The following is a 72,089-nucleotide window of genomic DNA, read 5'->3' on the forward strand; positions in this document are numbered from 1 at the left end:
CTCCCTGAATACAACACTCCCTAAATACAGCACACCCTAAATACAGCACTCCCTAAATACAGAGCTCCCTAAATAAAGCACTCTCTAAATACAGATCTCCCTAAATACAGAGCTCCCAAAATACAGAGCTCTCTAAATACAGCGCTCCCTAAATACAGCGCTCCCTAAATACTGTACTCCCTAAATACAGAACTCGCTAAATACAGCACTCCCTAAATACAGCAATTCCTATGTACAGCGCTCCCTAAATACAGCACTCCCTAAATACAGAGCTCTCCAAATACAGCGCTCCCTAAATACAGCGCTCCCTAAATACAGCGCTCCCTAAATACAGAGCTCTCTAAATACAGCTCTCCCGAAATACAGAGCTCTCTAAATACAGCTCTCCCGAAATACAGAGCTCTCTAAATACAGCACTCCCTAAATACAGCGCTCCCTAAATACATCGCTCCCTAAATACAGCGCTCGCTAAATACAGAGCTCTCTAAGTACAGCAATCCCTAAATACAGCAATCCCTATGTACAGCGCTCCCTGAATACAGCACTCCCGAAATACAGCGCTCCCTAAGTACAGAGCTCTCTAAGTACAGCACTCCCTAAATACAGCAATCTCTATCTACAGCGCTCCCTGAATACAACACTCCCTAAATACAGCACACCCTAAATACAGCAATCCCTAAATACAGAGCTCCCTAAATAAAGCACTCTCTAAATACAGATCTCCCTAAATACAGAGCTCCCTAAATACAGAGCTCTCTAAATACAGCGTTCCCTAAATACGGCGCTCCATAAATACAGCGCTCCCTAAATACAGCGATCCCTAAATACGGTACTCCCTAAATAGAGAGCTCGCTAAATACAGCACTCCCTAAATACAACAATCCCTATGTACAGCGCTCCCTGAATACAGCACTCCCTAAATACAACACTCCCTAAATACAGCGCTGTCTAAATACAGTGCTCCCTAAATACAGCACTCCCTAAATACAGAGCTCCCTAAATACAGAGGTCCCGAAATACAGTGCTCTCTAAATACAGCGCGCCCTAAATACAGTGCTCCCTAAATACAGCACTCCCTGAATACAGAGCTCCCTAAATACAGAGCTCTCTCAGTACAGCGCTCCCAAAATACAGCGCTCCCTAAATACGGTACTCCCTAAATACAGAACTCGCTAAATACAGCACTCCCTAAATGCAGCAATTCCTATGTACAGCGCTCCCTAAATACAGCACTCCCTAAATACAGAGCTCTCTAAATACAGCGCTCCCTAAATACAGCGCTCCCTAAATACAGCGCTCCCTAAATACAGAGCTCTCTAAATACAGCTCTCCAAAAAATACAGAGCTCTCTAAATACAGCTCTCCGAAATACAGAGCTCTCTAAATACAGCGCTCCCTAAATACAGCGCTCCCTAAATACATCGCTCCCTAAATACAGCTCTCCCTAAATACAGAGCTCTCTAAGTACAGCACTCCCTAAATACAGCAATCCCTATCTACAGCGCTCCCTGAATACAACACTCCCGAAATACAGTGCTTCCTAAATACAGCGCTCCCTAAATACAGCACTCCCTAAATACAGCACTCCCTAAATACAGTGCTCTCTAAATACAGAGCTCCCCAAATACAGTGCTCCCGAAGTACAGTGGTCCCAATTATAGCATTCCCAAAATACAGCGCTCCCTAAATACATCACTTCCTAAATATAGCGCATCCTAAATACAGTGCACCCTAAATACAGCAATCACTAAATACAGAGCTCCCTAAATACAGCACTAACTAAATACAGCACTCCCTAACTAGAGCGCTCCCGAAATACAGAGCTCTCTAAATACAGAGCTCCCCAAATACAGCGCTCCGTAAATACAGAGCTCCCTAAATACAGCACTCCTGAAATACAGAGCTGACGAAATACAGCACTCCCGAAATACAGTGCTCCCTAAATACAGTGCTCCATAAATACAACACTCCCGAAATACAGTGCTCTCTAAATACAGTCCTCCCTAAATAAAGCACTCCCTAAATATAGAGCTCTCTAAATGCAGCGCGCCCTAAATACAGCGGCCACTAAATACAGTGCTACCTCAATACAGAGCTCTCGAAAAAAAACGCTCCCTAAATACAGAGTTCCCGAAATACAGCACTCCCTAAATACAGCGCTCCCTAAATACGGTACTCCCTAAATACAGAGCTCGGTAAACACAGCACTCCCTAAATACAGCAATCCCTATGTACAGCGCTCTCTAAATATAGTGCTCCCAAAATACAACACTCCCTAAATACAGTGCTCTGTAAATATAGTGCTCTCTAAATACAGTGCTCCCTAAATACAGCACTCCCGAAATACAGAGCTCCCTAAAAAAGAGCTCCCTAAATACAGAGCTCTCTAAATACAGCGCTCCATAAATACAGCGCTCCCTAAATACATCGCTCCCTAAATACAGCGCTCGCTAAATACAGAGCTCTCTCAGTACAGCACTCCCTAAATACAGCAATCCCGATGTACAGCGCTCCCTGAATACAGCTCTCCCTAAATGCAGCGCTCCCTAAGTACAGAGCTCTCTAAGTACAGCACTCCCTAAATACAGCAATTCCTATCTACAGCGCTCCCTGAATACAACACTCCCTAAATACAGCACTCCCTAAATACAGCACTCCCTAAATACAGAGCTCCCTAAATAAAGCGCTCTCTAAATACAGATCTCCCTAAATACAGAGCTCCCTAAATACAGAGCTCTCTAAATACAGCGTTCCCTAACTACAGTGCTCCCTAAATACAGCAATCCCTATCTACAGCGCTCCCTGAATACAACACTCCCGAAATACAGTGCTTCCTAAATACAGCGCTCCCTAAATACAGCACTCCCTAAATACAGCACTCCCTAAATACAGTGCTCTCTAAATACAGAGCTCCCCAAATACAGTGCTCCCGAAGTACAGTGGTCCCAATTATAGCATTCCCAAAATACAGCGCTCCCTAAATACATCACTTCCTAAATATAGCGCATCCTAAATACAGTGCACCCTAAATACAGCAATCACTAAATACAGAGCTCCCTAAATACAGCACTAACTAAATACAGCACTCCCTAACTAGAGCGCTCCCGAAATACAGAGCTCTCTAAATACAGAGCTCCCCAAATACAGCGCTCCGTAAATACAGAGCTCCCTAAATACAGCACTCCTGAAATACAGAGCTGACGAAATACAGCACTCCCGAAATACAGTGCTCCCTAAATACAGTGCTCCATAAATACAACACTCCCGAAATACAGTGCTCTCTAAATACAGTCCTCCCTAAATAAAGCACTCCCTAAATATAGAGCTCTCTAAATGCAGCGCGCCCTAAATACAGCGGCCACTAAATACAGTGCTACCTCAATACAGAGCTCTCGAAAAAAAACGCTCCCTAAATACAGAGTTCCCGAAATACAGCACTCCCTAAATACAGCGCTCCCTAAATACGGTACTCCCTAAATACAGAGCTCGGTAAACACAGCACTCCCTAAATACAGCAATCCCTATGTACAGCGCTCTCTAAATATAGTGCTCCCAAAATACAACACTCCCTAAATACAGTGCTCTGTAAATATAGTGCTCTCTAAATACAGTGCTCCCTAAATACAGCACTCCCGAAATACAGAGCTCCCTAAAAAAGAGCTCCCTAAATACAGAGCTCTCTAAATACAGCGCTCCATAAATACAGCGCTCCCTAAATACATCGCTCCCTAAATACAGCGCTCGCTAAATACAGAGCTCTCTCAGTACAGCACTCCCTAAATACAGCAATCCCGATGTACAGCGCTCCCTGAATACAGCTCTCCCTAAATGCAGCGCTCCCTAAGTACAGAGCTCTCTAAGTACAGCACTCCCTAAATACAGCAATTCCTATCTACAGCGCTCCCTGAATACAACACTCCCTAAATACAGCACTCCCTAAATACAGCACTCCCTAAATACAGAGCTCCCTAAATAAAGCGCTCTCTAAATACAGATCTCCCTAAATACAGAGCTCCCTAAATACAGAGCTCTCTAAATACAGCGTTCCCTAACTACAGTGCTCCCTAAATACAGCGCTCCCTAAATACAGTGCTCCCTAAATACAGCGTTCCCGAAATACAGCGCTCCCGAAGTACAGTGCTCCCTAAATACAGCATTCCCAAAATATAGCGATCCCTAAATACAGAGCTCCCCAAATACAGCGCTCCCTAAATACAGTGCTTCCTAAATACAGCACTCCCTAAATATAGCACTCCCTAAATACAGCACTCCCTCAATACAGTGCTCTCTAAATACAGAGCTCCCCAAATACAGTGCTCCCTAAGTACAGTGCTCCCAATTATAGCATTCCCAAAATACAGCGCTCCCTAAATACATCACTTCCTAAATATAGCACATTCTAAATACAGTGCTCCCTAAATACAGCAATCACTAAATACAGAGCTCCCAAAATACAGCACGAACTAAATAAAGCACTCCCTAAATAGAGCGCTCCCTAAATACAGAGCTCTCTAAATACAGAGCTCTCTCAGTACAGAGCTCTCTAAATGCAGCGCTCCCAAAATACAGTGCTCCCTAAATACAGCATTCCCGAAATACAGCGCTCCCTAAATACAGTGCTCCCTAAATACAGCGCTCCATAAATACAGAGCTCTCTAAATACAGAGCTCCTCAAATACAGCGCTCCCGAAATACAGTGCTCCCTAAATACAGCACTCCCTAAATACAGCACTGCCTAAATACAGTGCTCTCGAAATACAGAGCTCCCCAAATACAGTGCTCCGTAAGTACAGTGCTCCCAATTACAGCATTCCCAAAATACAGCGCTCCCTAAATATAGCACTTCCTAAATATAGCGCATCCTAAATACAGTGCTCCCTAAATATAGCAATCACTAAATACAGCGCTCCCTAAGTACAGCACTCACTAAATTCAGCACTCCCTAAATAGAGCGCTCCCTAAATACAGAGCTCTCTAAATACAGAGCTGCCCAAATGCAGCGGCCCGTAAATACAGCACTCCCGAAATACAGAGCTCGCGAAATACAGCACTCGCGAAATACAGTGCTCCCTAAATACAGTGCTCCCTAAATACAACAATCCCTAAATACAGCGCTTTCTAAATACAGTGCTCCCTAAATACAGCACTTCCTAAATACAGCGCTCTCTAAATACAGTGCTCCCTGAATGCAGTGCTCCCTAAATACAGCACTCCCTAAATACAGTGCTCCCTAAATACAGCACTCCCTAAATACAGAGCTCCCTAAATACAGCGCTCTCTAAATACAGTGCTCCCTGAATACAGCGCTCCCTAAATATAGTGCTCCCTAAATGTAACACTCACGAAATACAGTGCTCTCTAAATACAGTGCTCCCTAAATTCAGCACTGCCTAAATATAGAGCTCCCTAAATACAGAGCTCCCTGAATACAGAGGTCTCTAAATAAAGCGCGCCCTAAATACAGTGCTCCCTGAATACAGTGCTACCGAAATACAGTTGTCACTAAATACACTGCTACCTAAATACAGAGCTCTCGAAATACAGCGCTCCCTAAATACAGACTCGCTAAATACAGCACTCCCTAAATACAGTGCTCCCTATATACGGTACTCCCTAAATACAGAGCTCCCTAAATACAGCACTCCCTAAATACAGCGCTCACTAAATATATCGCTCCCTAAATACAGCACTCCCAAATAGAGAGCTCTCTAAATACAGCGCTTCCTCAATACAGAGCTCTTTAGATATAGCGCTCCCTAAATACAGAGCTCTCTAAATACATACTCCCTAAATACAGCGCTCCCTAAATACATACTCCCTAAATACAGCGCTCGCTAAATACAGAGCTCTCTAAGTACATCACTCCCTAAATACAGCAATCCCTACGTACAGCGCTTCCTGAATATAGCACTCCCTAAATACAGCGCTCCCTAAGTACTGAGCTCTCTAAGTACGACACTCCCTAAATACAGCAATCCCTATGTACAGTGCTCCGTGAATTCCACACTCCCTAAATACAGTGCTGCCTAAATACAGCGCTCCCTAAATACAGTGCTCCCTAAATACAGCATTCCCAAAATACAGCGCTCCCTAAATACAGTGCTCCCTAAATATAGCATTCCCGAAATACAGCGCTCCCTAAATACAAAGCTCACTAAATACAGAGCTCACCAAATACAGCGCTCCCTAAATACAGTGCGCCGTAAATACAGCACTCCCTAAATACAGCACTCCCTAAATACAGTACTCTCTAAATACAGAGCTCCCCAAATACAGTGCTCCCGAGGTACAGTGCTCCCAATTACAGCTTTCCCAAAATACAGCGCTCCCTAAATACAGCAATCACAAAATACAGCGCTCCCTAAATACAGCACTCCCGAAATATAGCACTCCCTAAATAGAGCACTCCCTAAATACAGAGTTCTCTCAATACAGAGCTCCCCAAATACAGAGCTCCGTAAATACAGAGCTCCCTAAATACAGCACTCCCGAAATACAGTGCTCCCTAAATATAGAGCTCCCTAAATACAACACTCCCTAAATACAGAGCTCCCTAAATATAGTGCTTCCTAAATACAGAGCTCTCTAAATACAGAGCGCCCTAAATACAGTGCTTCCTAAATACAGTGCTCCCTAAATACAGCACTCTCTAAATACAGAGCTCTCTAAATACAGCGCGCCCTAAATACAGTGCTCCCGAAATACAGCGCTCCCGAAATACAGTGCTTCCTAAGTACAGCATTCCCGAAATACAGCGCTCCCTAAATACAGTGCTACCGAAATACAGCGGTCACTAAATACAGTGCTACCTAAATACAGAGCTCGCTAAATACAGCGCTCCCTAAATACAGAGCTCTCTAAATACAGCGCTCCCTAAGTACAGAGCTCTCGAAGTACAGCACTCCCTAAATACAGCAATCCCTATCTACAGCGCTCCCTGAATACAACACTCCCTAAATACAGCACTCCCAAAATACAGCACTCCCTAAATACAGAGCTCCCTAAATAAAGCGCTCTCTAAATACAGATCTCCCGAAATACAGTGCTCCCTAAATACAGAGCTCTCTAAATACAGCGTTCCCTAAATACAGTGCTCCCTAAATACAGCGCTCCCTAAATACAGTGCTCCCTAAATACAGCATTCCCGAAATACAGCGCTCCCGAAGTACAGTGCTCCCTAAATACAGTGCTCTCTAAATACAGAGCACCCTAAATACAGTGCTCCCTAAGTACAGTGCTCCCAATTATAGCATTCCCAAAATACAGCGCTCCCTAAATACAGCACTTCCTAAATATAGCGCATCCTAAATGCAGGGCTCCCTAAATACAGGGCGCCCTAAATACAGTGGCCACTAAATACAGTGCTACCTAAATACAGAGCTCTCGAAATAAAGCTCTCCCTAAATACAGAGTTCCCTAAATACTGCGCTCCTGAAATACAGCGCTCCCTAAATACGGTACTCCCTAAATACAGAGCTCGCTAAATACAGTACTCCCTGAATACAGCAATCCCTATGTACAGCGCTCACTAAATATAGTGCTCCCTAAATACAACACTCCCTAAATACAGTGCTCTCTAAATACAGTGCTCTCTAAATAAAGTGCTCCCAAAATACAGCACTCCCTGAATACAGAGCTCCCTAAATACAGAGCTTCCTAAATACAGAGCTCTCTAAATACAGCGCGCCCTAAATACAGTGCTGCCGAAATACAGTGCTCCCTAAATACAGTGCTACCTAAATACAGCTGTCACGAAATACAGTGCTACCTAAATACAGAATTCTCGAAATACAGCGCTCCCTAAATACAGTACTCCATAAATACAGCGCTTCCTAAATACAGTGCTCCCTAAATATGGTACTCCCTAAATACATAGCTCCCTAAATACAGCACTCTCTAAATACAGCGCTCGCTAAATATATCTCACCCTAAATACAGCACTCCCAAATACAGCGATCTCTAAGTACAGCACTCCCTAAATACAGCAATCCCTGTGTACAGCGCTTTCTCAATATAGCACTCCCTAAATACAGCGCTCCCTAAGTACAGAGCTCTCTAAGTACAACACTCCCTAAATACAGCAATTCCGATGTACAGCACTCCCTAAATACAGCGCTCCCTAAATACATCACTCCCTAAATACAGAGCTCCCTAAATACAGAGCTCTCTAAATACAGAGCTCCCTAAATACAGAGCTCTCTAAATACAGCGCGCCCTAAATACAGTGCTGCCTAAATACAGTGCTCCCTAAATACAGTGCTACCTAAATACAGCTGTCACTAAATACAGTGCTACCTATATACAGAGCTCTCGAAATACAGCTCTCCCTAAATACAGAACTCCATAAATACAGCGCTTCCTAAATACAGTGCTCCCTAAATATGGTACTCCCTAAATACAGAGCTCCCTAAATACAGCACTCCCTAAATACAGCGCTCGCTAAATATATCTCTCCCTAAATACAGCACTCCCAAATACAGCGATCTCTAAGTACAGCACTCCCTAAATACAGCAATCCCTTAGTACAGCGCTTCCTCAATATAGCACCCCCTAAATACAGCGCTCCCTAAGTACAGAGCTCTCTAAGTACAACACTCCCTAAATACAGCAATTCCGATGTACAGCACTCCCTAAATACAGCGCTCCCTAAATCCATCACTCCCTAAATACAGAGCTCCCTAAATACAGAGCTCTCTAAATACAGAGCTCCCTAAATACAGAGCTCCCTAAATACAGAGCACTCTAAATATAGCGCCACCTAAATACAGTGCTCACTAAATACAGCATTCCCTAAATACAGCGCTCCCTAAATACAGTGCTCCCTAAATACAGCACTCTCTAAATACAGCACTCCCTAAATACAGAGCTCTCTAAATACAGAGCTCCACAAATACAGCACTCCCTAAACACAGCACTCCATAAATACAGCACTCCCTAAATACAGCACTCCCTAAATACACTGCTCTCGAAATACAGAGCTCCCCAAATACAGTGCTCCCTAAATACAGAGCTCTCTAAATACAGAGCTCCCTAAATACAGAGCTCCCTAAATACAGAGCACTCTAAATATAGCGCCACCTAAATACAGTGCTCACTAAATACAGCATTCCCTAAATACAGCGCTCCCTAAATACAGTGCTCCCTAAATACAGCACTCTCTAAATACAGCACTCCCCAAATACAGAGCTCTCTAAATACAGAGCTCCACAAATACAGCACTCCCTAAACACAGCACTCCATAAATACAGCTCTCGCGAAATACCGAGCTCTCCAAATACAGAGCTCCCCAAATACAGCGCTCCCCAAATACAGTGCTCCCTAAATACAGCACTCCCTAAATAAAGCACTCCCTAAATACAGCATTTCCTAAATACAGCGCTCCCTAAATACAGTGCTCCCTAATTACAGTGCTCCCGAAATACAGCAGTCCGTAAATACAGCGCCCCCTAAATACAGAGCTCTCTAAATACAGAGCTCCCCAAATACAGCACTCCCTAAACACAGCACTCCCTAAATACAGCACTCCCTAAACACAGCACTCCCTAAATATAGAGCTCTCTAAGTACAGCGCTCCCTAAATGCAGAGCTCTCAAAATACAGCGCTCCCTAAATACAGCGCTCCATAAATACAGCGCTCCCTAAATACAGCGCTCCCTAAATACAGTACTCCCTAAATAGAGAGCTCGATAAATACAGCACTCCCTAAATACAACAATCCCTATGTACAGCGCTCCCTGAATACAGCACTCCCTAAATACAACACTCCCTAAATACAGCGCTCTCTAAATACAGTGCTCCCTAAATACAGCACTCCCTAAATACAGAGCTCCCTAAATACAGAGCTCCCGAAATACAGTGCTCTCTAAATACAGCGCGCCCTAAATACAGTGCTCCCTAAAAACTGCGCGCCCGAAATACAGTGCTCCCAAAATACAGTGCTCCCTAAATACAGTGCTACCTAAATACAGCGGTCACTGAATACAGTGCTACCATAATGCAGCGCTCTCGAAATACAGCGCTTCCTAAATACGGTACTCCCTAAATACAGAGCTCCCTAAATACAGCACTCCCTAAATACAGTGCTCCCGAAATACAGCGCTCCCTAAATATGGTACTCCTTAAATACAGAGCTCCCTAAATACAGCGCTCCCTAAATACAGTGCTCCCTAAAAACAGCGCTACCTAAATACAGAGCTCCCTAAATACAGCGCTCCCTAAATACAGCGTTCCCTAAATACAGTGCTCCCTAAATATAGAGCTCCCTAAATGCAGCACTCCCTAAATACAGTGCTACCTAAATACAGCGGTCACTAAATACAGCGCTCCCTAAATACAGAGCTCTCTAAATACAGCTCTCCCGAAATACAGAGCTCTCTAAATACAGCCCTCCCGAAATACAGAGCTCTCGAAATACAGCGCTCCCTAAATATAGCGCTCCCTAAATACATCGCTCCCTAAATACAGCGCTCGCTAAATACAGAGCTCTCTAAGTACAGCACTCCATAAATACAGCAATCCCTATGTACAGCGCTCCCTGAATACAGCACTCCCTAAATACAGCGCTCCCTAAGTACAGAGCTCTCTAAGTACAGCATTCCCTAAATACAGCAATCCCGATGTACAGCGCTCCCTGATTACAACACTCCCTAAATACAGCACACCCTAAATACAGCACTCCCTAAATACAGAGCTCCCTAAATAAAGCACTCTCTAAATACAGATCTCCCTAAATACAGAGCTCCCTAAATACAGAGCTCTCTAAATACAGCGCTCCCTAAATACAGCGCTCCATAAATACAGCGCTCCCTAAATACAGCGCTCCCTAAATACGGTACTCCCTAAATAGAGAGCTCGCTAAATACAGCACTCCCTAAATACAACAATCCCTATGTACAGCGCTCCCTGAATACAGCACTCCCTAAATACAACACTCCCTAAACACAGCGCTGTCTAAATACAGTGCTCCCTAAATACAGCACTCCCTAAATACAGAGCTCCCTAAATACAGAGCTCCCGAAATACAGTGCTCTCTACATAAAGCGCGCCCTAAATACAGTGCTCCCTAAATACAGTGATACCTAAATACAGCGGTCACTAAATACAGTGCTACCTAAATGCAACGCTCTCAAAATACAGCGCTTCTTAAATATGGTACTCCCTAAATACAGAGCTCCCTAAATACAGCATTCCCTAAATACAGTGCTCCCGAAATACAGCGCTCCCTAAATATGGTACTCCCTAAATACAGAGCTCCCTAAATACAGCGCTCCCTAAATACAGTGCTCCCTAAATACAGCGCTCCCAAAATACAGAGCTCCCAAAATACAGAGCTCTCTAAGTACAGCGCTCCCGAAATACAGAGCTCCCTAAATACGGTACTCCCTAAATACAGAACTAGCTAAATACAGCACTCCCTAAATACAGCAATTCCTATGTACAGCGCTCCCTAAATACAGCACTCCCTAAATACAGAGCACTCTAAATACAGCGCTCCCTAAATACAGCGCTCCCTAAATACAGTGCTCCCTAAATACAGAGCTCTCTAAATACAGCTCTCCTGAAATACACAGCTCTCTAAATACAGCTCGCCCGAAATACAGAGCTCTCTAAATACAGCGCTCCCTAAATACAGCGCTCCCGAAATACAGAGCTCACTAAATAAAGCGCTCTCTAAATAAAGATCTCCCTAAATACAGAGCTCCCTAAATACAGAACTCTCTAAATACAGCGTTCCCTAAATACAGTGCTCCCTAAATACAGCGCTCCCTAAATACAGTGCTGCCTAAATACAGCATTCCCGAAATACAGCGCTCCCTAAGTACAGTGCTCCCTAAATACAGCAATCCCTATGTACAGCGCTCCCTGAATACAGCACTCCCTAAATACAACACTCCCTAAACACAGCGCTGTCAAAATACAGTGCTCCCTAAATACAGCACTCCCTAAATACAGAGCTCCCTAAATACAGAGCTCCCGAAATACAGTGCTCTCTACATAAAGCGCGCCCTAAATACAGTGCTCCCTAAATACAGTGATACCTAAATACAGCGGTCACTAAATACAGTGCTACCTAAATGCAACGCTCTCAAAATACAGCGCTTCTTAAATATGGTACTCCCTAAATACAGAGCTCCCTAAATACAGCATTCCCTAAATACAGTGCTCCCGAAATACAGCGCTCCCTAAATATGGTACTCCCTAAATACAGAGCTCCCTAAATACAGCGCTCCCTAAATACAGTGCTCCCTAAATACAGCGCTCCCAAAATACAGAGCTCCCAAAATACAGAGCTCTCTAAGTACAGCGCTCCCGAAATACAGAGCGCCCTAAATACGGTACTCCCATTATACAGAACTAGCTAAATACAGCACTCCCTAAATACAGCAATTCCTATGTACAGCGCTCCCTAAATACAGCACTCCCTAAATACAGAGCACTCTAAATACAGCGCTCCCTAAATACAGCGCTCCCTAAATACAGTGCTCCCTAAATACAGAGCTCTCTAAATACAGCTCTCCTGAAATACACAGCTCTCTAAATACAGCTCGCCCGAAATACAGAGCTCTCTAAATACAGCGCTCCCTAAATACAGCGCTCCCGAAATACATCGCTCCCTAAATACAGCGCTCGCTAAATACAGAGCTCTCTAAGTACAGCACTCCCTAAATACAGAAATCCCTATGTACAGCGCTCCCTGAATACAGCACTCCCTAAATACAGCGCTCCCTAAGTACAGAGCTCTCTAAGTACAGCACTCCCTAAATTGAGCAATCCCTATCTACAGCGCTCCCTGAATACAACACTCCCTAAATACAGCACTCCCAAAATACAGCACTCCCTAAATACAGAGCTCCCTAAATACAGCAATCCCTATGTACAGCGCTCCCTGAATACAGCACTCCCTAAATACAGCGCTCCTAAGTACAGAGCTCTCTAAGTACAGCACTCCCTAAATACAGCAATCCCTATCTACAGCGCTCCCTGAATACAACACTCCCTAAGTACAGCTCACCCTAAATACAGCACTCCCTAAATACAGAGCTCACTAAATAAAGCGCTCTCTAAATAAAGATCTCCGTAAATACAGAGCTCCCTAAATACAGAACTCTCTAAATACAGCGTTCCCTAAATACAGTGCTCCCTAAATACAGCGCTCCCTAAATACAGTGCTCCCTAAATACAGCAATCCCTATGTACAGCGCTCCCTGAATACAGCACTCCCTAAATACAGCGCTCCCTAAGTACAGAGCTCTCGAAGTACAGCACTCCCTAAATACAGCAATCCCTATCTACAGCGCTCCCTGAATACAACACTCCCTAAATACAGCACACCCTAAATACAGCAATCCCTAAATACAGAGCTCCCTAAATAAAGCACTCTCTAAATACTGATCTCCCTAAATACAGAGCTCCCTAAATACAGAGCTCTCTAAATACAGCGCACCCTAAATACAGCGCTCCATAAATACAGCGCTCCCTAAATACAGCGCTCCCTAAATACGGTACTCCCTAAAGAGAGAGCTCGCTAAATACAGCACTCCCTAAATACAACAATCCCTATGTACAGTGCTCCCTAAATACAGTGCTACCTAAATACAGCGGTCACTAAATACAGTGCTACCTAAATGCAACACTCTCGAAATACAGCGCTTCCTAAATACGGTACTCCCTAAATACAGAGCTCCCTAAATACAGCATTCCCTAAATACAGTGCTCCCGAAATACAGCGCTCCCTAAATACAGCACTCCCTAAATACAGAGCTCTCTAAATACAGCGCTCCCTAAATACAGCGCTCCCTAAATACAGCGCTCCCTAAATACAGAGCTCTCTAAATACAGCTCTCCTGAAATACAGAGCTCTCTAAATACAGCTCTCCCGAAATACAGAGCTCTCTAAATACAGCGCTCCCTAAATACAGCGCTCCCGAAATACATCGCTCCCTAAATACAGCGCTCCCTAAATACAGAGCTCTCTAAGTACAGCACTCCCTAAATACAGCAATCCCGATGTACAGCGCTCCCTGAATACAGCACTCCCTAAATACAGCGCTCCCTAAGTACAGAGCTCTCTAAGTACAGCACTCCCTAAATACAGCAATCCCTATCTACAGCGCTCCCTGAATACAACACTCCCTAAGTACAGCACACCCTAAATACAGCACTCCCTAAATACAGAGCTCCCTAAATAAAGCGCTCTCTAAATACAGATCTCCCGAAATACAGAGCTCCCTAAATACAGAGCTCTCTAAATACAGTGCTCCCTAAATACAGCGCTCCCTAAATACAGTGCTCCCTAAATACAGCATTCCTGAAATACAGCGCTCCCTAAGTACAGTGCTCCCTAAATACAGCATTCCCACAATACAGCGATCCCTAAATACAGAGCTCCCCAAATACAGCGCTCCCTAAATACAGTGCTTCCTAAATACAGCGCTCCCTAAATACAGCACTCCCTAAATACAGCACTCCCTAAATACAGTGCTCTCTAAATACAGAGCTCCCCAAATAAAGTGCTCCCTAAGTACAGTGCTCCCAATTATAGCATTCCCAAAATACAGCGCTCACTAAATACATCACTTCCTAAATATAGCGCATCCTAAATACAGTGCTCCCTAAATACAGCAATCAATAAATACAGAGCTCCCTAAATACAGCACTAACTAAATACAGCAATCCCTAAATAGAGCGCTCCCGAAATACAGAGCTCTCTAAATACAGAGCTCCCCAACTACAGCGCTCCGTAAATACAGAGCTCCCGAAATACAGCACTCCTGAAATACAGAGCACCCGAAATACAGCACTCCCGAAATACAGTGCTCCCTAAATACAGTGCTCCCTAAATACAACACTCGAGAAATACAGTGCTCTCTAAATACAGTCCTCCCTAAATATAGCACTCCCTAAATATAGAGCTCTCTAAATACAGCGCGCCCTAAATACAGCGGCCACTAAATACAGTGCTACCTAAATACAGAGCTCTCGAAATAAAGCGCTCCCTAAATACAGAGTTCCCGAAATACAGCACTCCCTAAATACAGCGCTCCCTAAATACGGTGCTCCCTAAATACAGTGCTCCCCAAATACAACGCTCCCTAAATACAGTGCTCTGTAAATATAGTGCTCTCTAAATACAGTGCTCCCTAAATACAGCACTCCCTAAATACAGAGCTCCCTAAATACAGAGCTCCCTAAATACAGCACTCCCGAAATACAGTGCTCCCTAAATACAGAGCTCCCTAAATACAACACTCCCTAAATACAGTGCTCCCTAAGTACAGTGCTACCTAAATACAGAGCTCTCTAAATACAGAGCGCCCTAAATACAGTGCTCCCTAAATACAGTGCTCCCGAAATACAGTGATCCCTAAGTACAGCATTCCCGAAATACAGCGCTCCCTAAATACAGTGCTACCTAAATACAGTGGTCACTAAATACAGTGCTACCTAAATACAGAGCTCTCTAAATACAGCGCTCCCTAAATACAGAGCTCTCTAAATACAGCGCTCCCTAAATACAGAGCTCTCTAAGTACAGAGCTCTCTAAGTACAGCACTCCCTAAATACAGCAATCCCTATCTACAGCGCTCCCTGAATACAACACTCCCTAAGTACAGCACACCCTAAATACAGCACTCCCTAAATACAGAGCTCCCTAAATAAAGCGCTCTCTAAATACAGATCTCCCGAAATACAGAGCTCCCTAAATACAGAGCTCTCTAAGTACAGCGTTCCCTAAATACAGTGCTCCCTAAATACAGCGCTCCCTAAATACAGTGCTCCCTAAATACAGCATTCCTGAAATACAGCGCTCCCTAAGTACAGTGCTCCCTAAATACAGCATTCCCAAAATACAGCGATCCCTAAATACAGAGCTCCCCAAATACAGCGCTCCCTAAATACAGTGCTTCCTAAATACAGCGCTCCCTAAATACAGCACTCCCTAAATACAGCACTCCCTAAATACAGTGCTCTCTAAATACAGAGCTCCCCAAATACAGTGCTCCCTAAGTACAGTGCTCCCAATTATAGCATTCCCAAAATACAGCGCTCCCTAAATACATCACTTCCTAAATATAGCGCATCCTAAATACAGTGCTCCCTAAATACAGCAATCAATAAATACAGAGCTCCCTAAATACAGCACTAACTAAATACAGCAATCCCTAAATAGAGCGCTCCCGAAATACAGAGCTCTCTAAATACAGAGCTCCCCAACTACAGCGCTCCGTAAATACAGAGCTCCGGAAATACAGCACTCCTGAAATACAGAGCACCCGAAATACAGCACTCCCGAAATACAGTGCTCCCTAAATACAGTGCTCCCTAAATACAACACTCGAGAAATACAGTGCTCTCTAAATACAGTCCTCCCTAAATATAGCACTCCCTAAATATAGAGCTCTCTAAATACAGCGCGCCCTAAATACAGCGGCCACTAAATACAGTGCTACCTAAATACAGCATTCCCAAAATACAGCGATCCCTAAATACAGAGCTCCCCAAATACAGCGCTCCCTAAATACAGTGCTTCCTAAATACAGCACTCCCTAAATATAGCACTCCCTAAATACAGCACTCCCTCAATACAGTGCTCTCTAAATACAGAGCTCCCCAAATACAGTGCTCCCTAAGTACAGTGCTCCCAATTATAGCATTCCCAAAATACAGCGCTCCCTAAATACATCACTTCCTAAATATAGCACATTCTAAATACAGTGCTCCCTAAATACAGCAATCACTAAATACAGAGCTCCCAAAATACAGCACGAACTAAATTAAGCACTCCCTAAATAGAGCGCTCCCTAAATACAGAGCTCTCTAAATACAGAGCTCTCTCAGTACAGAGCTCTCTAAATGCAGCGCTCCCAAAATACAGTGCTCCCTAAATACAGCATTCCCGAAATACAGCGCTCCCTAAGTACAGTGCTACCTAAATACAGCATTCCCAAAATACAGCGCTCCCTAAATACAGTGCTCCCTAAATACAGCGCTCCATAAATACAGAGCTCTCTAAATACAGAGCTCCTCAAATACAGCGCTCCCGAAATACAGTGCTCCCTAAATACAGCACTCCCTAAATACAGCACTGCCTAAATACAGTGCTCTCGAAATACAGAGCTCCCCAAATACAGTGCTCCGTAAGTACAGTGCTCCCAATTACAGCATTCCCAAAATACAGCGCTCCCTAAATATAGCACTTCCTAAATATAGCGCATCCTAAATACAGTGCTCCCTAAATATAGCAATCACTAAATACAGCGCTCCCTAAGTACAGCACTCACTAAATTCAGCACTCCCTAAATAGAGCGCTCCCTAAATACAGAGCTCTCTAAATACAGAGCTGCCCAAATGCAGCGCCCCGTAAATACAGCACTCCCGAAATACAGAGCTCGCGAAATACAGCACTCGCGAAATACAGTGCTCCCTAAATACAGTGCTCCCTAAATACAACAATCCCTAAATACAGCGCTCTCTAAATACAGTGCTCCCTAAATACAGCACTTCCTAAATACAGCGCTCTCTAAATACAGTGCTCCCTAAATGCAGTGCTCCCTAAATACAGCACTCCCTAAATACAGTGCTCCCTAAATACAGCACTCCCTAAATACAGAGCTCCCTAAATACAGCGCTCTCTAAATACAGTGCTCCCTGAATACAGCGCTCCCTAAATATAGTGCTCCCTAAATGTAACACTCACGAAATACAGTGCTCTCTAAATACAGTGCTCCCTAAATTCAGCACTGCCTAAATATAGAGCTCCCTAAATACAGAGCTCCCTGAATACAGAGGTCTCTAAATAAAGCGCGCCCTAAATACAGTGCTCCCTGAATACAGTGCTACCGAAATACAGTTGTCACTAAATACACTGCTACCTAAATACAGAGCTCTCGAAATACAGCGCTCCCTAAATACAGACTCGCTAAATACAGCACTCCCTAAATACAGTGCTCCCTATATACGGTACTCCCTAAATACAGAGCTCCCTAAATACAGCACTCCCTAAATACAGCGCTCACTAAATATATCGCTCCCTAAATACAGCACTCCCAAATAGAGAGCTCTCTAAATACAGCGCTTCCTCAATACAGAGCTCTTTAGATATAGCGCTCCCTAAATACAGAGCTCTCTAAATACATACTCCCTAAATACAGCGCTCCCTAAATACATACTCCCTAAATACAGCGCTCGCTAAATACAGAGCTCTCTAAGTACATCACTCCCTAAATACAGCAATCCCTACGTACAGCGCTTCCTGAATATAGCACTCCCTAAATACAGCGCTCCCTAAGTACTGAGCTCTCTAAGTACAGCACTCCCTAAATACAGCAATCCCTATGTACAGTGCTCCGTGAATTCCACACTCCCTAAATACAGTACTGCCTAAATACAGCGCTCCCTAAATACAGTGCTCCCTAAATACAGCATTCCCAAAATACAGCGCTCCCTAAATACAGTGCTCCCTAAATATAGCATTCCCGAAATACAGCGCTCCCTAAATACAAAGGTCACTAAATACAGAGCTCACCAAATACAGCGCTCCCTAAATACAGTGCGCCGTAAATACAGCACTCCCTAAATACAGCACTCCCTAAATACAGTACTCTCTAAATACAGAGCTCCCCAAATACAGTGCTCCCGAGGTACAGTGCTCCCAATTACAGCTTTCCCAAAATACAGCGCTCCCTAAATACAGCAATCACAAAATACAGCGCTCCCTAAATACAGCACTCCCGAAATATAGCACTCCCTAAATAGAGCACTCCCTAAATACAGAGTTCTCTCAATACAGAGCTCCCCAAATACAGAGCTCCGTAAATACAGAGCTCCCTAAATACAGCACTCCTGAAATACAGTGCTCCCTAAATATAGAGCTCCCTAAATACAACACTCCCTAAATACAGAGCTCCCTAAATATAGTGCTTCCTAAATACAGAGCTCTCTAAATACAGAGCGCCCTAAATACAGTGCTTCCTAAATACAGTGCTCCCTAAATACAGCACTCTCTAAATACAGAGCTCTCTAAATACAGCGCGCCCTAAATACAGTGCTCCCTAAATACAGCGCTCCCGAAATACAGTGCTTCCTAAGTACAGCATTCCCGAAATACAGCGCTCCCTAAATACAGTGCTACCGAAATACAGCGGTCACTAAATACAGTGCTACCTAAATACAGAGCTCGCTAAATACAGCGCTCCCTAAATACAGAGCTCTCTAAATACAGCGCTCCCTAAGTACAGAGCTCTCGAAGTACAGCACTCCCTAAATACAGCAATCCCTATCTACAGCGCTCCCTGAATACAACACTCCCTAAATACAGCACTCCCAAAATACAGCACTCCCTAAATACAGAGCTCCCTAAATAAAGCGCTCTCTAAATACAGATCTCCCGAAATACAGTGCTCCCTAAATACAGAGCTCTCTAAATACAGCGTTCCCTAAATACAGTGCTCCCTAAATACAGCGCTCCCTAAATACAGTGCTCCCTAAATACAGCATTCCCGAAATACAGCGCTCCCGAAGTACAGTGCTCCCTAAATACAGTGCTCTCTAAATACAGAGCACCCCAAATACAGTGCTCCCTAAGTACAGTGCTCCCAATTATAGCATTCCCAAAATACAGCGCTCCCTAAATACAGCACTTCCTAAATATAGCGCATCCTAAATGCAGGGCTCCCTAAATACAGGGCGCCCTAAATACAGTGGCCACTAAATACAGTGCTACCTAAATACAGAGCTCTCGAAATAAAGCTCTCCCTAAATACAGAGTTCCCTAAATACTGCGCTCCTGAAATACAGCGCTCCCTAAATACGGTACTCCCTAAATACAGAGCTCGCTAAATACAGTACTCCCTGAATACAGCAATCCCTATGTACAGCGCTCACTAAATATAGTGCTCCCTAAATACAACACTCCCTAAATACAGTGCTCTCTAAATACAGTGCTCTCTAAATAAAGTGCTCCCTAAATACAGCACTCCCTGAATACAGAGCTCCCTAAATACAGAGCTTCCTAAATACAGAGCTCTCTAAATACAGCGCGCCCTAAATACAGTGCTGACGAAATACAGTGCTCCCTAAATACAGTGCTACCTAAATACAGCTGTCACGAAATACAGTGCTACCTAAATACAGAATTCTCGAAATACAGCGCTCCCTAAATACAGTACTCCATGAATACAGCGCTTCCTAAATACAGTGCTCCCTAAATATGGTACTCCCTAAATACATAGCTCCCTAAATACAGCACTCTCTAAATACAGCGCTCGCTAAATATATCTCACCCTAAATACAGCACTCCCAAATACAGCGATCTCTAAGTACAGCACTCCCTAAATACAGCAATCCCTGTGTACAGCGCTTTCTCAATATAGCACTCCCTAAATACAGCGCTCCCTAAGTACAGAGCTCTCTAAGTACAACACTCCCTAAATACAGCAATTCCGATGTACAGCACTCCCTAAATACAGCGCTCCCTAAATACATCACTCCCTAAATACAGAGCTCCCTAAATACAGAGCTCTCTAAATACAGAGCTCCCTAAATACAGAGCTCTCTAAATACAGCGCGCCCTAAATACAGTGCTGCCTAAATACAGTGCTCCCTAAATACAGTGCTACCTAAATACAGCTGTCACTAAATACAGTGCTACCTATATACAGAGCTCTCGAAATACAGCTCTCCCTAAATACAGAACTCCATAAATACAGCGCTTCCTAAATACAGTGCTCCCTAAATATGGTACTCCCTAAATACAGAGCTCCCGAAATACAGCACTCCCTAAATACAGCGCTCGCTAAATATATCTCTCCCTAAATACAGCACTCCCAAATACAGCGATCTCTAAGTACAGCACTCCCTAAATACAGCAATCCCTTAGCACAGCGCTTCCTCAATATAGCACCCCCTAAATACAGCGCTCCCTAAGTACAGAGCTCTCTAAGTACAACACTCCCTAAATACAGCAATTCCGATGTACAGCACTCCCTAAATACAGCGCTCCCTAAATCCATCACTCCCTAAATACAGAGCTCCCTAAATACAGAGCTCTCTAAATACAGAGCTCCCTAAATACAGAGCTCCCTAAATACAGAGCACTCTAAATATAGCGCCACCTAAATACAGTGCTCACTAAATACAGCATTCCCTAAATACAGCGCTCCCTAAATACAGTGCTCCCTAAATACAGCACTCTCTAAATACAGCACTCCCTAAATACAGAGCTCTCTAAATACAGAGCTCCACAAATACAGCACTCCCTAAACACAGCACTCCATAAATACAGCACTCCCTAAATACAGCACTCCCTAAATACACTGCTCTCGAAATACAGAGCTCCCCAAATACAGTGCTCCCTAAATACAGAGCTCTCTAAATACAGAGCTCCCTAAATACAGAGCTCCCTAAATACAGAGCACTCTAAATATAGCGCCACCTAAATACAGTGCTCACTAAATACAGCATTCCCTAAATACAGCGCTCCCTAAATACAGTGCTCCCTAAATACAGCACTCTCTAAATACAGCACTCCCCAAATACAGAGCTCTCTAAATACAGAGCTCCACAAATACAGCACTCCCTAAACACAGCACTCCATAAATACAGCACTCCCTAAATACAGCACTCCCTAAATACACTGCTCTCGAAATACAGAGCTCCCCAAATACAGTGCTCCCTAAATACAGTGCTCCTTAAAAACAGCATTCCCTAAGTACAGTGCTCCCAATTACAACATTCCCAAAATACAGCGCCCCTAAATACAGCACTTCCTAAATATAGCGCATCCTAAATACAGCACTCCCTAAATACAGCAATCCCTGTGTACAGCGCTTCCTCAATATAGCACTCCCTAAATACAGCGCTCCCTAAGTACAGAGCTCTGTAAGTACAACACTCCCTAAATACAGCAATTCCGATGTACAGCGCTCTCTGAATACAGCACTCCCAAAATACAGCGCTCCCTAAAGACATCACTCCCTAAATACAGAGCTCCCGAAATACAGAGCTCTCTAAATACAGAGCTCCCTAAATACAGAGCTCCCTAAATACAGAGCACTCTAAATATAGCGCCACCTAAATACAGTGCTCACTAAATACAGCATTCCCTAAATACAGCGCTCCCTAAATGCAGTGCTCCCTAAATACAGCACTCTCTAAATACAGCACTCCCTAAATACAGAGCTTTCCAAATACAGAGCTCCACAAATACAGCACTCCCCAAACACAGCACTCCATAAATACAGCACTCCCTAAATACAGCACTCCCTAAATACACTGCTCTCGAAATACAGAGCTCCCCAAATACAGTGCTCCCTAAATACAGTGCTCCTTAAATACAGCATTCCCTAAGTACAGTGCTCCCAATTACAACATTCCCAAAATACAGCGCCCCTAAATACAGCACTTCCTAAATATAGCGCATCCTAAATACAGTGCTCCCTAAATACAGCATTCACTGAATACAGCGCTCCCTAAATACAGCACTCCCTAAATACAGCACTCCCTAAATACAGCTCTCGCGAAATACCGAGCTCTCTAAATACAGAGCTCCCCAAATACAGCGCTCCCCAAATACAGTGCTCCCTAATTACAGCACTCCCTAAATAAAGCACTCCCTAAATACAGCATTTCCTAAATACAGCGCTCCCTAAATACAGTGCTCCCTAATTACAGTGCTCCCGAAATACAGCAGTCCGTAAATACAGCGCTCCCTAAATACAGCACTCCCTAAATATAGAGCTCTCTAAATACAGCGCTCCCTAAATACAGAGCTCTCTAAATACAGAGCTCCCCAAATACAGCACTCCCTAAACACAGCACTCCCTAAATACAGCACTCCCTAAACACAGCACTCCCTAAATATAGAGCTCTCTAAATACAGCGCTCCCTAAATGCAGAACTCTCAAAATACAGCGCTCCCTAAATACAGCGCTCCATAAATACAGCGCTCCCTAAATACAGCGCTCCCTAAATACAGTACTCCCTAAATAGAGAGCTCGATAAATACAGCATTCCCTAAATACAACAATCCCTATGTACAGCGCTCCCTGAATACAGCACTCCCTAAATACAACACTCCCTAAATACAGCGCTCTCTAAATACAGTGCTCCCTAAATACAGCACTCCCTAAATACAGAGCTCTCTAAATACAGAGCTCCCGAAATACAGTGCTCTCTAAATACAGCGCGCCCTAAATACAGTGCTCCCTAAAAACTGCGCGCCCGAAATACAGTGCTCCCAAAATACAGTGCTCCCTAAATACAGTGCTACCTAAATACAGCGGTCACTGAATACAGTGCTACCATAATGCAGCGCTCTCGAAATACAGCGCTTCCTAAATACGGTACTCCCTAAATACAGAGCTCCCTAAATACAGCACTCCCTAAATACAGTGCTCCCGAAATACAGCGCTCCCTAAATATGGTACTCCTTAAATACAGAGCTCCCTAAATACAGCGCTCCCTAAATACAGTGCTCCCTAAAAACAGCGCTCCCTAAATACAGAGCTCCCTAAATACAGCGCTCCCTAAATACAGCGTTCCCTAAATACAGTGCTCCCTAAATATAGAGCTCCCTAAATGCAGCACTCCCTAAATACAGTGCTACCTAAATACAGCGGTCACTAAATACAGCGCTCCCTAAATACAGAGCTCTCTAAATACAGCTCTCCCGAAATACAGAGCTCTCTAAATACAGCCCTCCCGAAATACAGAGCTCTCGAAATACAGCGCTCCCTAAATATAGCGCTCCCTAAATACATCGCTCCCTAAATACAGCGCTCGCTAAATACAGAGCTCTCTAAGTACAGCACTCCATAAATACAGCAATCCCTATGTACAGCGCTCCCTGAATACAGCACTCCCTAAATACAGCGCTCCCTAAGTACAGAGCTCTCTAAGTACAGCATTCCCTAAATACAGCAATCCCGATGTACAGCGCTCCCTGATTACAACACTCCCTAAATACAGCACACCCTAAATACAGCACTCCCTAAATACAGAGCTCCCTAAATAAAGCACTCTCTAAATACAGATCTCCCTAAATACAGAGCTCCCTAAATACAGAGCTCTCTAAATACAGCGCTCCCTAAATACAGCGCTCCATAAATACAGCGCTCCCTAAATACAGTGCTCCCTAAATACGGTACTCCCTAAATAGAGAGCTCGCTAAATACAGCACTCCCTAAATACAACAATCCCTATGTACAGCGCTCCCTGAATACAGCACTCCCTAAATACAACACTCCCTAAACACAGCGCTGTCTAAATACAGTGCTCCCTAAATACAGCACTCCCTAAATACAGAGCTCCCTAAATACAGAGCTCCCGAAATACAGTGCTCTCTACATAAAGCGCGCCCTAAATACAGTGCTCCCTAAATACAGTGATACCTAAATACAGCGGTCACTAAATACAGTGCTACCTAAATGCAACGCTCTCAAAATACAGCGCTTCTTAAATATGGTACTCCCTAAATACAGAGCTCCCTAAATACAGCATTCCCTAAATACAGTGCTCCCGAAATACAGCGCTCCCTAAATATGGTACTCCCTAAATACAGAGCTCCCTAAATACAGCGCTCCCTAAATACAGTGCTCCCTAAATACAGCGCTCCCAAAATACAGAGCTCCCAAAATACAGAGCTCTCTAAGTACAGCGCTCCCGAAATACAGAGCTCCCTAAATACGGTACTCCCTAAATACAGAACTAGCTAAATACAGCACTCCCTAAATACAGCAATTCCTATGTACAGCGCTCCCTAAATACAGCACTCCCTAAATACAGAGCACTCTAAATACAGCGCTCCCTAAATACAGCGCTCCCTAAATACAGTGCTCCCTAAATACAGAGCTCTCTAAATACAGCTCTCCTGAAATACACAGCTCTCTAAATACAGCTCGCCCGAAATACAGAGCTCTCTAAATACAGCGCTCCCTAAATACAGCGCTCCCGAAATACAGAGCTCACTAAATAAAGCGCTCTCTAAATAAAGATCTCCCTAAATACAGAGCTCCCTAAATACAGAACTCTCTAAATACAGCGTTCCCTAAATACAGTGCTCCCTAAATACAGCGCTCCCTAAATACAGTGCTGCCTAAATACAGCATTCCCGAAATACAGCGCTCCCTAAGTACAGTGCTCCCTAAATACAGCAATCCCTATGTACAGCGCTCCCTGAATACAGCACTCCCTAAATACAGCGCTCCCTAAGTACAGAGCTCTCGAAGTACAGCACTCCCTAAATACAGCAATCCCTATCTACAGCGCTCCCTGAATACAACACTCCCTAAATACAGCACACCCTAAATACAGCACTCCCTAAATACAGAGCTCCCTAAATAAAGCACTCTCTAAATACTGATCTCCCTAAATACAGAGCTCCCTAAATACAGAGCTCTCTAAATACAGCGCACCCTAAATACAGCGCTCCATAAATACAGCGCTCCCTAAATACAGCGCTCCCTAAATACGGTACTCCCTAAATAGAGAGCTCGCTAAATACAGCACTCCCTAAATACAACAATCCCTATGTACAGTGCTCCCTAAATACAGTGCTACCTAAATACAGCGGTCACTAAATACAGTGCTACCTAAATGCAACACTCTCGAAATACAGCGCTTCCTAAATACGGTACTCCCTAAATACAGAGCTCCCTAAATACAGCATTCCCTAAATACAGTGCTCCCGAAATACAGCGCTCCCTAAATACAGCACTCCCTAAATACAGAGCTCTCTAAATACAGCGCTCCCTAAATACAGCGCTCCCTAAATACAGCGCTCCCTAAATACAGAGCTCTCTAAATACAGCTCTCCTGAAATACAGAGCTCTCTAAATACAGCTCTCCCGAAATACAGAGCTCTCTAAATACAGCGCTCCCTAAATACAGCGCTCCCGAAATACATCGCTCCCTAAATACAGCGCTCCCTAAATACAGAGCTCTCTAAGTACAGCACTCCCTAAATACAGCAATCCCTATCTACAGCGCTCCCTGAATACAACACTCCCTAAGTACAGCACACCCTAAATACAGCACTCCCTAAATACAGAGCTCCCTAAATAAAGCGCTCTCTAAATACAGATCTCCCGAAATACAAAGCTCCCTAAATACAGAGCTCTCTAAGTACAGCGTTCCCTAAATACAGTGCTCCCTAAATACAACGCTCCCTAAATACAGTGCTCCCTAAATACAGCATTCCTGAAATACAGCGCTCCCTAAGTACAGTGCTCCCTAAATACAGCATTCCCAAAATACAGCGATCCCTAAATACAGAGCTCCCCAAATACAGCGCTCCCTAAATACAGTGCTTCCTAAATACAGCGCTCCCTAAATACAGCACTCCCTAAATACAGCACTCCCTAAATACAGTGCTCTCTAAATACAGAGCTCCCCAAATACAGTGCTCCCTAAGTACAGTGCTCCCAATTATAGCATTCCCAAAATACAGCGCTCACTAAATACATCACTTCCTAAATATAGCGCATCCTAAATACAGTGCTCCCTAAATACAGCAATCAATAAATACAGAGCTCCCTAAATACAGCACTAACTAAATACAGCAATCCCTAAATAGAGCGCTCCCGAAATACAGAGCTCTCTAAATACAGAGCTCCCCAACTACAGCGCTCCGTAAATACAGAGCTCCCGAAATACAGCACTCCTGAAATACAGAGCACCCGAAATACAGCACTCCCGAAATACAGTGCTCCCTAAATACAGTGCTCCCTAAATACAACACTCGAGAAATACAGTGCTCTCTAAATACAGTCCTCCCTAAATATAGCACTCCCTAAATATAGAGCTCTCTAAATACAGCGCGCCCTAAATACAGCGGCCACTAAATACAGTGCTACCTAAATACAGAGCTCTCGAAATAAAGCGCTCCCTAAATACAGAGTTCCCGAAATACAGCACTCCCTAAATACAGCGCTCCCTAAATACGGTGCTCCCTAAATACAGTGCTCCCCAAATACAACACTCCCTAAATACAGTGCTCTGTAAATATAGTGCTCTCTAAATACAGTGCTCCCTAAATACAGCACTCCCTAAATACAGAGCTCCCTAAATACAGAGCTCCCTAAATACAGCACTCCCGAAATACAGTGCTCCCTAAATACAGAGCTCCCTAAATACAACACTCCCTAAATACAGTGCTCCCTAAGTACAGTGCTACCTAAATACAGAGCTCTCTAAATACAGAGCGCCCTAAATACAGTGCTCCCTAAATACAGTGCTCCCGAAATACAGTGATCCCTAAGTACAGCATTCCCGAAATACAGCGCTCCCTAAATACAGTGCTACCTAAATACAGTGGTCACTAAATACAGTGCTACCTAAATACAGAGCTCTCTAAATACAGCGCTCCCTAAATACAGAGCTCTCTAAATACAGCGCTCCCTAAATACAGAGCTCTCTAAGTACAGAGCTCTCTAAGTACAGCACTCCCTAAATACAGCAATCCCTATCTACAGCGCTCCCTGAATACAACACTCTCTAAGTACAGCACACCCTAAATACAGCACTCCCTAAATACAGAGCTCCCTAAATAAAGCGCTCTCTAAATACAGATCTCCCGAAATACAGAGCTCCCTAAATACAGAGCTCTCTAAGTACAGCGTTCCCTAAATACAGTGCTCCCTAAATACAGCGCTCCCTAAATACAGTGCTCCCTAAATACAGCATTCCTGAAATACAGCGCTCCCTAAGTACAGTGCTCCCTAAATACAGCATTCCCAAAATACAGCGATCCCTAAATACAGAGCTCCCCAAATACAGCGCTCCCTAAATACAGTGCTTCCTAAATACAGCGCTCCCTAAATACAGCACTCCCTAAATACAGCACTCCCTAAATACAGTGCTCTCTAAATACAGAGCTCCCCAAATACAGTGCTCCCTAAGTACAGTGCTCCCAATTATAGCATTCCCAAAATACAGCGCTCCCTAAATACATCACTTCCTAAATATAGCGCATCCTAAATACAGTGCTCCCTAAATACAGCAATCAATAAATACAGAGCTCCCTAAATACAGCACTAACTAAATACAGCAATCCCTAAATAGAGCGCTCCCGAAATACAGAGCTCTCTAAATACAGAGCTCCCCAACTACAGCGCTCCGTAAATACAGAGCTCCCGAAATACAGCACTCCTGAAATACAGAGCACCCGAAATACAGCACTCCCGAAATACAGTGCTCCCTAAATACAGTGCTCCCTAAATACAACACTCGAGAAATACAGTGCTCTCTAAATACAGTCCTCCCTAAATATAGCACTCCCTAAATATAGAGCTCTCTAAATACAGCGCGCCCTAAATACAGCGGCCACTAATTACAGTGCTACCTAAATACAGAGCTCTCGAAATAAAGCGCTCCCTAAATACAGAGTTCCCGAAATACAGCACTCCCTAAATACAGCGCTCCCTAAATACGGTGCTCCCTAAATACAGTGCTCCCCAAATACAACACTCCCTAAATACAGTGCTCTGTAAATATAGTGCTCTCTAAATACAGTGCTCCCTAAATACAGCACTCCCTAAATACAGAGCTCCCTAAATACAGAGCTCCCTAAATACAGCACTCCCGAAATACAGTGCTCCCTAAATACAGAGCTCCCTAAATACAACACTCCCTAAATACAGTGCTCCCTAAATACAGTGCTCCCTAAATACAGAGCTCTCTAAATACAGAGCGCCCTAAATACAGTGCTCCCTAAATACAGTGCTCCCGAAATACAGTGATCCCTAAGTACAGCATTCCCGAAATACAGCGCTCCCTAAATACAGTGCTACCTAAATACAGTGGTCACTAAATACAGTGCTACCTAAATACAGAGCTCTCTAAATACAGCGCTCCCTAAATACAGAGCTCTCTAAATACAGCGCTCCCTAAATACAGAGCTCTCTAAATACAGCGCTCCCTAAATACAGCGCTCCCTAAATACATCGCTCCCTAAATACAGCGCTCGCTAAATACAGAGCTCTCTAAGTACAGCACTCCCTAAATACAGCAATGCCTATGTACATCGCTCCCTGAATACAGCACTCCCTAAATACAGCGCTCCCTAAGTACAGAGCTCTCTAAGTACAGCACTCCCTAAATACAGCAATCCCTATCTACAGCGCTCCCTGAATACAACACTACCTAAATACAGCACTCCCAAAATACAGCACTCCCTAAATACAGAGCTCCGTAAATAAAGCGCTCTCTAAATACAGATCTCCCGAAATACAGTGTTCCCTAAATACAGAGCTCTCTAAATACAGCGTTCCCTAAATACAGTGCTCCCTAAATTCAGCGCTCCCTAAATACAGTGCTCCCTAAATACAGCATTCCCAAAATACAGCGCTCCCGAAGTACAGTGCTCCCTAAATACAGCATTTCCAAAATACAGCGATCCCTAAATACAGAGCTCCCTAAATACAGCACTCCCGAAATACAGTGCTCCCTAAATACAGAGCTCCCTAAATACAACACTCCCTAAATACAGTGCTCCCTAAATATAGTGCTCCCTAAATACAGAGCTCTCTAAATACAGAGCGCCCTAAATACAGTGCTCCCTAAATACAGTGCTCCCGAAATACAGTGCTCCCTAAGTACAGCATTCCCAAAATACAGCGCTCCCTAAATACAGTGCTACCTAAATACAGCGGTCACTAAATACAGTGCTACCTAAATACAGAGCTCTCTAAATACAGCGCTCCCTAAATACAGAGCTCTCTAAATACAGCGCTCCCTAAATACAGCGCTCCCTAAATACATCGCTCCCTAAATACAGCGCTCGCTCAATACAGAGCTCTCTAAGTACAGCACTCCCTAAATACAGCAATCCCTATGTACAGCGCTCCCTGAATACAGCACTCCCTAAATACAGCGCTCCCGAAGTACAGAGCTCTCTAAGTACAGCACTCCCTAAATACAGCAATCCCTATCTACAGCGCTCCCTGAATACAACACTCCCTAAATACAGCACTCCCAAAATACAGCACTCCCTAAATACAGTACTCCCTAAATACAGTGCTCTCTAAATACAGAGCTCCCCAAATACAGTGCTCCCTAAGTACAGTGCTCCCAATTCTAACATTCCCAAAATACAGCGCTCCCTAAATACAGCAGTTCCTAAATATAGCACATCCTAAATACAGTGCTCCCTATATACAGCGCGCCCTAAATACAGCGGCCACTAAATACAGTGCTACCGAAATACAGAGCTCTCGAAATAAAGCGCTCCCAAAATACAGAGTTCCCTAAATACTGCGCTCCTGATATACAGTGCTCCCTAAATACGGTACTCCCTAAATACAGAGCTCGCTAAATACAGCACTCCCTAAATACAGAAATCCCTATGTACAGCGCTCTCTAAATACAGTGCTCCCTAAATACAACACTCCCTAAATACAGTGCTCTCTAAATACAGTACTCTCTAAATACAGTGCTCCCTAAATACAGCACTCCCTAAATACAGAGCTCCCTAAATACAGAGCTCCCTAAATACAGAGCTCTCTAAATACAGCGCGCCCTAAATACAGTGCTGCCTAAATACAGTGCTCCCTAAATACAGTGCTACCTAAATACAGCTGTCACGAAATACAGTGCTACCTAAATAAGGAGCTCTCGAAATACAGCGCTCCCTAAATACAGAACTCCATAAATACAGCGCTTCCTAAATACAGTGCTCCCTAAATTCGGTACTCCCTAAATACAGTGCTCCCTAAATACAACACTCCAGAAATACAGTGCTCTCTAAATACAGTCCTCCCTAAGTACAGCACTCCCTAAATATAGAGCTCTCTAAATACAGCGCGCCCTAAATACAGCGGCCACTAAATACAGTGCTACCTAAATACAGAGCTCTCGAAATAAAGCGCTCCCTAAATACAGAGTTCCCGAAATACAGCACTCCCTAAATACAGCGCTCCCTAAATACGGTGCTCCCTAAATACAGAGCTCGGTAAATACAGCACTCCCTAAATACAGCAATCCCTATGTACAGCGCTCTCTCAATACAGTGCTCCCAAAATACAGCACTCCCTAAATACAGAGCTCCCTAAATATAGTGCTCTCTAAATACAGTGCTCCCTAAATACAACACTCCCTAAATACAGCACACCCTAAATACAGCACTCCCTAAATACAGAGCTCCCTAAATAAAGCACTCTCTAAATACAGATCTCCCTAAATACAGAGCTCCCTAAATACAGAGCTCTCTAAATACAGCGCACCCTAAATACAGCGCTCCATAAATACAGCGCTCCCTAAATACAGCGCTCCCTAAATACGGTACTCCCTAAATAGAGAGCTCGCTAAATACAGCACTCCCTAAATACAACAATCCCTATGTACAGTGCTCCCTAAATACAGTGCTACCTAAATACAGCGGTCACTAAATACAGTGCTACCTAAATGCAACACTCTCGAAATACAGCGCTTCCTAAATACGGTACTCCCTAAATACAGAGCTCCCTAAATACAGCATTCCCTAAATACAGTGCTCCCGAAATACAGAGCTCCCTAATTACAGAGCTCTCTAAGTACAGCGCTCCCGAAATATGGTACTCCCTAAATACAGAGCTCCCTAAATACAGCGCTCCCTAAATAAAGTGCTCCCTAAATACAGCGCTCCCAAAATACAGAGCTCCCTAATTACAGAGCTCTCTAAGTACAGCGCTCCCGAAATACAGCGCTCCCTAAATACAGCACTCCCTAAATACAGAGCTCTCTAAATACAGCGCTCCCTAAATACAGCGCTCCCTAAATACAGAGCTCTCTAAATACAGCTCTCCTGAAATACAGAGCTCTCTAAATAGAGCTCTCCCGAAATACAGAGCTGTCTAAATACAGAGCTCCCTAAATACAGCGCTCCCGAAATACATCGCTCCCTAAATACAGCGCTCGCTAAATACAGAGCTCTCTAAGTACAGCACTCCCTAAATACAGAAATCCCTATGTACAGCGCTCCCTGAATACAGCACTCCCTAAATACAGCGCTCCCTAAGTACAGAGCTCTCTAAGTACAGCACTCCCTAAATTGAGCAATCCCTATCTACAGCGCTCCCTGAATACAACACTCCCTAAATACAGCACTCCCAAAATACAGCACTCCCTAAATACAGAGCTCCCTAAATACAGCAATCCCTATGTACAGCGCTCCCTGAATACAGCACTCCCTAAATACAGCGCTCCTAAGTACAGAGCTCTCTAAGTACAGCACTCCCTAAATACAGCAATCCCTATCTACAGCGCTCCCTGAATACAACACTCCCTAAGTACAGCTCACCCTAAATACAGCACTCCCTAAATACAGAGCTCACTAAATAAAGCGCTCTCTAAATAAAGATCTCCCTAAATACAGAGCTCCCTAAATACAGAACTCTCTAAATACAGCGTTCCCTAAATACAGTGCTCCCTAAATACAGCGCTCCCTAAATACAGTGCTGCCTAAATACAGCATTCCCGAAATACAGCGCTCCCTAAGTACAGTGCTCCCTAAATACAGCAATCCCTATGTACAGCGCTCCCTGAATACAGCACTCCCTAAATACAGCGCTCCCTAAGTACAGAGCCCTCGAAGTACAGCACTCCCTAAATACAGCAATCCCTATCTACAGCGCTCCCTGAATACAACACTCCCTAAATACAGCACACCCTAAATACAGCACTCCCTAAATACAGAGCTCCCTAAATAAAGCACTCTCTAAATACTGATCTCCCTAAATACAGAGCTCCCTAAATACAGAGCTCTCTAAATACAGCGCACCCTAAATACAGCGCTCCATAAATACAGCGCTCCCTAAATACAGCGCTCCCTAAATACGGTACTCCCTAAATAGAGAGCTCGCTAAATACAGCACTCCCTAAATACAACAATCCCTATGTACAGTGCTCCCTAAATACAGTGCTACCTAAATACAGCGGTCACTAAATACAGTGCTACCTAAATGCAACACTCTCGAAATACAGCGCTTCCTAAATACGGTACTCCCTAAATACAGAGCTCCCTAAATACAGCATTCCCTAAATACAGTGCTCCCGAAATACAGCGCTCCCTAAATACAGCACTCCCTAAATACAGAGCACTCGAAATACAGCGCTCCCTAAATACAGCGCTCCCTAAATACAGCGCTCCCTAAATACAGAGCTCTCTAAATACAGCTCTCCTGAAATACAGAGCTCCCGAAATACAGCGCTCCCTAAATACAGCACTCCCTAAATACAGAGCTCTCTAAATACAGCGCTCCCTAAATACAACGCTCCCTAAATACAGCGCTCCCTAAATACAGAGCTCTCTAAGTACAGCAGTCCCTAAATACAGCAATCCCTATGTACAGCGCTCCCTGAATACAGCACTCCCTAAATACAGCGCTCCCTAAGTACAGAGCTCTCTAAGTACAGCACTCCCTAAATACAGCAATCCCTATCTACAGCGCTCCCTGAATACAACACTCCCTAAGTACAGCACACCCTAAATACAGCACTCCCTAAATACAGAGCTCCCTAAATAAAGCGCTCTCTAAATACAGATCTCCCGAAATACAGAGCTCCCTAAATACAGAGCTCTCTAAGTACAGCGTTCCCTAAATACAGTGCTCCCTAAATACAGCGCTCCCTAAATACAGTGCTCCCTAAATACAGCATTCCTGAAATACAGCGCTCCCTAAGTACAGTGCTCCCTAAATACAGCATTCCCAAAATACAGCGATCCCTAAATACAGAGCTCCCCAAATACAGCGCTCCCTAAATACAGTGCTTCCTAAATACAGCGCTCCCTAAATACAGCACTCCCTAAATACAGCACTCCCTAAATACAGTGCTCTCTAAATACAGAGCTCCCCAAATACAGTGCTCCCTAAGTACAGTGCTCCCAATTATAGCATTCCCAAAATACAGCGCTCCCTAAATACATCACTTCCTAAATATAGCGCATCCTAAATACAGTGCTCCCTAAATACAGCAATCAATAAATACAGAGCTCCCTAAATACAGCACTAACTAAATACAGCAATCCCTAAATAGAGCGCTCCCGAAATACATCGCTCCCTAAATACAGCGCTCCCTAAATACAGAGCTCTCTAAGTACAGCACTCCCTAAATACAGCAATCCCTATGTACAGCGCTCCCTGAATACAGCACTCCCTAAATACAGCGCTCCCTAAGTACAGAGCTCTCTAAGTACAGCACTCCCTAAATACAGCAATCCCTATCTACAGCGCTCCCTGAATACAACACTCCCTAAGTACAGCACACCCTAAATACAGCACTCCCTAAATACAGAGCTCCCTAAATAAAGCGCTCTCTAAATACAGATCTCCCGAAATACAGAGCTCCCTAAATACAGAGCTCTCTAAGTACAGCGTTCCCTAAATACAGTGCTCCCTAAATACAGCGCTCCCTAAATACAGTGCTCCCTAAATACAGCATTCCTGAAATACAGCACTCCCTAAGTACAGTGCTCCCTAAATACAGCATTCCCAAAATACAGCGATCCCTAAATACAGAGCTCCCCAAATACAGCGCTCCCTAAATACAGTGCTTCCTAAATACAGCGCTCCCTAAATACAGCACTCCCTAAATACAGCACTCCCTAAATACAGTGCTCTCTAAATACAGAGCTCCCCAAATACAGTGCTCCCTAAGTACAGTGCTCCCAATTATAGCATTCCCAAAATACAGCGCTCCCTAAATACATCACTTCCTAAATATAGCGCATCCTAAATACAGTGCTCCCTAAATACAGCAATCAATAAATACAGAGCTCCCTAAATACAGCACTAACTAAATACAGCAATCCCTAAATAGAGCGCTCCCGAAATACAGAGCTCTCTAAATACAGAGCTCCCCAACTACAGCGCTCCGTAAATACAGAGCTCCCGAAATACAGCACTCCTTAAATACAGAGCACCCGAAATACAGCACTCCCGAAATACAGTGCTCCCTAAATACAGTGCTCCCTAAATACAACACTCGAGAAATACAGTGCTCTCTAAATACAGTCCTCCCTAAATATAGCACTCCCTAAATATAGAGCTCTCTAAATACAGCGCGCCCTAAATACAGCGGCCACTAAATACAGTGCTACCTAAATACAGAGCTCTCGAAATAAAGCGCTCCGTAAATACAGAGTTCCCGAAATACAGCACTCCCTAAATACAGCGCTCCCTAAATACGGTGCTCCCTAAATACAGTGCTCCCCAAATACAACACTCCCTAAATACAGTGCTCTGTAAATATAGTGCTCTCTAAATACAGTGCTCCCTAAATACAGCACTCCCGAAATACAGAGCTCCCTAAATACAGAGCTCACTAAATACAGCACTCCCGAAATACAGTGCTCCCTAAATACAGAGCTCCCTAAATACAACACTCCCTAAATACAGTGCTCCCTAAGTACAGTGCTCCCTAAATACAGAGCTCTCTAAATACAGAGCGCCCTAAATACAGTGCTCCCTAAATACAGTGCTCCCGAAATACAGTGATCCCTAAGTACAGCATTCCCGAAATACAGCGCTCCCTAAATACAGTGCTACCTAAATACAGTGGTCACTAAATACAGTGCTACCTAAATACAGAGCTCTCTAAAAACAGCGCTCCCTAAATACAGAGCTCTCTAAATACAGCGCTCCCTAAATACAGAGCTCTCTAAGTACAGAGCTCTCTAAGTACAGCACTCCCTAAATACAGCAATCCCTATCTACAGCGCTCCCTGAATACAACACTCCCTAAGTACAGCACACCCTAAATACAGCACTCCCTAAATACAGAGCTCCCTAAATAAAGCGCTCTCTAAATACAGATCTCCCGAAATACAGAGCTCCCTAAATACAGAGCTCTCTAAGTACAGCGTTCCCTAAATACAGTGCTCCCTAAATACAGTGCTGCCTAAATACAGCATTCCCGAAATACAGCGCTCCCTAAGTACAGTGCTCCCTAAATACAGCATTCCCAAAATACAGCGATCCCTAAATACAGAGCTCCCCAAATACAGCGCTCCCTAAATACAGTGCTTCCTAAATACAGCGCTCCCTAAATACAGCACTCCCTAAATACAGCACTCCCTAAATACAGTGCTCTCTAAATACAGAGCTCCCCAAATACAGTGCTCCCTAAGTACAGTGCTCCCAATTATAGCATTCCCAAAATACAGCGCTCCCTAAATACATCACTTCCTAAATATAGCGCATCCTAAATACAGTGCTCCCTAAATACAGCAATCAATAAATACAGAGCTCCCTAAATACAGCACTAACTAAATACAGCAATCCCTAAATAGAGCGCTCCCGAAATACAGAGCTCTCTAAATACAGAGCTCCCCAACTACAGCGCTCCGTAAATACAGAGCTCCCGAAATACAGCACTCCTGAAATACAGAGCACCCGAAATACAGCACTCCCGAAATACAGTGCTCCTTAAATACAGTGCTCCCTAAATACAACACTCGAGAAATACAGTGCTCTCTAAATACAGTCCTCCCTAAATATAGCACTCCCTAAATATAGAGCTCTCGAAATACAGCGCGCCCTAAATATAGCGGCCACTAATTACAGTGCTACCTAAATACAGAGCTCTCGAAATAAAGCGCTCCCTAAATACAGAGTTCCCGAAATACAGCACTCCCTAAATACAGCGCTCCCTAAATACGGTGCTACCTAAATACAGTGCTCCCCAAATACAACACTCCCTAAATACAGTGCTCTGTAAATATAGTGCTCTCTAAATACAGTGCTCCCTAAATACAGCACTCCCTAAATACAGAGCTCCCTAAATACAGAGCTCCCTAAATACAGCACTCCCGAAATACAGTGCTCCCTAAATACAGAGCTCCCTAAATACAACACTCCCTAAATACAGTGCTCCCTAAATACAGTGCTCCCTAAATACAGAGCTCTCTAAATACAGAGCGCCCTAAATACAGTGCTCCCTAAATACAGTGCTCCCGAAATACAGTGATCCCTAAGTACAGCATTCCCGAAATACAGCGCTCCCTAAATACAGTGCTACCTAAATACAGTGGTCACTAAATACAGTGCTACCTAAATACAGAGCTCTCTAAATACAGCGCTCCCTAAATACAGAGCTCTCTAAATACAGCGCTCCCTAAATACAGAGCTCTCTAAATACAGCGCTCCCTAAATACAGCGCTCCCTAAATACATCGCTCCCTAAATACAGCGCTCGCTAAATACAGAGCTCTCTAAGTACAGCACTCCCTAAATACAGCAATGCCTATGTACATCGCTCCCTGAATACAGCACTCCCTAAATACAGCGCTCCCTAAGTACAGAGCTCTCTAAGTACAGCACTCCCTAAATACAGCAATCCCTATCTACAGCGCTCCCTGAATACAACACTACCTAAATACAGCACTCCCAAAATACAGCACTCCCTAAATACAGAGCTCCGTAAATAAAGCGCTCTCTAAATACAGATCTCCCGAAATACAGTGTTCCCTAAATACAGAGCTCTCTAAATACAGCGTTCCCTAAATACAGTGCTCCCTAAATTCAGCGCTCCCTAAATACAGTGCTCCCTAAATACAGCATTCCCAAAATACAGCGCTCCCGAAGTACAGTGCTCCCTAAATACAGCATTTCCAAAATACAGCGATCCCTAAATACAGAGCTCCCTAAATACAGCACTCCCGAAATACAGTGCTCCCTAAATACAGAGCTCCCTAAGTACAACACTCCCTAAATACAGTGCTCCCTAAATATAGTGCTCCCTAAATACAGAGCTCTCTAAATACAGAGCGCCCTAAATACAGTGCTCCCTAAATACATTGCTCCCGAAATACAGTGCTCCCTAAGTACAGCATTCCCAAAATACAGCGCTCCCTAAATACAGTGCTACCTAAATACAGCGGTCACTAAATACAGTGCTACCTAAATACAGAGCTCTCTAAATACAGCGCTCCCTAAATACAGAGCTCTCTAAGTACAGCGTTCCCTAAATACAGTGCTCCCTAAATACAGCGCTCCCTAAATACAGTGCTCCCTAAATACAGCATTCCTGAAATACAGCACTCCCTAAGTACAGTGCTCCCTAAATACAGCATTCCCAAAATACAGCGATCCCTAAATACAGAGCTCCCCAAATACAGCGCTCCCTAAATACAGTGCTTCCTAAATACAGCGCTCCCTAAATACAGCACTCCCTAAATACAGCACTCCCTAAATACAGTGCTCTCTAAATACAGAGCTCCCCAAATACAGTGCTCCCTAAGTACAGTGCTCCCAATTATAGCATTCCCAAAATACAGCGCTCCCTAAATACATCACTTCCTAAATATAGCGCATCCTAAATACAGTGCTCCCTAAATACAGCAATCAATAAATACAGAGCTCCCTAAATACAGCACTAACTAAATACAGCAATCCCTAAATAGAGCGCTCCCGAAATACAGAGCTCTCTAAATACAGAGCTCCCCAACTACAGCGCTCCGTAAATACAGAGCTCCCGAAATACAGCACTCCTTAAATACAGAGCACCCGAAATACAGCACTCCCGAAATACAGTGCTCCCTAAATACAGTGCTCCCTAAATACAACACTCGAGAAATACAGTGCTCTCTAAATACAGTCCTCCCTAAATATAGCACTCCCTAAATATAGAGCTCTCTAAATACAGCGCGCCCTAAATACAGCGGCCACTAAATACAGTGCTACCTAAATACAGAGCTCTCGAAATAAAGCGCTCCGTAAATACAGAGTTCCCGAAATACAGCACTCCCTAAATACAGCGCTCCCTAAATACGGTGCTCCCTAAATACAGTGCTCCCCAAATACAACACTCCCTAAATACAGTGCTCTGTAAATATAGTGCTCTCTAAATACAGTGCTCCCTAAATACAGCACTCCCGAAATACAGAGCTCCCTAAATACAGAGCTCACTAAATACAGCACTCCCGAAATACAGTGCTCCCTAAATACAGAGCTCCTTAAATACAACACTCCCTAAATACAGTGCTCCCTAAGTACAGTGCTCCCTAAATACAGAGCTCTCTAAATACAGAGCGCCCTAAATACAGTGCTCCCGAAATACAGTGATCCCTAAGTACAGCATTCCCGAAATACAGCGCTCCCTAAATACAGTGCTACCTAAATACAGTGGTCACTAAATACAGTGCTACCTAAATACAGAGCTCTCTAAAAACAGCGCTCCCTAAATACAGAGCTCTCTAAATACAGCGCTCCCTAAATACAGAGCTCTCTAAGTACAGAGCTCTCTAAGTACAGCACTCCCTAAATACAGCAATCCCTATCTACAGCGCTCCCTGAATACAACACTCCCTAAGTACAGCACACCCTAAATACAGCACTCCCTAAATACAGAGCTCCCTAAATAAAGCGCTCTCTAAATACAGATCTCCCGAAATACAGAGCTCCCTAAATACAGAGCTCTCTAAGTACAGCGTTCCCTAAATACAGTGCTCCCTAAATACAGTGCTGCCTAAATACAGCATTCCCGAAATACAGCGCTCCCTAAGTACAGTGCTCCCTAAATACAGCATTCCCAAAATACAGCGATCCCTAAATACAGAGCTCCCCAAATACAGCGCTCCCTAAATACAGTGCTTCCTAAATACAGCGCTCCCTAAATACAGCACTCCCTAAATACAGCACTCCCTAAATACAGTGCTCTCTAAATACAGAGCTCCCCAAATACAGTGCTCCCTAAGTACAGTGCTCCCAATTATAGCATTCCCAAAATACAGCGCTCCCTAAATACATCACTTCCTAAATATAGCGCATCCTAAATACAGTGCTCCCTAAATACAGCAATCAATAAATACAGAGCTCCCTAAATACAGCACTAACTAAATACAGCAATCCCTAAATAGAGCGCTCCCGAAATACAGAGCTCTCTAAATACAGAGCTCCCCAACTACAGCGCTCCGTAAATACAGAGCTCCCGAAATACAGCACTCCTGAAATACAGAGCACCCGAAATACAGCACTCCCGAAATACAGTGCTCCTTAAATACAGTGCTCCCTAAATACAACACTCGAGAAATACAGTGCTCTCTAAATACAGTCCTCCCTAAATATAGCACTCCCTAAATATAGAGCTCTCGAAATACAGCGCGCCCTAAATACAGCGGCCACTAATTACAGTGCTACCTAAATACAGAGCTCTCGAAATAAAGCGCTCCCTAAATACAGAGTTCCCGAAATACAGCACTCCCTAAATACAGCGCTCCCTAAATACGGTGCTACCTAAATACAGTGCTCCCCAAATACAACACTCCCTAAATACAGTGCTCTGTAAATATAGTGCTCTCTAAATACAGTGCTCCCTAAATACAGCACTCCCTAAATACAGAGCTCCCTAAATACAGAACTCCCTAAATACAGCACTCCCGAAATACAGTGCTCCCTAAATACAGAGCTCCCTAAATACAACACTCCCTAAATACAGTGCTCCCTAAATACAGTGCTCCCTAAATACAGAGCTCTCTAAATACAGAGCGCCCTAAATACAGTGCTCCCTAAATACAGTGCTCCCGAAATACAGTGATCCCTAAGTACAGCATTCCCGAAATACAGCGCTCCCTAAATACAGTGCTACCTAAATACAGTGGTCACTAAATACAGTGCTACCTAAATACAGAGCTCTCTAAATACAGCGCTCCCTAAATACAGAGCTCTCTAAATACAGCGCTCCCTAAATACAGAGCTCTCTAAATACAGCGCTCCCTAAATACAGCGCTCCCTAAATACATCGCTCCCTAAATACAGCGCTCGCTAAATACAGAGCTCTCTAAGTACAGCACTCCCTAAATACAGCAATGCCTATGTACATCGCTCCCTGAATACAGCACTCCCTAAATACAGCGCTCCCTAAGTACAGAGCTCTCTAAGTACAGCACTCCCTAAATACAGCAATCCCTATCTACAGCGCTCCCTGAATACAACACTACCTAAATACAGCACTCCCAAAATACAGCACTCCCTAAATACAGAGCTCCGTAAATAAAGCGCTCTCTAAATACAGATCTCCCGAAATACAGTGTTCCCTAAATACAGAGCTCTCTAAATACAGCGTTCCCTAAATACAGTGCTCCCTAAATTCAGCGCTCCCTAAATACAGTGCTCCCTAAATACAGCATTCCCAAAATACAGCGCTCCCGAAGTACAGTGCTCCCTAAATACAGCATTTCCAAAATACAGCGATCCCTAAATACAGAGCTCCCTAAATACAGCACTCCCGAAATACAGTGCTCCCTAAATACAGAGCTCCCTAAATACAACACTCCCTAAATACAGTGCTCCCTAAATATAGTGCTCCCTAAATACAGAGCTCTCTAAATACAGAGCGCCCTAAATACAGTGCTCCCTAAATACAGTGCTCCCGAAATACAGTGCTCCCTAAGTACAGCATTCCCAAAATACAGCGCTCCCTAAATACAGTGCTACCTAAATACAGCGGTCACTAAATACAGTGCTACCTAAATACAGAGCTCTCTAAATACAGCGCTCCCTAAATACAGAGCTCTCTAAATACAGCGCTCCCTAAATACAGCGCTCCCTAAATACATCGCTCCCTAAATACAGCGCTCGCTCAATACAGAGCTCTCTAAGTACAGCACTCCCTAAATACAGCAATCCCTATGTACAGCGCTCCCTGAATACAGCACTCCCTAAATACAGCGCTCCCGAAGTACAGAGCTCTCTAAGTACAGCACTCCCTAAATACAGCAATCCCTATCTACAGCGCTCCCTGAATACAACACTCCCTAAATACAGCACTCCCAAAATACAGCACTCCCTAAATACAGCACTCCCTAAATACAGTGCTCTCTAAATACAGAGCTCCCCAAATACAGTGCTCCCTAAGTACAGTGCTCCCAATTATAGCATTCCCAAAATACAGCGCTCCCTAAATACAGCAGTTCCTAAATATAGCACATCCTAAATACAGTGCTCCCTATATACAGCGCGCCCTAAATACAGCGGCCACTAAATACAGTGCTACCGAAATACAGAGCTCTCGAAATAAAGCGCTCCCAAAATACAGAGTTCCCTAAATACTGTGCTCCTGATATACAGCGCTCCCTAAATACGGTACTCCCTAAATACAGAGCTCGCTAAATACAGCACTCCCTAAATACAGCAATCCCTATGTACAGCGCTCTCTAAATACAGTGCTCCCTAAATACAACACTCCCTAAATACAGTGCTCTCTAAATACAGTGCTCTCTAAATACAGTGCTCCCTAAATACAGCACTCCCTAAATACAGAGCTCCCTAAATACAGAGCTCCCTAAATACAGAGCTCTCTAAATACAGCGCGCCCTAAATACAGTGCTGCCTAAATACAGTGCTCCCTAAATACAGTGCTACCTAAATACAGCTGTCACGAAATACAGTGCTACCTAAATAAGGAGCTCTCGAAATACAGCGCTCCCTAAATACAGAACTCCATAAATACAGCGCTTCCTAAATACAGTGCTCCCTAAATTCGGTACTCCCTAAATACAGTGCTCCCTAAATACAACACTCCAGAAATACAGTGCTCTCTAAATACAGTCCTCCCTAAATACAGCACTCCCTAAATATAGAGCTCTCTAAATACAGCGCGCCCTAAATACAGCGGCCACTAAATACAGTGCTACCTAAATACAGAGCTCTCGAAATAAAGCGCTCCCTAAATACAGAGTTCCCGAAATACAGCACTCCCTAAATACAGCGCTCCCTAAATACGGTGCTCCCTAAATACAGAGCTCGGTAAATACAGCACTCCCTAAATACAGCAATCCCTATGTACAGCGCTCTCTCAATACAGTGCTCCCAAAATACAGCACTCCCTAAATACAGAGCTCCCTAAATATAGTGCTCTCTAAATACAGTGCTCCCTAAATACAACACTCCCTAAATACAGCACACCCTAAATACAGCACTCCCTAAATACAGAGCTCCCTAAATAAAGCACTCTCTAAATACAGATCTCCCTAAATACAGAGCTCCCTAAATACAGAGCTCTCTAAATACAGCGCACCCTAAATACAGCGCTCCATAAATACAGCGCTCCCTAAATACAGCGCTCCCTAAATACGGTACTCCCTAAATAGAGAGCTCGCTAAATACAGCACTCCCTAAATACAACAATCCCTATGTACAGTGCTCCCTAAATACAGTGCTACCTAAATACAGCGGTCACTAAATACAGTGCTACCTAAATGCAACACTCTCGAAATACAGCGCTTCCTAAATACGGTACTCCCTAAATACAGAGCTCCCTAAATACAGCATTCCCTAAATACAGTGCTCCCGAAATACAGAGCTCCCTAATTACAGAGCTCTCTAAGTACAGCGCTCCCGAAATATGGTACTCCCTAAATACAGAGCTCCCTAAATACAGCGCTCCCTAAATAAAGTGCTCCCTAAATACAGCGCTCCCAAAATACAGAGCTCCCTAATTACAGAGCTCTCTAAGTACAGCGCTCCCGAAATACAGCGCTCCCTAAATACAGCACTCCCTAAATACAGAGCTCTCTAAATACAGCGCTCCCTAAATACAGCGCTCCCTAAATACAGAGCTCTCTAAATACAGCTCTCCTGAAATACAGAGCTCTCTAAATAGAGCTCTCCCGAAATACAGAGCTGTCTAAATACAGAGCTCCCTAAATACAGCGCTCCCGAAATACATCGCTCCCTAAATACAGCGCTCGCTAAATACAGAGCTCTCTAAGTACAGCACTCCCTAAATACAGAAATCCCTATGTACAGCGCTCCCTGAATACAGCACTCCCTAAATACAGCGCTCCCTAAGTACAGAGCTCTCTAAGTACAGCACTCCCTAAATTGAGCAATCCCTATCTACAGCGCTCCCTGAATACAACACTCCCTAAATACAGCACTCCCAAAATACAGCACTCCCTAAATACAGAGCTCCCTAAATACAGCAATCCCTATGTACAGCGCTCCCTGAATACAGCACTCCCTAAATACAGCGCTCCTAAGTACAGAGCTCTCTAAGTACAGCACTCCCTAAATACAGCAATCCCTATCTACAGCGCTCCCTGAATACAACACTCCCTAAGTACAGCTCACCCTAAATACAGCACTCCCTAAATACAGAGCTCACTAAATAAAGCGCTCTCTAAATAAAGATCTCCCTAAATACAGAGCTCCCTAAATACAGAACTCTCTAAATACAGCGTTCCCTAAATACAGTGCTCCCTAAATACAGCGCTCCCTAAATACAGTGCTGCCTAAATACAGCATTCCCGAAATACAGCGCTCCCTAAGTACAGTGCTCCCTAAATACAGCAATCCCTATGTACAGCGCTCCCTGAATACAGCACTCCCTAAATACAGCGCTCCCTAAGTACAGAGCCCTCGAAGTACAGCACTCCCTAAATACAGCAATCCCTATCTACAGCGCTCCCTGAATACAACACTCCCTAAATACAGCACACCCTAAATACAGCACTCCCTAAATACAGAGCTCCCTAAATAAAGCACTCTCTAAATACTGATCTCCCTAAATACAGAGCTCCCTAAATACAGAGCTCTCTAAATACAGCGCACCCTAAATACAGCGCTCCATAAATACAGCGCTCCCTAAATACAGCGCTCCCTAAATACGGTACTCCCTAAATAGAGAGCTCGCTAAATACAGCACTCCCTAAATACAACAATCCCTATGTACAGTGCTCCCTAAATACAGTGCTACCTAAATACAGCGGTCACTAAATACAGTGCTACCTAAATGCAACACTCTCGAAATACAGCGCTTCCTAAATACGGTACTCCCTAAATACAGAGCTCCCTAAATACAGCATTCCCTAAATACAGTGCTCCCGAAATACAGCGCTCCCTAAATACAGCACTCCCTAAATACAGAGCACTCGAAATACAGCGCTCCCTAAATACAGCGCTCCCTAAATACAGCGCTCCCTAAATACAGAGCTCTCTAAATACAGCTCTCCTGAAATACAGAGCTCCCGAAATACAGCGCTCCCTAAATACAGCACTCCCTAAATACAGAGCTCTCTAAATACAGCGCTCCCTAAATACAACGCTCCCTAAATACAGCGCTCCCTAAATACAGAGCTCTCTAAGTACAGCAGTCCCTAAATACAGCAATCCCTATGTACAGCGCTCCCTGAATACAGCACTCCCTAAATACAGCGCTCCCTAAGTACAGAGCTCTCTAAGTACAGCACTCCCTAAATACAGCAATCCCTATCTACAGCGCTCCCTGAATACAACACTCCCTAAGTACAGCACACCCTAAATACAGCACTCCCTAAATACAGAGCTCCCTAAATAAAGCGCTCTCTAAATACAGATCTCCCGAAATACAGAGCTCCCTAAATACAGAGCTCTCTAAGTACAGCGTTCCCTAAATACAGTGCTCCCTAAATACAGCGCTCCCTAAATACAGTGCTCCCTAAATACAGCATTCCTGAAATACAGCGCTCCCTAAGTACAGTGCTCCCTAAATACAGCATTCCCAAAATACAGCGATCCCTAAATACAGAGCTCCCCAAATACAGCGCTCCCTAAATACAGTGCTTCCTAAATACAGCGCTCCCTAAATACAGCACTCCCTAAATACAGCACTCCCTAAATACAGTGCTCTCTAAATACAGAGCTCCCCAAATACAGTGCTCCCTAAGTACAGTGCTCCCAATTATAGCATTCCCAAAATACAGCGCTCCCTAAATACATCACTTCCTAAATATAGCGCATCCTAAATACAGTGCTCCCTAAATACAGCAATCAATAAATACAGAGCTCCCTAAATACAGCACTAACTAAATACAGCAATCCCTAAATAGAGCGCTCCCGAAATACATCGCTCCCTAAATACAGCGCTCCCTAAATACAGAGCTCTCTAAGTACAGCACTCCCTAAATACAGCAATCCCTATGTACAGCGCTCCCTGAATACAGCACTCCCTAAATACAGCGCTCCCTAAGTACAGAGCTCTCTAAGTACAGCACTCCCTAAATACAGCAATCCCTATCTACAGCGCTCCCTGAATACAACACTCCCTAAGTACAGCACACCCTAAATACAGCACTCCCTAAATACAGAGCTCCCTAAATAAAGCGCTCTCTAAATACAGATCTCCCGAAATACAGAGCTCCCTAAATACAGAGCTCTCTAAGTACAGCGTTCCCTAAATACAGTGCTCCCTAAATACAGCGCTCCCTAAATACAGTGCTCCCTAAATACAGCATTCCTGAAATACAGCACTCCCTAAGTACAGTGCTCCCTAAATACAGCATTCCCAAAATACAGCGATCCCTAAATACAGAGCTCCCCAAATACAGCGCTCCCTAAATACAGTGCTTCCTAAATACAGCGCTCCCTAAATACAGCACTCCCTAAATACAGCACTCCCTAAATACAGTGCTCTCTAAATACAGAGCTCCCCAAATACAGTGCTCCCTAAGTACAGTGCTCCCAATTATAGCATTCCCAAAATACAGCGCTCCCTAAATACATCACTTCCTAAATATAGCGCATCCTAAATACAGTGCTCCCTAAATACAGCAATCAATAAATACAGAGCTCCCTAAATACAGCACTAACTAAATACAGCAATCCCTAAATAGAGCGCTCCCGAAATACAGAGCTCTCTAAATACAGAGCTCCCCAACTACAGCGCTCCGTAAATACAGAGCTCCCGAAATACAGCACTCCTTAAATACAGAGCACCCGAAATACAGCACTCCCGAAATACAGTGCTCCCTAAATACAGTGCTCCCTAAATACAACACTCGAGAAATACAGTGCTCTCTAAATACAGTCCTCCCTAAATATAGCACTCCCTAAATATAGAGCTCTCTAAATACAGCGCGCCCTAAATACAGCGGCCACTAAATACAGTGCTACCTAAATACAGAGCTCTCGAAATAAAGCGCTCCGTAAATACAGAGTTCCCGAAATACAGCACTCCCTAAATACAGCGCTCCCTAAATACGGTGCTCCCTAAATACAGTGCTCCCCAAATACAACACTCCCTAAATACAGTGCTCTGTAAATATAGTGCTCTCTAAATACAGTGCTCCCTAAATACAGCACTCCCGAAATACAGAGCTCCCTAAATACAGAGCTCACTAAATACAGCACTCCCGAAATACAGTGCTCCCTAAATACAGAGCTCCCTAAATACAACACTCCCTAAATACAGTGCTCCCTAAGTACAGTGCTCCCTAAATACAGAGCTCTCTAAATACAGAGCGCCCTAAATACAGTGCTCCCTAAATACAGTGCTCCCGAAATACAGTGATCCCTAAGTACAGCATTCCCGAAATACAGCGCTCCCTAAATACAGTGCTACCTAAATACAGTGGTCACTAAATACAGTGCTACCTAAATACAGAGCTCTCTAAAAACAGCGCTCCCTAAATACAGAGCTCTCTAAATACAGCGCTCCCTAAATACAGAGCTCTCTAAGTACAGAGCTCTCTAAGTACAGCACTCCCTAAATACAGCAATCCCTATCTACAGCGCTCCCTGAATACAACACTCCCTAAGTACAGCACACCCTAAATACAGCACTCCCTAAATACAGAGCTCCCTAAATAAAGCGCTCTCTAAATACAGATCTCCCGAAATACAGAGCTCCCTAAATACAGAGCTCTCTAAGTACAGCGTTCCCTAAATACAGTGCTCCCTAAATACAGTGCTGCCTAAATACAGCATTCCCGAAATACAGCGCTCCCTAAGTACAGTGCTCCCTAAATACAGCATTCCCAAAATACAGCGATCCCTAAATACAGAGCTCCCCAAATACAGCGCTCCCTAAATACAGTGCTTCCTAAATACAGCGCTCCCTAAATACAGCACTCCCTAAATACAGCACTCCCTAAATACAGTGCTCTCTAAATACAGAGCTCCCCAAATACAGTGCTCCCTAAGTACAGTGCTCCCAATTATAGCATTCCCAAAATACAGCGCTCCCTAAATACATCACTTCCTAAATATAGCGCATCCTAAATACAGTGCTCCCTAAATACAGCAATCAATAAATACAGAGCTCCCTAAATACAGCACTAACTAAATACAGCAATCCCTAAATAGAGCGCTCCCGAAATACAGAGCTCTCTAAATACAGAGCTCCCCAACTACAGCGCTCCGTAAATACAGAGCTCCCGAAATACAGCACTCCTGAAATACAGAGCACCCGAAATACAGCACTCCCGAAATACAGTGCTCCTTAAATACAGTGCTCCCTAAATACAACACTCGAGAAATACAGTGCTCTCTAAATACAGTCCTCCCTAAATATAGCACTCCCTAAATATAGAGCTCTCGAAATACAGCGCGCCCTAAATATAGCGGCCACTAATTACAGTGCTACCTAAATACAGAGCTCTCGAAATAAAGCGCTCCCTAAATACAGAGTTCCCGAAATACAGCACTCCCTAAATACAGCGCTCCCTAAATACGGTGCTACCTAAATACAGTGCTCCCCAAATACAACACTCCCTAAATACAGTGCTCTGTAAATATAGTGCTCTCTAAATACAGTGCTCCCTAAATACAGCACTCCCTAAATACAGAGCTCCCTAAATACAGAGCTCCCTAAATACAGCACTCCCGAAATACAGTGCTCCCTAAATACAGAGCTCCCTAAATACAACACTCCCTAAATACAGTGCTCCCTAAATACAGTGCTCCCTAAATACAGAGCTCTCTAAATACAGAGCGCCCTAAATACAGTGCTCCCTAAATACAGTGCTCCCGAAATACAGTGATCCCTAAGTACAGCATTCCCGAAATACAGCGCTCCCTAAATACAGTGCTACCTAAATACAGTGGTCACTAAATACAGTGCTACCTAAATACAGAGCTCTCTAAATACAGCGCTCCCTAAATACAGAGCTCTCTAAATACAGCGCTCCCTAAATACAGAGCTCTCTAAATACAGCGCTCCCTAAATACAGCGCTCCCTAAATACATCGCTCCCTAAATACAGCGCTCGCTAAATACAGAGCTCTCTAAGTACAGCACTCCCTAAATACAGCAATGCCTATGTACATCGCTCCCTGAATACAGCACTCCCTAAATACAGCGCTCCCTAAGTACAGAGCTCTCTAAGTACAGCACTCCCTAAATACAGCAATCCCTATCTACAGCGCTCCCTGAATACAACACTACCTAAATACAGCACTCCCAAAATACAGCACTCCCTAAATACAGAGCTCCGTAAATAAAGCGCTCTCTAAATACAGATCTCCCGAAATACAGTGTTCCCTAAATACAGAGCTCTCTAAATACAGCGTTCCCTAAATACAGTGCTCCCTAAATTCAGCGCTCCCTAAATACAGTGCTCCCTAAATACAGCATTCCCAAAATACAGCGCTCCCGAAGTACAGTGCTCCCTAAATACAGCATTTCCAAAATACAGCGATCCCTAAATACAGAGCTCCCTAAATACAGCACTCCCGAAATACAGTGCTCCCTAAATACAGAGCTCCCTAAGTACAACACTCCCTAAATACAGTGCTCCCTAAATATAGTGCTCCCTAAATACAGAGCTCTCTAAATACAGAGCGCCCTAAATACAGTGCTCCCTAAATACATTGCTCCCGAAATACAGTGCTCCCTAAGTACAGCATTCCCAAAATACAGCGCTCCCTAAATACAGTGCTACCTAAATACAGCGGTCACTAAATACAGTGCTACCTAAATACAGAGCTCTCTAAATACAGCGCTCCCTAAATACAGAGCTCTCTAAGTACAGCGTTCCCTAAATACAGTGCTCCCTAAATACAGCGCTCCCTAAATACAGTGCTCCCTAAATACAGCATTCCTGAAATACAGCACTCCCTAAGTACAGTGCTCCCTAAATACAGCATTCCCAAAATACAGCGATCCCTAAATACAGAGCTCCCCAAATACAGCGCTCCCTAAATACAGTGCTTCCTAAATACAGCGCTCCCTAAATACAGCACTCCCTAAATACAGCACTCCCTAAATACAGTGCTCTCTAAATACAGAGCTCCCCAAATACAGTGCTCCCTAAGTACAGTGCTCCCAATTATAGCATTCCCAAAATACAGCGCTCCCTAAATACATCACTTCCTAAATATAGCGCATCCTAAATACAGTGCTCCCTAAATACAGCAATCAATAAATACAGAGCTCCCTAAATACAGCACTAACTAAATACAGCAATCCCTAAATAGAGCGCTCCCGAAATACAGAGCTCTCTAAATACAGAGCTCCCCAACTACAGCGCTCCGTAAATACAGAGCTCCCGAAATACAGCACTCCTTAAATACAGAGCACCCGAAATACAGCACTCCCGAAATACAGTGCTCCCTAAATACAGTGCTCCCTAAATACAACACTCGAGAAATACAGTGCTCTCTAAATACAGTCCTCCCTAAATATAGCACTCCCTAAATATAGAGCTCTCTAAATACAGCGCGCCCTAAATACAGCGGCCACTAAATACAGTGCTACCTAAATACAGAGCTCTCGAAATAAAGCGCTCCGTAAATACAGAGTTCCCGAAATACAGCACTCCCTAAATACAGCGCTCCCTAAATACGGTGCTCCCTAAATACAGTGCTCCCCAAATACAACACTCCCTAAATACAGTGCTCTGTAAATATAGTGCTCTCTAAATACAGTGCTCCCTAAATACAGCACTCCCGAAATACAGAGCTCCCTAAATACAGAGCTCACTAAATACAGCACTCCCGAAATACAGTGCTCCCTAAATACAGAGCTCCTTAAATACAACACTCCCTAAATACAGTGCTCCCTAAGTACAGTGCTCCCTAAATACAGAGCTCTCTAAATACAGAGCGCCCTAAATACAGTGCTCCCGAAATACAGTGATCCCTAAGTACAGCATTCCCGAAATACAGCGCTCCCTAAATACAGTGCTACCTAAATACAGTGGTCACTAAATACAGTGCTACCTAAATACAGAGCTCTCTAAAAACAGCGCTCCCTAAATACAGAGCTCTCTAAATACAGCGCTCCCTAAATACAGAGCTCTCTAAGTACAGAGCTCTCTAAGTACAGCACTCCCTAAATACAGCAATCCCTATCTACAGCGCTCCCTGAATACAACACTCCCTAAGTACAGCACACCCTAAATACAGCACTCCCTAAATACAGAGCTCCCTAAATAAAGCGCTCTCTAAATACAGATCTCCCGAAATACAGAGCTCCCTAAATACAGAGCTCTCTAAGTACAGCGTTCCCTAAATACAGTGCTCCCTAAATACAGTGCTGCCTAAATACAGCATTCCCGAAATACAGCGCTCCCTAAGTACAGTGCTCCCTAAATACAGCATTCCCAAAATACAGCGATCCCTAAATACAGAGCTCCCCAAATACAGCGCTCCCTAAATACAGTGCTTCCTAAATACAGCGCTCCCTAAATACAGCACTCCCTAAATACAGCACTCCCTAAATACAGTGCTCTCTAAATACAGAGCTCCCCAAATACAGTGCTCCCTAAGTACAGTGCTCCCAATTATAGCATTCCCAAAATACAGCGCTCCCTAAATACATCACTTCCTAAATATAGCGCATCCTAAATACAGTGCTCCCTAAATACAGCAATCAATAAATACAGAGCTCCCTAAATACAGCACTAACTAAATACAGCAATCCCTAAATAGAGCGCTCCCGAAATACAGAGCTCTCTAAATACAGAGCTCCCCAACTACAGCGCTCCGTAAATACAGAGCTCCCGAAATACAGCACTCCTGAAATACAGAGCACCCGAAATACAGCACTCCCGAAATACAGTGCTCCTTAAATACAGTGCTCCCTAAATACAACACTCGAGAAATACAGTGCTCTCTAAATACAGTCCTCCCTAAATATAGCACTCCCTAAATATAGAGCTCTCGAAATACAGCGCGCCCTAAATACAGCGGCCACTAATTACAGTGCTACCTAAATACAGAGCTCTCGAAATAAAGCGCTCCCTAAATACAGAGTTCCCGAAATACAGCACTCCCTAAATACAGCGCTCCCTAAATACGGTGCTACCTAAATACAGTGCTCCCCAAATACAACACTCCCTAAATACAGTGCTCTGTAAATATAGTGCTCTCTAAATACAGTGCTCCCTAAATACAGCACTCCCTAAATACAGAGCTCCCTAAATACAGAACTCCCTAAATACAGCACTCCCGAAATACAGTGCTCCCTAAATACAGAGCTCCCTAAATACAACACTCCCTAAATACAGTGCTCCCTAAATACAGTGCTCCCTAAATACAGAGCTCTCTAAATACAGAGCGCCCTAAATACAGTGCTCCCTAAATACAGTGCTCCCGAAATACAGTGATCCCTAAGTACAGCATTCCCGAAATACAGCGCTCCCTAAATACAGTGCTACCTAAATACAGTGGTCACTAAATACAGTGCTACCTAAATACAGAGCTCTCTAAATACAGCGCTCCCTAAATACAGAGCTCTCTAAATACAGCGCTCCCTAAATACAGAGCTCTCTAAATACAGCGCTCCCTAAATACAGCGCTCCCTAAATACATCGCTCCCTAAATACAGCGCTCGCTAAATACAGAGCTCTCTAAGTACAGCACTCCCTAAATACAGCAATGCCTATGTACATCGCTCCCTGAATACAGCACTCCCTAAATACAGCGCTCCCTAAGTACAGAGCTCTCTAAGTACAGCACTCCCTAAATACAGCAATCCCTATCTACAGCGCTCCCTGAATACAACACTACCTAAATACAGCACTCCCAAAATACAGCACTCCCTAAATACAGAGCTCCGTAAATAAAGCGCTCTCTAAATACAGATCTCCCGAAATACAGTGTTCCCTAAATACAGAGCTCTCTAAATACAGCGTTCCCTAAATACAGTGCTCCCTAAATTCAGCGCTCCCTAAATACAGTGCTCCCTAAATACAGCATTCCCAAAATACAGCGCTCCCGAAGTACAGTGCTCCCTAAATACAGCATTTCCAAAATACAGCGATCCCTAAATACAGAGCTCCCTAAATACAGCACTCCCGAAATACAGTGCTCCCTAAATACAGAGCTCCCTAAATACAACACTCCCTAAATACAGTGCTCCCTAAATATAGTGCTCCCTAAATACAGAGCTCTCTAAATACAGAGCGCCCTAAATACAGTGCTCCCTAAATACAGTGCTCCCGAAATACAGTGCTCCCTAAGTACAGCATTCCCAAAATACAGCGCTCCCTAAATACAGTGCTACCTAAATACAGCGGTCACTAAATACAGTGCTACCTAAATACAGAGCTCTCTAAATACAGCGCTCCCTAAATACAGAGCTCTCTAAATACAGCGCTCCCTAAATACAGCGCTCCCTAAATACATCGCTCCCTAAATACAGCGCTCGCTCAATACAGAGCTCTCTAAGTACAGCACTCCCTAAATACAGCAATCCCTATGTACAGCGCTCCCTGAATACAGCACTCCCTAAATACAGCGCTCCCGAAGTACAGAGCTCTCTAAGTACAGCACTCCCTAAATACAGCAATCCCTATCTACAGCGCTCCCTGAATACAACACTCCCTAAATACAGCACTCCCAAAATACAGCACTCCCTAAATACAGCACTCCCTAAATACAGTGCTCTCTAAATACAGAGCTCCCCAAATACAGTGCTCCCTAAGTACAGTGCTCCCAATTATAGCATTCCCAAAATACAGCGCTCCCTAAATACAGCAGTTCCTAAATATAGCACATCCTAAATACAGTGCTCCCTATATACAGCGCGCCCTAAATACAGCGGCCACTAAATACAGTGCTACCGAAATACAGAGCTCTCGAAATAAAGCGCTCCCAAAATACAGAGTTCCCTAAATACTGTGCTCCTGATATACAGCGCTCCCTAAATACGGTACTCCCTAAATACAGAGCTCGCTAAATACAGCACTCCCTAAATACAGCAATCCCTATGTACAGCGCTCTCTAAATACAGTGCTCCCTAAATACAACACTCCCTAAATACAGTGCTCTCTAAATACAGTGCTCTCTAAATACAGTGCTCCCTAAATACAGCACTCCCTAAATACAGAGCTCCCTAAATACAGAGCTCCCTAAATACAGAGCTCTCTAAATACAGCGCGCCCTAAATACAGTGCTGCCTAAATACAGTGCTCCCTAAATACAGTGCTACCTAAATACAGCTGTCACGAAATACAGTGCTACCTAAATAAGGAGCTCTCGAAATACAGCGCTCCCTAAATACAGAACTCCATAAATACAGCGCTTCCTAAATACAGTGCTCCCTAAATTCGGTACTCCCTAAATACAGTGCTCCCTAAATACAACACTCCAGAAATACAGTGCTCTCTAAATACAGTCCTCCCTAAATACAGCACTCCCTAAATATAGAGCTCTCTAAATACAGCGCGCCCTAAATACAGCGGCCACTAAATACAGTGCTACCTAAATACAGAGCTCTCGAAATAAAGCGCTCCCTAAATACAGAGTTCCCGAAATACAGCACTCCCTAAATACAGCGCTCCCTAAATACGGTGCTCCCTAAATACAGAGCTCGGTAAATACAGCACTCCCTAAATACAGCAATCCCTATGTACAGCGCTCTCTAAATACAGTGCTCCCAAAATACAGCACTCCCTAAATAGAGAGCTCCCTAAATATAGTGCTCTCTAAATACAGTGCTCCCTAAATACAACACTCCCTAAATACAGCACACCCTAAATACAGCACTCCCTAAATACAGAGCTCCCTAAATAAAGCACTCTCTAAATACAGATCTCCCTAAATACAGAGCTCCCTAAATACAGCGCTCCCTAAATACGGTACTCCCTAAATAGAGAGCTCGCTAAATACAGCACTCCCTAAATACAACAATCCCTATGTACAGTGCTCCCTAAATACAGTGCTACCTAAATACAGCGGTCACTAAATACAGTGCTACCTAAATGCAACACTCTCGAAATACAGCGCTTCCTAAATACGGTACTCCCTAAATACAGAGCTCCCTAAATACAGCATTCCCTAAATACAGTGCTCCCGAAATACAGCGCTCCCGAAATATGGTACTCCCTAAATACAGAGCTCCCTAAATACAGCGCTCCCTAAATAAAGTGCTCCCTAAATACAGCGCTCCCAAAATACAGAGCTCCCTAATTACAGAGCTCTCTAAGTACAGCGCTCCCGAAATACAGCGCTCCCTAAATACAGCACTCCCTAAATACAGAGCTCTCTAAATACAGCGCTCCCTAAATACAACGCTCCCTAAATACAGCGCTCCCTAAATACAGAGCTCTCTAAATACAGCTCTCCTGAAATACAGAGCTCTCTAAATACAGCTCTCCCGAAATACAGAGCTCTCTAAATACAGCGCTCCCTAAATACAGCGCTCCCGAAATACATCGCTCCCTAAATACAGCGCTCCCTAAATACAGAGCTCTCTAAGTACAGCACTCCCTAAATACAGCAATCCCTATGTACAGCGCTCCCTGAATACAGCACTCCCTAAATACAGCGCTCCCTAAGTACAGAGCTCTCTAAGTACAGCACTCCCTAAATACAGCAATCCCTATCTACAGCGCTCCCTGAATACAACACTCCCTAAGTACAGCACACCCTAAATACAGCACTCCCTAAATACAGAGCTCCCTAAATAAAGCGCTCTCTAAATACAGATCTCCCGAAATACAGAGCTCCCTAAATACAGAGCTCTCTAAGTACAGCGTTCCCTAAATACAGTGCTCCCTAAATACAGCGCTCCCTAAATACAGTGCTCCCTAAATACAGCATTCCTGAAATACAGCGCTCCCTAAGTACAGTGCTCCCTAAAAACAGCATTCCCAAAATACAGCGATCCCTAAATACAGAGCTCCCCAAATACAGCGCTCCCTAAATACAGTGCTTCCTAAATACAGCGCTCCCTAAATACAGCACTCCCTAAATACAGCACTCCCTAAATACAGTGCTCTCGAAATACAGAGCTCCCCAAATACAGTGCTCCCTAAGTACAGTGCTCCCAATTATAGCATTCCCAAAATACAGCGCTCCCTAAATACATCACTTCCTAAATATAGCGCATCCTAAATGCAGTGCTCCCTAAATACAGCGCTCCCTAAATACGGTACTCCCGAAATACAGAGCTCCCTAAATACAGAGCTCCCTAAATACAGAGCTCTCTAAATACAGCGCGCCCTAAATACAGTGCTGCCTAAATACAGTGCTCCCTAAATACAGTGCTACCTAAATACAGCTGTCACGAAATACAGTGCTACCTAAATAAGGAGCTCTCGAAATACAGCGCTCCCTAAATACAGAACTCCATAAATACAGCGCTTCCTAAATACAGTGCTCCCTAAATGCGGTACTCCCTAAATACAGTGCTCCCTAAATACAACACTCCAGAAATACAGTGCTCTCTAAATACAGTCCTCCCTAAGTACAGCACTCCCTAAATATAGAGCTCTCTAAATACAGCGCGCCCTAAATACAGCGGCCACTAAATACAGTGCTACCTAAATACAGAGCTCTCGAAATAAAGCGCTCCCTAAATACAGAGTTCCCAAAATACAGCACTCCCTAAATACAGCGCTCCCTAAATACGGTGCTCCCTAAATACAGAGCTCGGTAAATACAGCACTCCCTAAATACAGCAATCCCTATGTACAGCGCTCTCTAAATACAGTGCTCCAAAAATACAGCACTCCCTAAATACAGAGCTCCCTAAATATAGTGCTCTCTAAATACAGTGCTCCCTAAATACAGCACTCCCTAAATACAGAGCTCCCTAAATGCAGAGCTCCCTAAATACAGCACTCCCGAAATACAGAGCTCCCTAAATACAGTGCTCCCTAAATACAGTGCTCCCTAAATACAGAGCTCTCTAAATACAGAGCGCCCTAAATACAGTGCTCCCTAAATACAGTGCTCCCGAAATACAGTGATCCCTAAGTACAGCATTCCCGAAATACAGCGCTCCCTAAATACAGTGCTACCTAAATACAGTGGTCACTAAATACAGTGCTACCTAAATACAGAGCTCTCTAAATACAGCGCTCCCTAAATACAGAGCTCTCTAAATACAGCGCTCCCTAAATACAGAGCTCTCTAAATACAGCGCTCCCTAAATACAGCGCTCCCTAAATACATCGCTCCCTAAATACAGCGCTCGCTAAATACAGAGCTCTCTAAGTACAGCACTCCCTAAATACAGCAATCCCAAATGTACAGCGCTCCCTGAATACAGCACTCCCTAAATACAGCGCTCCCTAAGTACAGAGCTCTCTAAGAACAGCACTCCCTAAATACAGCAATCCCTATCTACAGCGCTCCCTGAATACAACACGCCCTAAATACAGCACTCCCAAAATACAGCACTCCCTAAATACAGAGCTCATTAAATAAAGCGCTCTCTAAATACAGATCTCCCGAAATACAGTGCTCCCTAAATACAGAGCTCTCTAAATACAGCGTTCCCTAATTACAGTGCTCCCTAAATTCAGCGCTCCCTAAATACAGTGCTCCCTAAATACAGCATTCCCAAAATACAGCGCTCCCGAAGTACAGTGCTCCCTAAATACAGCATTTCCAAAATACAGCGATTCCTAAATACAGAGCTCCCTAAATACAGCACTCCCGAAATACAGTGCTCCCTAAATACAGAGCTCCCTAAATACAACACTCCCTAAATACAGTGCTCCCTAAATATAGTGCTCCCTAAATACAGAGCTGTCTAAATACAAGGCTACCTAAATAACGTGCTCTCTGAACACAGAGCTCCCTAAATACAGCGTTCACTAAATTCATTGCTGCCTAAAAACAGCGCTGCCTCAATACAGAGCTCCCTAAATACAGAGCTCCCTAAATACAGCGTTCCCTAAATACAGTGCTCCCTAAATACAGTGCTCCATAAATACAGTGCTCCCAAAATACAGCGCCCCCTAAATATAGCGCTCCCTAAATGCAGTGCTCCCGAAATACAGAGCTCCCTAAATACAATGCTCCCTAAATAGAGCGCTCTCTACATAAAGCACTCCCTAAATACAGCGTTCTCTAAATACATTGCTGCCTAAATACAGCACTGCCTAAATACAGAGCTCACTAAATACAGAGCTCCCTAAATACAGTGCTCCCTAAATGCGGTACTCCCTAAATACAGAGCTCCCTAAATACAGCACTCCCTAAATACAGCGCTCGCTAAATATATCGCTCCCTAAATACAGCACTCCCAAATACGGGACTCCCTAAATACAGAGCTCGCTAAATACAGCACTCCCTAAATACAGCAATCCCTATGTACAGCGCTCTCTAAATCCAGTGCTCCCTAAATACAACACTCCCTAAATACAGTGCTCTCTAAATACAGTGCTCTCTAAATACAGTGCTCCCTAAATACAGCACTCCCTAAATACAGAGCTCCCTAAATACAGAGCTCCCTAAATACAGAGCTCTCTAAATACAGCGCGCCCTAAATACAGTGCTGCCTAAATACAGTGCTCCCTAAATACAGTGCTACCTAAATACAGCTGTCACGAAATACAGTGCTACCTAAATACAGAGCTCTCGAAATACAGCGCTCCCTAAATACAGAACTCCATAAATACAGCGCTTCCTAAATACAGTGCTCCCTAAATATGGTACTCCCTAAATACAGAGCTCCCTAAATACAGCACTCCCTAAATACAGCGCTCGCTAAATATATCTCTCCCTAAATACAGCACTCCCAAATACAGAGCTCTCTAAATACAGCGCTCCCTAAATACAGCGCTCCCTAAATACAGCAATCCCTAAATACAGAACTCTCTAAATACAGCGCTCCCGCAATACAGAGCTCTCTAAATACAGCGCTTCCTAAATACAGCGCTCCCTAAATACAGCGCTCCATAAATACAGCGCTCCCGAAATACATACTCCCTAAATACAGCGCTTGCAAAATACAGCGATCTCTAAGTACAGCACTCCCTAAATACAGCAATCCCTGTGTACAGCGCTCTCTAAGTACAACACTCCCTAAATACAGCAATCCCGATGTACAACGCTCTCTGAATACAGCACTCCCTAAATACAGAGCTCCCTAAATACAGCGCTCCCTAAATACAGTGCTCCCTAAATACAGCACTCTCTAAATACAGCACTCCCTAAATACAGAGCTCTCTAAATACAGAGCTCCCCAAATACAGCACTCCCTAAACACAGCACTCCCTAAATACAGCACTCCCTAAATACAGCACTCCCTAAATACACTGCTCTCGAAATACAGAGCTCCCCAAATACAGTGCTCCCTAAATACAGTGCTCCTTAAATACAGCATTTCCTAAGTACAGTGCTCCCAATTACAACATTCCCAAAATACAGCGCCCCTAAATACAGCACTTCCTAAATATAGCGCATCCTAAATACAGTGCTCCCTAAATACAGCATTCACTGAATACAGCGCTCCCTAAATACAGCACTCCCTAAATACAGCACTCCCTAAATACAGCTCTCGCGAAATACCGAGCTCTCTAAATACAGAGCTCCCCAAATACAGCGCTCCCCAAATACAGTGCTCCCTCAATACAGCACTCCCTAAATAAAGCACTCCCTAAATACAGCATTTCCTAAATACAGCGCTCCCTAAATACAGTGCTCCCTAAATACAGTGCTCCCGAAATACAGCAGTCCGTAAATACAGCGCTCCCTAAATGCAGCACTCCCTAAATATAGAGCTCTCCAAATACAGCGCTTCCTAAATACAGAGCTCTCCAAATACAACGCTCCCTAAATACAACGCTCCCTAAATACAGCGCTCCATAAATACAGCGCTCCCTAAATACAGCGCTCCCTAAATACGGTACTCCCTAAATAGAGAGCTCGCTAAATACAGCACTCCCTAACTGAAACAATCCCTATGTACAGGGCTCCCTGAATACAGCACTCCCTAAATACAACACTCCCTAAATACAGCGCTCTCTAAATACAGTGCTTCCTAAATACAGCACTCCCTAAATACAGAGCTCCCTAAATACAGAGCTCCCGAAATACAGTGCTCTCTAAATAAAGCGCGCCCTAAATACAGTGCTCCCTAAAAACTGCGCGCCCTAAATACAGTGCTCCCGAAATACAGTGCTCCCTAAATACAGTGCTACCTAAATACAGCGGTCACTAAATACAGTGCTACCGAAATGCAGCGCTCTCGAAATACAGCGCTTCCTAAATACGGTACTCCCTAAACACAGAGCTCCCTAAATACAGCACTCCCTAAATACGGTGCTCACGAAATACAGCGCTCCCTAAATACAGTGCTCCCTAAATACAGCGCTCCCTAAATACAGCACTCCCTAAATACAGAGCTCTCTAAATACAGAGCTCTCCAAATACAGCACTCCCGAAACACAGTTCTCCCTAAATACAGCACTCCCTAAATACAGCACTCCCTAAATACACTGCTCTCGAAATACAGAGCTCCCCAAATACAGTGCTCCCTAAATACAGTGCTCCTTAAATACAGCATTCCCTAAGTACAGTGCCCCCAATTACAACATTCCAAAAATACAGCGCCCCTAAATACAGCACTTCCTAAATATAGCGCATCCTAAATACAGTGCTCCCTAAATACAGCATTCACTGAATACAGCGCTCCCTAAATACAGCACTCCCTAAATACAGCACTCCCTAAATACAGCTCTCGCGAAATACCGAGCTCTCTAAATACAGAGCTCCCCAAATACAGCGCTCCCCAAATACAGTGCTCCCTAAATACAGCACTCCCTAAATAAAGCACTCCCTAAATACAGCATTTCCTAAATACAGCGCTCCCTAAATACAGTGCTCCCTAAATACAGTGCTCCCGAAATACAGCAGTCCGTAAATACAGCGCTCCCTAAATTCAGCACTCCCTAAATATAGAGCTCTCTAAATACAGCGCTCCCTAAATACAGAGCTCTCTAAATACAGTGCTCCCTAAATACAGCGCTCCATAAATACAGCGCTCCCTAAATACAGCGCTCCCTAAATACGGTACTCCCTAAATAGAAAGCTCGCTAAATACAGCACTCCCTAAATAAAACAACCCCTATGTACAGCGCTTCCTCAATATAGCACTCCCTAAATACAGCGCTCCCTAAGTACAGAGCTCTCTAAGTACAGCACTCCCTAAATACAGCAATCCCTATGTACAGCGCTCTCTGAATACAGCACTCCCTAAATACAGCGCTCCCGAAATACATCACTCCCTAAGTACAGAGCTCCCTAAATACTGAGCTCTCTAAATATAGCGCTCCCTAAATACAGTGCTCCCTAAATACAGAATTCCCTTAATACAGCGCTCCCTAAATAGAGTGATCCCTAAATACAGTGCTCCCTAAATACAGTGCTACCTAAATACAGCGGTCACTAAATACAGTGCTACCTAAATACAGAGCTCTCGAAATACAGCGCTCCCTAAATACAGAGCTCCCTAAATACAGCGCTCCCTAAATACAGCGCTCCCGAAATACGGTACTCCCTAAATACAGAACTCGCTAAATACAGCACTCCCTAAATACAGCGCTCTCTAAATACAGCTCTCCCGAAATACAGAGCTCTCTAAATAGAGCTCTCCCGAAATACAGAGCTCTCTAAATACAGCGCTCCCTAAATACAGCGCTCCCTAAATACATCGCTCCCTAAATATAGCGCTCGCGAAATACAGAGCTCTCTAAGTACAGCACTCCCCAAATACAGCAATCCCTATGTACAGCGCTCCCTGAATACAACACTCCCTAAATACAGCACACCCTAAATACAGCACTCCCTAAATACAGAGCTCCCTAAATAAAGCACTCTCTAAATACAGATCTCCCTAAATACAGAGCTCCCGAAATACAGAGCTCTCTAAATACAGCGCTCCCTAAATACAGCGCTCCCTAAATACGGTACTCCCTAAATACAGAACTCGCTAAATACAGCACTCCCTAAATACAGCAATTCCTATGTACAGCGCTCCCTAAATACAGCACTCCCTAAATACAGAGCTCTCCAAATACAGCGCTCCCTAAATACAGCGCTCCCTAAATACAGCGCTCCCTAAATACAGAGCTCTCTAAATACAGCTCTCCCGAAATACAGAGCTCTCTAAATACAGCTCTCCCGAAATACAGAGCTCCCTAAATACAGCGCTCCCTAAATACAGCACACCCTAAATACAGCACTCCCTAAATACAGAGCTCCCTAAATAAAGCACTCTCTAAATACAGATCTCCCTAAATACAGAGCTCCCGAAATACAGAGCTCTCTAAATACAGCGCTCCCTAAATACAGCGCTCCCTAAATACGGTACTCCCTAAATACAGAACTCGCTAAATACAGCACTCCCTAAATACAGCAATTCCTATGTACAGCGTTCCCTAAATACAGCACTCCCTAAATACAGAGCTCTCCAAATACAGCGCTCCCTAAATACAGCGCTCCCTAAATACAGCGCTCCCTAAATACAGAGCTCTCTAAATACAGCTCTCCCGAAATACAGAGCTCTCTAAATACAGTTCTCCCGAAATACAGAGCTCTCTAAATACAACGCTCCCTAAATATACCGCTCCCTAAATACATCGCTCCCTAAATATAGCGCTCGCTAAATACAGAGCTCTCTAAGTACAGCAATCCCTAAATACAGCAATCCCTATGTACAGCGCTCCCTGAATACAGCACTCCCTAAATACAGCGCTCCCTAAGTACAGAGCTCTCTAAGTACAGCACTCCCTAAATACAGCAATCTCTATCTACAGCGCTCCCTGAATACAACACTCCCTAAATACAGCACACCCTAAATACAGCAATCCCTAAATACAGAGCTCCCTAAATAAAGCACTCTCTAAATACAGATCTCCCTAAATACAGAGCTCCCTAAATACAGCGCTCCCTAAATACAGCGCTCCCTAAATAGGGTACTCCCTAAATAGAGAGCTTGCTATATACAGCACTCCCTAAATACAACAATCCCTATGTACAGCGCTCCCTGAATACAGCACTCCCTAAATACAACACTCCCTAAATACAGCGCTGTCTAAATACAGTGCTCCCTAAATACAGCACTCCCTAAATACAGAGCTCCCTAAATAGAGAGCTCCCGAAATACAGTGCTCTCCAAATACAGCGCGCCCTAAATACAGTGCTCCCTAAATACAGCGCTCCCTAAATACGGTACTGCCTAAATACAGAACTCGCTAAATACAGCACTCCCGAAATACAGCAATTCCTATGTACAGCGCTCCCTAAATACAGCACTCCCTAAATACAGAGCTCTCTAAATACAGCGCTCCCTAAATACAGCGCTCCCTAAATACAGCGCTCCCTAAATACAGAGCTCTCTAAATACAGCTCTCCTGAAATACAGAGCTCTCTAAATACAGCTCACCCGAAATACAGAGCTCCCTAAATACAGCGCTCCCCAAATACAGCGCTCCCTAAATACATTGCTCCCTAAATACAGCGCTCCCTAAATACAGAGCTCTCTAAGTACAGCACTCCCTAAATACAGCAATCCCTATGTACAGCGCTCCCTGAATACAGCACTACCTAAATACAGCGCTCCCTAAGTACAGAGCTCTCTAAGTACAGCACTCCCTAAATATAGCAATCCCTATCTACAGCGCTCCCTGAATACAACACTCCCTAAGTACAACACACCCCAAATACAGCACTCTCTAAATACAGAGCTCCCTAAATAAAGCACTCTCTAAATACAGATCTCTCTAAATACAGAGCTCCCTAAATACAGAGCTCTCTGAATACAGCGTTCCCGAAATACAGTGCTCCCTAAATACAGCGCTCCCTAAATACAGTGCTGCCTAAATACAGCATTCCCGAAATACAGCGCTCCCTAAGTACAGTGCTCCCTAAATACAGCATTCCCAAAATACAGCGATCCCTAAATACAGAGCTCCCCAAATACAGCGCTCCCTAAATACAGTGCTTCCTAAATACAGCGCTCCCTAAATACAGCACTCCCTAAATACAGCACTCCCTAAATACAGTGCTCCCTAAATACAGAGCTCCCCAAATACAGTGCTCCCTAAGTACAGTGCTCCCAATTATAGCATTCCCAAAATACAGCGCTCCCTAAATACAGCACTAACTAAATACAGCACTCCCTAAATAGAGCGCTCCCGAAATACAGAGCTCTCTAAATACAGAGCTCCGCAAATACAGCGCTCCGTAAATACAGAGCTCCCTAAATACAGCACTCCCGAAATACAGTGCTCCCTAAATACAGTGCTCCCTAAATACAACACTCCCGAAATACAGTGCTCTCTAAATACAGTCCTCCCTAAAAAAAGCACTCCCTAAATATAGAGCTCTCTAAATACAGCGCGCCCTAAATACAGCGGCCACTAAATACAGTGCTACCTCAATACAGAGCTCTCGAAAAAAAACGCTCCCTAAATACAGAGTTCCCGAAAAACAGCACTCCCTAAATACAGCGCTCCCGAAATACGGTACTCCCTAAATACAGAGCTCGGTAAATACAGCACTCCCTAAATACAGCAATCCCTATGTACAGCGCTCTCTAAATATAGTGCTCCCAAAATACAACACTCCCTAAATACAGTGCTCTGTAAATATAGTGCTCTCTAAATACAGTGCTCCCTAAATGCAGCACTCCCTAAATACAGAGCTCCCTAAATACAGAGCTCCCTAAATACAGAGCTCTCTAAATACAGCGCTCCCTAAATACAGCGCTCCCTAAATACATCGCTCCCTAAATACAGCGCTCGCTAAATACAGAACTCTCTAAGTACAGCACTCCCTGAATACAGCAATCCCGATGTACAGCGTTCCCTGAATACAGCTCTCCCTAAATATAGCGCTCCCTAAGTACAGAGCTCTCTCAGTACAGCACTCCCTAAATATAGCAATCCCTATCTACAGCGCTCCCTGAATACAACACTCCCTAAATACAGCACTCCCTAAATACAGCACTCCCTGAATACAGAGCTCCCTAAATAAAGCGCTCTCTCAATACAGATCTCCCTAAATACAGAGCTCCCTAAATACAGAGCTCTCTAAATACAGCGTTCCCTAAATACAGTGCTCTCTAAATACAGCGCTCCCTAAATACAGCGCTCCCTAAATACGGTACTCCCTAAATACAGAACTCGCTAAATACAGCACTCCCTAAATACAGCAATTCCTATGTACAGCGCTCCCTAAATACAGCACTCCCTAAATACAGAGCTCTCCAAATACAGCGCTCCCTAAATACAGCGCTCCCTAAATACAGCGCTCCCCAAACACAGAGCTCTCTAAATACAGCTCTCCCGAAATACAGAGCTCTCTAAATACAGCTCTCCCGAAATACAGAGCTCTCTAAATACAACGCTCCCTAAATACACCGCTCCCTAAATACATCGCTCCCTAAATATAGCGCTCGCTAAATACAGAGCTCTCTAAGTACAGCAATCCCTAAATACAGCAATCCCTATGTACAGCGCTCCCTGAATACAGCACTCCCTAAATACAGCGCTCCCTAAGTACAGAGCTCTCTAAGTACAGCACTCCCTAAATACAGCAATCTCTATCTACAGCGCTCCCTGAATACAACACTCCCTAAATACAGCACACCCTAAATACAGCAATCCCTAAATACAGAGCTCCCTAAATAAAGCACTCTCTAAATACAGATCTCCCTAAATACAGAGCTCCCTAAATACAGAGCTCTCTAAATACAGCGCTCCCTAAATACAGCGCTCCATAAATACAGCGCTCCCTAAATACAGCGCTCCCTAAATAGGGTACTCCCTAAATAGAGAGCTTGCTATATACAGCACTCCCTAAATACAACAATCCCTATGTACAGCGCTCCCTGAATACAGCACTCCCTAAATACAACACTCCCTAAATACAGCGCTGTCTAAATACAGTGCTCCCTAAATACAGCACTCCCTAAATACAGAGCTCCCTAAATAGAGAGCTCCCGAAATACAGTGCTCTCCAAATACAGCGCGCCCTAAATACAGTGCTCCCTAAATACAGCGCTCCCTAAAGACAGAGCTCCCGAAATACAGAGCTCTCTCAGTACAGCGCTTCCAAAATACAGCGCTCCCTAAATACAGTACTCCCTAAATACAGAACTCGCTAAATACAGCACTCCCGAAATACAGCAATTCCTATGTACAGCGCTCCCTAAATACAGCACTCCCTAAATACAGAGCTCTCTAAATACAGCGCTCCCTAAATACAGAGCTCTCTAAATACAGCTCTCCTGAAATACAGAGCTCGCTAAATACAGCTCTCCCGAAATACAGCGCTCCCTAAATACAGCGCTCCCTAAATACAGAGCTCTCTAAGTACAGCACTCCCTAAATACAGCAATCCCTATGTACAGCGCTCCCTGAATACAGCACTCCCTAAATACAACACTCCCTAAATACAGCGCTGTCTAAATACAGTGCTCCCTAAATACAGCACTCCCTAAATACAGAGCTCCCTAAATAGTGAGCTCCCGAAATACAGTGCTCTCCAAATACAGCGCGCCCTAAATACAGTGCTCCCTAAATACAGCGCTCCCTAAAGACAGAGCTCCCGAAATACAGAGCTCTCTCAGTACAGCGCTTCCAAAATACAGCGCTCCCTAAATACAGTACTCCCTAAATACAGAACTCGCTAAATACAGCACTCCCGAAATACAGCAATTCCTATGTACAGCGCTCCCTAAATACAGCACTCCCTAAATACAGAGCTCTCTAAATACAGCGCTCCCTAAATACAAAGCTCTCTAAATACAGCTCGCCTGAAATACAGAGCTCGCTAAATACAGCTCTCCCGAAATACAGAGCTCCCTAAATACAGCGCTCCCTAAATACAGCGCTCCCTAAATACATTGCTCCCTAAATACAGCGCTCCCTAAATACAGAGCTCTCTAAGTACAGCACTCCCTAAATACAGCAATCCCTATGTACAGCGCTCCCTGAATACAGCACTCCCTAAATACAGCGCTCCCTAAGTACAGAGCTCTCTAAGTACAGCACTCCCTAAATATAGCAATCCCTATCTACAGCGCTCCCTGAATACAACACTCCCTAAGTACAACACACCCCAAATACAGCACTCTCTAAATACAGAGCTCCCTAAATAAAGCACTCTCTAAATACAGATCTCTCTAAATACAGAGCTCCCTAAATACAGAGCTCTCTGAATACAGCGTTCCCGAAATACAGTGCTCCCTATATACAGCGCTCCCTAAATACAGTGCTGCCTAAATACAGCATTCCCGAAATACAGCGCTCCCTAAGTACAGTGCTCGCTAAATACAGCATTCCCAAAATACAGCGATCCCTAAATACAGAGCTCCCCAAATACAGCGCTCCCTAAATACAGTGCTTCCTAAATACAGCGCTCCCTAAATACAGCACTCCCTAAATACAGCACTCCCTAAATACAGTGCTCCCTAAATACAGAGCTCCCCAAATACAGTGCTCCCTAAGTACAGTGCTCCCAATTATAGCATTCCCAAAATACAGCGCTCCCTAAATACAGCACTAACTAAATACAGCACTCCCTAAATAGAGCGCTCCCGAAATACAGAGCTCTCTAAATACAGAGCTCCGCAAATACAGCGCTCCGTAAATACAGAGCTCCCTAAATACAGCACTCCCGAAATACAGTGCTCCCTAAATACAGTGCTCCCTAAATACAACACTCCCGAAATACAGTGCTCTCTAAATACAGTCCTCCCTAAAAAAAGCACTCCCTAAATATAGAGCTCTCTAAATACAGCGCGCCCTAAATACAGCGGCCACTAAATACAGTGCTACCTCAATACAGAGCTCTCGAAAAAAAACGCTCCCTAAATACAGAGTTCCCGAAAAACAGCACTCCCTAAATACAGCGCTCCCGAAATACGGTACTCCCTAAATACAGAGCTCGGTAAATACAGCACTCCCTAAATACAGCAATCCCTATGTACAGCGCTCTCTAAATATAGTGCTCCCAAAATACAACACTCCCTAAATACAGTGCTCTGTAAATATAGTGCTCTCTAAATACAGTGCTCCCTAAATGCAGCACTCCCTAAATACAGAGCTCCCTAAATACAGAGCTCCCTAAATACAGAGCTCTCTAAATACAGCGCTCCCTAAATACAGCGCTCCCTAAATACATCGCTCCCTAAATACAGCGCTCGCTAAATACAGAGCTCTCTAAGTACAGCACTCCCTGAATACAGCAATCCCGATGTACAGCGTTCCCTGAATACAGCTCTCCCTAAATATAGCGCTCCCTAAGTACAGAGCTCTCTCAGTACAGCACTCCCTAAATATAGCAATCCCTATCTACAGCACTCCCTGAATACAACACTCCCTAAATACAGCACTCCCTAAATACAGCACTCCCTGAATACAGAGCTCCCTAAATAAAGCGCTCTCTCAATACAGATCTCCCTAAATACAGAGCTCCCTAAATACAGAGCTCTCTAAATACAGCGTTCCCTAAATACAGTGCTCTCTAAATACAGCGCTCCCTAAATACAGCGCTCCCTAAATACGGTACTCCCTAAATACAGAACTCGCTAAATACAGCACTCCCTAAATACAGCAATTCCTATGTACAGCGCTCCCTAAATACAGCACTCCCTAAATACAGAGCTCTCCAAATACAGCGCTCCCTAAATACAGCGCTCCCTAAATACAGCGCTCCCTAAATACAGAGCTCTCTAAATACAGCTCTCCCGAAATACAGAGCTCTCTAAATACAGCTCTCCCGAAATACAGAGCTCTCTAAATACAACGCTCCCTAAATACACCGCTCCCTAAATACATCGCTCCCTAAATATAGCGCTCGCTAAATACAGAGCTCTCTAAGTACAGCAATCCCTAAATACAGCAATCCCTATGTACAGCGCTCCCTGAATACAGCACTCCCTAAATACAGCGCTCCCTAAGTACAGAGCTCTCTAAGTACAGCACTCCCTAAATACAGCAATCTCTATCTACAGCGCTCCCTGAATACAACACTCCCTAAATACAGCACACCCTAAATACAGCAATCCCTAAATACAGAGCTCCCTAAATAAAGCACTCTCTAAATACAGATCTCCCTAAATACAGAGCTCCCTAAATACAGAGCTCTCTAAATACAGCGCTCCCTAAATACAGCGCTCCATAAATACAGCGCTCCCTAAATACAGCGCTCCCTAAATAGGGTACTCCCTAAATAGAGAGCTTGCTATATACAGCACTCCCTAAATACAACAATCCCTATGTACAGCGCTCCCTGAATACAGCACTCCCTAAATACAACACTCCCTAAATACAGCGCTGTCTAAATACAGTGCTCCCTAAATACAGCACTCCCTAAATACAGAGCTCCCTAAATAGAGAGCTCCCGAAATACAGTGCTCTCCAAATACAGCGCGCCCTAAATACAGTGCTCCCTAAATACAGCGCTCCCTAAAGACAGAGCTCCCGAAATACAGAGCTCTCTCAGTACAGCGCTTCCAAAATACAGCGCTCCCTAAATACAGTACTCCCTAAATACAGAACTCGCTAAATACAGCACTCCCGAAATACAGCAATTCCTATGTACAGCGCTCCCTAAATACAGCACTCCCTAAATACAGAGCTCTCTAAATACAGCGCTCCCTAAATACAGAGCTCTCTAAATACAGCTCTCCTGAAATACAGAGCTCGCTAAATACAGCTCTCCCGAAATACAGCGCTCCCTAAATACAGCGCTCCCTAAATACAGAGCTCTCTAAGTACAGCACTCCCTAAATACAGCAATCCCTATGTACAGCGCTCCCTGAATACAGCACTCCCTAAATACAACACTCCCTAAATACAGCGCTGTCTAAATACAGTGCTCCCTAAATACAGCACTCCCTAAATACAGAGCTCCCTAAATAGAGAGCTCCCGAAATACAGTGCTCTCCAAATACAGCGCGCCCTAAATACAGTGCTCCCTAAATACAGCGCTCCCTAAAGACAGAGCTCCCGAAATACAGAGCTCTCTCAGTACAGCGCTTCCAAAATACAGCGCTCCCTAAATACAGTACGCCCTAAATACAGAACTCGCTAAATACAGCACTCCCGAAATACAGCAATTCCTATGTACAGCGCTCCCTAAATACAGCACTCCCTAAATACAGAGCTCTCTAAATACAGCGCTCCCTAAATACAGAGCTCTCTAAATACAGCTCGCCTGAAATACAGAGCTCGCTAAATACAGCTCTCCCGAAATACAGAGCTCCCTAAATACAGCGCTCCCTAAATACAGCGCTCCCTAAATACATTGCTCCCTAAATACAGCGCTCCCTAAATACAGAGCTCTCTAAGTACAGCACTCCCTAAATACAGCAATCCCTATGTACAGCGCTCCCTGAATACAGCACTCCCTAAATACAGCGCTCCCTAAGTACAGAGCTCTCTAAGTACAGCACTCCCTAAATATAGCAATCCCTATCTACAGCGCTCCCTGAATACAACACTCCCTAAGTACAACACACCCCAAATACAGCACTCTCTAAATACAGAGCTCCCTAAATAAAGCACTCTCTAAATACAGATCTCTCTAAATACAGAGCTCCCTAAATACAGAGCTCTCTGAATACAGCGTTCCCGAAATACAGTGCTCCCTATATACAGCGCTCCCTAAATACAGTGCTGCCTAAATACAGCATTCCCGAAATACAGCGCTCCCTAAGTACAGTGCTCGCTAAATACAGCATTCCCAAAATACAGCGATCCCTAAATACAGAGCTCCCCAAATACAGCGCTCCCTAAATACAGTGCTTCCTAAATACAGCGCTCCCTAAATACAGCACTCCCTAAATACAGCACTCCCTAAATACAGTGCTCCCTAAATACAGAGCTCCCCAAATACAGTGCTCCCTAAGTACAGTGCTCCCAATTATAGCATTCCCAAAATACAGCGCTCCCTAAATACAGCACTAACTAAATACAGCACTCCCTAAATAGAGCGCTCCCGAAATACAGAGCTCTCTAAATACAGAGCTCCGCAAATACAGCGCTCCGTAAATACAGAGCTCCCTAAATACAGCACTCCTGAAATACAGAGCTCCCGAAATACAGCACTCCCGAAATACAGTGCTCCCTAAATACAGTGCTCCCTAAATACAACACGCCCGAAATACAGTGCTCTCTAAATACAGTCCTCCCTAAAAAAAAGCACTCCCTAAATATAGAGCTCTCTAAATACAGCGCGCCCTAAATACAGCGGCCACTAAATACAGTGCTACCTCAATACAGAGCTCTCGAAAAAAAACGCTCCCTAAATACAGAGTTCCCGAAATACAGCACTCCCTAAATACAGCGCTCCCGAAATACGGTACTCCCTAAATACAGAGCTCGGTAAATACAGCACTCCCTAAATACAGCAATCCCTATGTACAGCGCTCTCTAAATATAGTGCTCCCAAAATACAACACTCCCTAAATACAGTGCTCTGTAAATATAGTGCTCTCTAAATACAGTGCTCCCTAAATGCAGCACTCCCTAAATCCAGAGCTCCCTAAATACAGAGCTCCCTAAATACAGAGCTCTCTAAATACAGCGCTCCCTAAATACAGCGCTCCCTAAATACAGCGCTCCCTAAATACATCGCTCCCTAAATACAGCGCTCGCTAAATACAGAGCTCTCTAAGTACAGCACTCCCTAAATACAGCAATCCCGATGTACAGCGTTCCCTGAATACAGCTCTCCCTAAATACAGCGCTCCCTAAGTACAGAGCTCTCTCAGTACAGCACTCCCTAAATATAGCAATCCCTATCTACAGCGCTCCCTGAATACAACACTCCCTAAATACAACACTCCCTAAATACAGCGTTCCCTAAATACAGTGCTCCCTAAATACAGCGCTCCCTAAATACAGTGCTCCCTTAATACAGCATTCCCGAAATACAGCGCTCCCGAAGTACAGTGCTCCCTAAATACAGCATTCCCAAAATACAGCGATCCCTAAATACAGAGCTCCCCAAATACAGCGCTCCTTAAATACAGCGCTCCCTAAATACATCACTTCCTAAATATAGCGCATCCTAAATACAGTGCTCCCTAAATACAGCAATCACTAAATACAGAGCTCCCAAAATACAGCACTAACTAAATACAGCACTCCCTAAATAGAGCGCTCCCTAAATAGAGAGCTTTCTAAATACAGAGCTCCCCAAATACAGCGCTCCGTAAATACAGAGCT

The sequence above is a fragment of the Pristiophorus japonicus genome, chromosome 21 (genome assembly GCF_044704955.1).
Source record: "Pristiophorus japonicus isolate sPriJap1 chromosome 21, sPriJap1.hap1, whole genome shotgun sequence".
Classification (NCBI taxonomy): domain Eukaryota; kingdom Metazoa; phylum Chordata; class Chondrichthyes; family Pristiophoridae; genus Pristiophorus; species Pristiophorus japonicus.